This window comes from Cupressus sempervirens, chromosome 1 (assembly GCF_028749045.1).
Source record: "Cupressus sempervirens isolate cs-2001-9-10 chromosome 1, ASM2874904v1, whole genome shotgun sequence".
Taxonomy (NCBI): domain Eukaryota; kingdom Viridiplantae; phylum Streptophyta; class Pinopsida; order Cupressales; family Cupressaceae; genus Cupressus; species Cupressus sempervirens.
The window spans coordinates 460488638-460560726 of record NC_143118.1 but is presented as its reverse complement, the minus strand read 5'-3'; the positions used below and the strand labels follow the sequence as shown (position 1 = coordinate 460560726).

Genomic DNA, 72089 nt, shown 5'->3' with positions numbered 1-72089 from the left:
AAAAATTTCATCTAATGTGTAAAATGTGAAAGTGGCTACCTCTAGATTTTCACAATGCATAAGAACACTACCTTATACACCAAGTTGAGGAGATTGAATTGTGTGGACCTATGAACTATGTCAATTGGATAGTTGAGAGGCACTTGAAGTTTTTGAATGATTTTATTTTATATAGATAATATCCTAAGAGTTCTTTGGTGGAGATATATATGGTATTCTATACTATGGTGTGCATTATTGAATATCTTCCTAAGTTTGTAACAAAGATCTGTGTAGATCAAATTTAGGATCCCAACCCCATTAACAAATTTGAAGGGGAGTACTTGATGGGGAAAGGTAGATTGAGAAAAGTGAGAGGTAATTATAATAATTTAATTGAGGTTAATTAATTCTTAATCTTAAAATTAAATTGGTTGTAATTCATCTATTTAATTTGTGTACAATTGGTTGAGAGTGAGATGCACTACATTTGTATATTGCAAAAAATATTGATTGGAAGATAGTATGGATTGAATGATGTTAACATTTTGATGACACGTTAACATAGGAAGGTGAGGTTTAATTGGTTAAATAATCTCATCATAATGGAGATTTCAATGAGCTTACCATATGGTTTAAGAGATAAATAGGTATGTATAAATTTATTAATCACTCATATGTTTAGCAACTCATGGTGCAATAATTTTTACATGTTTGACATAATGTAGGTCAAACACTAGAATGTTATGTGCTACAATGGCCATAAAAAATTTATCAAAAATTTGGATAACAAAAAGAAAAATTGTGATTCTAGGATACCTAAAATATATTAAGTGACAAATAATTCATCTAGAAATAACATATATCCTCAAGATTCTCAAAATTGATACTATGGCATTTTGGATGTTATACTTGAGTTTGACTTTAATTTCTTCAAATTAGTTTTTTTCATCATCAAATGGTATAGGCTAGGAATGAATGAAAAGGATCTCGATAGAACTATCATTAAACATGATAATGGATTTACAATGGTTAATACAAGGTCACTTGAGCCAGTTGACAATAAAATATATGTTCTTTTAAGTTGATGTGAGAAAGTATTTTACTCAGAGGTTCCACATAAATCAAGTTGGTCATTTGTTATTAGACATGATCCAAGAGGAAGGTTGATAAAGTATAATGTGATAGAAAAAGAAGATACTAAAGAAGTAGAAGATGATGTAGATGGCGATCATGATCAAAATTTAGTCGATGATGTTCTTGATGGAGATGTTCATGAAGAAGAAGAAGAAGATGATGATGATGATCTTGATTTCCAATGATGCTGATGCTCATGCTCATGCTAATGTTGATGTTGATGCTAATGTTGATGTTTGTGTTGGTGTTGGTGCTGATGTTGATGTTGATGTTGATTTTGACATTTAGTTGATGATGTTCTTGATGGAAATTTTTATGAAGAAGATGATGATGATGATGATGATGATCTTAATTTTCATTAATGGTGATATTGGTGTTAATGTTGATGTTGATGTTGATGCTAATGCTCATGCTCATGCTCATGATCATGCTCATGCTGATGTTGATGCTAATGTTGATGTTGATGCTGATTTTGATGTTAATGCTCATGCTCATGCTCATGCTCATACTCATGCTCATGCTCGTGCTCATGCTCACGTTGATGCTGATGATTTTAATGTCTCACCTGGAGACGGCTAACCCGGTACCATGAAGAGGTTTAATAAGTGTTAACAAAATTTAAAATGGGATAATAAAACTTAATGATCAAATAAGAAAACACTTGTACATTATTTGAGCATCCCAAGGGGGTCATTGCAAGGGTGCAGTGTATGTATAGTCTTTAGTATTCCCTAGAATTTGGTGTGACAGAATAATGTGAGGCCTCTTTTTGGATTTGAGCCATAACAAGTATGAGACCTCCTAAGGGCGTTAAGCCATACCATATACATATTTGTCTTGTTGAATTCAAGTGATAACACTCTAATAGAGTCCCTATATAGTCATCCCATAGCATGTCTAGCTAGTGACATTTTGTATTGCATTGTCTTCATAATTATTAAGCTATGTTATGCACTAATAAGCGTGTATAATCCTTTTGTGCTTTATCTTATGTAAATGCCTTTAGGTTTTTATCTCCATGAGCATGGAAGGGTGGGCCTAAGGGTTCCACATGGTTGATAGCTATTACAACCTATACTACTATTGGGAATTAGAGAACAAGGATGGTCTTCTTTCAGTTATATAATATTTCCTTGAGCTTATCTTTCCTCTTGTCCTCTAGTTATTATTTAAGTATCATTGATGTATGTTATACTTGTGACTTATGTTTTACTTGATGTTACATGACCATTGCAATGGAGTAGAGGTGTATTTGGTAGAGTAATATGTTAGATGTATTTATTATATTGATTTGATGAATTAATGTTATCGGGTGCTTATTCGTTGAGATTCATGTATATGGTACTTCCTAGTGTGGAAGTTATATTCATGTGCTTTAGATTATCTTCTTATTTTCATTGTGAGTACTTGGTTATACCTCGTATAGTTAGTGAATCATGTAATGAAATGATAAACCTATATTTCATTGCACACATTTGGGTGTCATACAACATGACTCTTGGAGTTATATCGTGTGATATAGAAGGTCATCACTCCCAATTTAGAGTTCCATCATGTGGGTATTGTGCATTGTGATATAATGTTGATAAGTATTTATCATACCTCAAACAGTGGGCATTTATCAACTTGTTTGGAGGATGCAACCTTAAGTACCCTTTTGCAAGTTACTTCTTCTTAACTTAGTACAAATTTCCTATTGAATGTTTCAATGTCATTTTGATGTTATCTTATTCCTTCTATGTTTTAGTCCATAAAATGAACTTGTATGGCTTAATCACTTGAGAACTTGTGGTTGGGCTTTAAAATGAACATTTCTTATAATGTTAGTAGGATTAATGGAATAGACACTATATGGTATGACTTAGAAAGTACAAATTTATAAGTGATGAATGCTTAGGGATCTTTGGTTGGTTGGTTATGTCTTCTATTGTAATCTTATGCTTGAATTTCTACTCATTCTCAAGTTTTTGTCTATTTCTAGTCATTCTTTTTCTGTCCAAAAGATATTGATGTGCATCCAAGGTCAAAAATCCTATGGATCAAGACTAAGGTTGTCCCTCACCCCTTTTTCAAGGAAAATCTCATCCCCAATCCCATAGTAAGGGATGAGGTCATTCCTTTCTTGAGGCATTTTGCCTCGGATCACAAGCCTATTTTGGGGATTTTGATTTGTTTTCTTCTTTTATATGTTGTCCATTCTCTATTTTGTTGTTCTTCCAATAGGCCAGTGTACTGATAAGGGGGGTGAGTCAATATACACTAGGTGATTTCAATTTTATTCTCTTGTCTACTTCACACTATTCTACAATTTAGTTCTAGCTACAAATTAATCAGTCAGGATTAAGAAAAAACAATGAAGACAATCATAGCAATACATAATATAGAATTTATCTTATGGAAATCTAGCTAGGATAAAAACTATAGTGTGTGAGTAGAATCTCACAAAGCTTGCACTCTCCTGAAGTGTGTATATCATGAGCTTATCTCTATTAGAATATTACAAAAATAGTTCTAGCTTCCACCTAATTAAATGATTTAAATAAGACCTGTGAGATTGCTTCCCTATTAGGGGTAGTCTAGTACAAGGACTTCAGAACACAAGTTAATTTGTCATCCTAGTAGGGGATTTAGTACATAGAATTCATTAGGGTCCACTCTTGATGGGATTTACTATTATAGAGATTAGTAAAAAATAGAGGAATGATATAATAAAATGGAAACTACACTTAGATTGAATATAGATCATTTTACAACTCCTTGGACATGTTTTCGACTATTCTCTAGGCCCCCTTTGGCTCTAAAATTTTAGACAAAATCACTTAACTCCACCCTCTTACACTCATTATTACTTGTTTTGTTTGATCTCATTGGCTTCTTATCAACAAACTAGCTCCTTTACATTGTTTGTGACTTTTCAGTGTCACACTTTCTCCTTCAAGAGTAGACTTAGCTTGGTTCCCTTGGCTCTCTTTCTAATCAATCAAAAAAAAAATATTACCTCTTGAATCATCATTCTCTTTTATATATTATTCTCATTATTCTTTGAACCCCTAATCTATGAATTAAAAATCTAAATTCTCAAGCTTTTTTCTAGCTTGTCCTCCTATCATTGTTGTGTACTGCTCTTGTCAGATGTAGCATGTACAGATAGAAGTCATGGATTTTTTATGAACTTGATAGCTTGCATCGCTAGAAAGTATTCAACATTGAATTATTTTGATTGTATATTATGTGAAAATATTTATCACCATTAAATGCAATGATGAGTGCACTTATACCTATTTTCTGATGTGGAAGTCATAGGTTTCCTGCTACATGCTTCCTCTTTCTCATGTATATAATCCCTCTTTCATGACTACTGATGGCTCTATCTTCCTTGACGCTACATGCTTCATCTTTCTCATTTGGTCAATCCCTCTTTCATGGTTACTGATCTTTCTATCTTCCTTGCATACTTATCATCCTCCTTCACATTCTTACTTCAGTTATCATGACTTCATCTAAGTGTTTATCCTTTGTCATCACTTTTATTGGGCTTTTCTTTCACCTTCCTCTAGTCCCCTTATGAACTAGAGTCACACATACAAACTCGATATGCATCATCGATCATAGCTCCATTATTGTCATCATTTCATATTTGTCTTGACATCAATGACAACATAGTCATAACTAAGTGCACTGGTCACTCCATCAATCTATCCTTAGGCTTTTAGTCAATTATGTCAATAATCTCCGCCTTTGATATTGATGGCAACACCTCAAAACTTTAGCACTTTGGCCCTTACTAGTGACATACTTTACCTTTGTCTATTCATGAACTCTCAACATATCCCCATGAAATGATGCATCCACATCTTTTGACTACTTTAAGTCCTTTTTGTGGGTTCACTTGGTTCTGCATGAATTTATTCCTTTTATGTTCTCTCCATTGGAACTTATCCCCCTTTTTCTTAGTTTCTTCCTATCTCTTGTTTCTCTCTCTTGGTTTCTTTTCTTTTGCTTCTCAACTTCTCTCTTTTCTTTTTCTTCTTTATTTTCTTCTTCTTCTCAAATTCTCCTTTAACAACAATTCCAAGGGTGTACAAATTAACTTTGTAACTGTTCCCTCTGTGGAGTAGTCTAAATTACTCATCATTTTTTTCTTTTGATTTGACCATTTTGGAACATGGATTTATTTCTTCCTTCTTGTTTAACTTCCTACTTGATTGGGTTGATACCTATAAATTCTAACTCAAATACTCAAAGGTGTCCTTCTAAAGAAAGATTCATGAATATATCTGCTAGTTGCTCCTTGGTTGGTACATACTCCAACCTTACCTCTTTCTCTTGCACTTTCTCCCTTAGAAAATGACACTTTATTGATATGTGTTTTTTCTTTGAGTTCATGACTAGATTCTTTGATATGTTGATTGTACCTGTGTTATCATAATTGATAGCCATTGGTTCCTCCATATTCTATTGAATTCCTTCAAAAAGTTGTTTGATCCAAAAAACCTGAGTGCAATTCATTATTGTAGCTAAATATTTTTTTTATTTTGTTGGCTATGATATTCAATTATGTTTCTTGTTGGCCCATGCAACTAGTCTTCCTCCAAGAAATAATGCACCACCAGTTGTGCTCTTTTTGTCATCAATTTTCCCCATCCAATTAGAATCAGTATAGACATTGAGCTCATCTTGCAAGGATACCATAGGCCATACTCTTCAGTACCCTTTAGATATCTAAATATCCTTTTCACAGCTACCATGTGTGCTTCTTTTGGGTCAGTCAAGAATTTGACCACTATACCAATTTCCAGTTCTATATTTGGTCTATTGTGCACAAGATACATTAGTTTACCAATCATAAATTGGTGAAGCATTTCATTTAGTTTTGGGCTCTCATCTTCCTTTGATAATTTGGAATCGGTCAGCATTGGGGTGTCTACCATTTTGGCTTCGCCCATACAAAATGTCTTTAGAATGTCCTTTACATACTTTTCTAACTCATGAATATTCATCCTTTCTATTGAGACACTTGAAGTCTAATGAAGAATTTGATCTCACCAATCATGGGCATTTCAAACTCTCTCTTAATTGCTTCAGCAAATTATTTTCTCATCTCTCTCGCAAAGATTATGTCATCTACAAATATTCTAGCAATCAAAAAACTACCTTTAGTTTCCTTCTTTGGGATATATGTTATTTTTGTCACTTGTTCTCACAAAGAAAATATTTGTAAAATATGAGTGTGAAATCTCATATCCTGTTCTAGATGCCTATCTTACTCCATATAGAGCTTTCTTCAACTTGCACAATAGATTTTTTCCTTCTTCATTTTCAAATCCTTTTGGTTGTTCTATGTATACTTCCTCTTCCAGAACTCCATTTAGAAATATGGATCTCACATCCATCTAATATACTTTGAAGTTCTTGCATGTTATGAAGGATAGAATCATCCTAACTCCTTACAATCTAGTCATTGATGAAAAGGTCATTCCATAGTCTATGCCTTCTTCTTTTGCATATCCTTTATAGACAACTCTTTCCTTATTTTTTATCACTTCTACATTTTATCTCTAAACACCCATTTTATGCCAATAACATTGTTTTCATTTGGTTGTGTCACCAATGTCTATGTGTCACTCTTTATTATTTGATCAATCACTTCCTCCATGACCTTTCTCTAGTCTTCATCCTTGAGCTTTTCCCTTGTATTTTAAGGCTCCATGTGTGAAAGAATATATATTTTTCCTCTCGCCTTTCTCCTTGTCATTACTTCAATATCTTTGTCTCCAATGATCTGGTCATCTGAGTGGTGTTTCCTTACATATTTGACTAGTATTGGTTCTTCTTTAGGCCCTTTTTCTCTTGGTTCCTCAGGTTGAATTGTTTATGCTTATACTAGTACAACTTCTTGTACTGCATCTTCTTCCACTGGTACTACTTCCACTAATTTATTTATTAGAATATATTCAAATAGTTTGTAATCTTCCAATTCCTTCTTACGTAATTCTTTATTCTTCTTAGAGAACTCATCTACCTTTACACTGGCAATTATTCCACTATCTTGTTCGTCTGAAGGTTCAAGTACTAGTGCACTTTTCTTTTTGTAGAGTATCCTAGAAAGATACCCTCGTCACTCTTTAGCTCAAACTTTCTTTGATATTCATCTAACTTGATATAGCATTTTCTTCCAAATACCTTGAAGTAGCTCATTGAAGGTGAGTGACCGAGCCAAAGTTCATAAGGAGTCTTCTTTGTTCCCTTCTTCACTTGTACCTTATTCAAGGTGTACACAATTGTTCTCGCGACTTCTCTACAATAAATTTGTGCAAAATTATTCTGAATTGTTGATGTTATAACACAATCTATGATTGTTCCATTCCTTCTTTCATTAACGCCATTCTATTGTGATGTCATGGGAGATGACATATGTCTTTTGATTCCATGCTCCTATAAGTAACTTTCAAACTTTTGTGAGGTGAACTAACCTCCTTGGTTTGATCTCAAGCATTTCAATTCTCTATCAGTCTCACTTTCCACCTTTGTCTTGTAGGCCTTGAGCATATGGAAGGCTTCTGACTTTTCCTTTTAATAGACACTTCACATCATTCTGGAGAAATCATCAATAAACAACATGAAACATTTGCCACTAGATACACTCTTAGTCCTCATAGGACCCCACAAGTCAGTATGAACTAGCTATAAAACTTGTTCAGAGGGAAATGACTTGCTTAAAAACCCAGAGCTAGCCAACTTTCCTAGTTGACACCCTTTACAGATCACATTATCAGGTTTAGTAATAGGAGATAAACCTCTTACACATTTTGTCTTCACTGCAATGCTTTCAAAATGCATATGACATGATCTCCTATGCCACAACCGAGTACTATCATTCTTGGCTACTAGGAATTTATTCTCAAAAATATTAAGGTAGAAGAGATTGCCTCTATTTTTTTCTCCCATGGATAAAAGCTTACTTGTCTTGTCAAGTATTCTACAAGACACAATGTTAAATTCAATCCTATAATCTTTGTCCATTAGTTGAACTACGCTCAATAGGTTATATTTAAGACCTTCAACTAAATAAACATATTTATAGTTAGTGGATTCATTTAGGGCTATATTACCCTTACCTATCATCGTGCATGGTGAGTTATGTCCAAAGTTTACCATTCATCCATCATAGGCCTCCATCTCATGGAATTTTCCCCTATCACTAGACATGTGGTGATATCTCCCTCCACCCTTTCTTAGGGTTCTTGTTATTAGGGTTCTCTCCACCCTTTCTTCAATAATAGTGACAAATAATATTGCATCCTCATTCTCATCAGCGATATTGGTTGACTCTTCATTAGCCACACACCCCTCAGCAATGTACCATCACTTCTTCTCCTTCCCTTTTGAGTTTTTCCATCTTGTTTTGATTTCCTTCTTGACGAGCTCTAGACATCTAGCAGCATTGTTTAGTACCTTCTTGCAGTTAAAGTATTTAAATGGAAGCTTACCTTTGTACTTCCCTTTTCCTCTAACCATTCCCTTTGCTAAAAAATTCTCCATCTTTTTTTGTTTAGATTTGATAACATAGAGACTCCAATTCTCTTAAGTATCTGGATGTGCTTGCCTCCTCCTATACTCTCTGAGTTGCAGTCAGTGAGATTGGGGCTTTGAATGTAGGGAATCAAGAGATGCATCTATTTTATCTGTTGTTTTCATATCCTAATGGTTGATACCCTTATGGCATTATTGGGTAGAAAGGTTCTCAGTATCTTGTTTACACATTCATCTTCATGTAGTGTGCCTCCAAAAACTTTGATGACTAGCACCAAAAATTTCACCCATTTTCCATAGGTTTCAACATCCTCTCCTTCTAATGTCCTCATCTCATCATATTTTCTTCTCAAGATTTCATCTTTAACCTTTTGTACATGCTTATCATCACCATAGATTAGACAAAGTTTTTCCCACATTTCATACATTGTCTCAATTCTTTAACGTCTTTGTATTCAACATAGGATAGTGTGTTGGCTATCAAATCCATTGTGGCTATGTGAGTTTCCTTCTCCTTTATCTTCTTAGGGGTGAGTGGAGCAAAAAGTTGTACATACATGTTCTCCACATGACTCCAATACACATCTCTAAGAGTTATCATATGCAACCTCATCTTTTTGCACCATGAGTTGTAGTTTCCAGCTTAGAAAACTTGGCTGCTTCTCTTTCCAACATCTTGATCTTTTCATCAAATTGTTAAACTCCTTACTTTAGAGGACCTAGGCTCGGATACCAATTGTTGGTCTACTAATAGGTCAATACACTAAGAGGGGGGGTAAATCAGTATACACTAGGTGATTTCAACTTTCCTCTCTTATCTAAGTTCACATTAATCTATAGGTTAGAGCTAGCTACAACTTAGAAAATCATAGAAACACATAACACAATATTTATCTTGTGGAAACCTAGCTAGTATATTAACCACAGTGTAAAGCTTGCACTCTCCTAATGTACACCCCATCAAGAGCTTATCTCTATTAGAAGATTACAAAGACATTGTTAGGTGTCGCTCGGTTAAGGGATTTGAATAATACATGTGAGAGTCTTTCACTTTTAGGAGAAACCTAGTTGAAGGACTTCAAAACACAAGTTAATGTGTCACCCTATTAGGGTTCACCCTCAACAGGATTTGTTTTTGTAAAGATTAGTAAACAAAAAATAAATGATTTAATAAAATGGCTACTACACTTATCTTGAATATAGATCACTTTACAGCTCCTTGGACCTATATACAACTATGCTCTTCCCTCCTTTGTCTCTACAAATTTAGACACGATCACTTACGTGCTTGGTACTAGTCACTCTTGCATGCATTTTAACTTGTGTTGTTCAAGATCACTAGCTTCTCCTCAACACATTATCTCCTTCACATTATTCGTGACTTTTCACTATCACACTTTCTCACTTTGAGATTAAACTTAGCTTGGCTCTCTTGCTAATGATTCAACAATATCACCTTATCTCTTGAAAAATTATTCTCTTTTATAGTATTCTCCTATTCTACTTTGAAACTCTAATCTGTGAACTCAAATTTTGAATTCTCAAGCCTATTCCTAGCTTGTCCTCATGTCACTCTTATGTGTCGCTCTTTTCAGATAGAGTGTCTACGAATAGAAGTCGTGAATATTTTGTGACCTTGATGGTTTGCATCATTGGAAAGAATTCAAATTTGAATTCTTTTGATTTTCCCATGATGTGACAATACTTATCACCATTAAATGCAACAATGAGTGTACTTCATTAGTCACGAGTATCCTGCTACATGCTTTCTCTTGCTAACTTGACCAATCCCTTTTTTATGGCTATCAATCATTCTATCTTTCTTGCATACTTATCATCCTCCTTCACATTCTTACTTCACTTAGAATCACTCCATTTAAGTGGTTATCCTTTTTCATCATATATGTTGGGTTTTTCCTTCACCTTTCTCCAATCCCCTTGTGAACTAGAGTTGCACATACAAGTTCAATGTGCTTTACCATTCATAGTTCCATACCTTTCATTGTTCCTTCTTTATATTGACATCAATGACAACATAGTCATAATTGAGTGCACTAGCTACTCCACCGATTTTTCCTTAGGCTTTTAGTCAATTATGACAACATAATTTTGTTCCAAAATTAATGTAAAAGAAGGCCTTATCTCTTCATTTGGCCATTCATTATTCATGTAATTTATTTTCCATACTCGTTATGTATTCATTTGAGAAAAAGACTCATTCAAGGAATCATCCATTCAAGCAATTTTTCAAAGAGTTTTCAAGAGATTAATCTTTCAAGCATTCAATAGAAAATCTACATTCATAGATCCATGATTTTGCATTAGTGGATCTATTGGCATTTTTGGAGATATTGTACCTCGCCACTTATATACAAGAATTAATACATATTTGTGAATAGTGGATCTAAATCCATCCATGGAAATTTCAAAAGCAAGGGGAATATTTACATTTGTCTTGCTTTTACATGCTTTATCGTTTTAAGGTTGATTCCTCAAGTACAGATTGATTGGGGAAAGACACTTCCCCAAAAAAAGAAATCCATTGTGTGCAAGCACAAATTTACAATTTTTTTTAAGCAGTTAACTCGAATTGCAAAATTAGGTATTCATGTTACAGGGGAGATCCATATCTTCTTCTTTTTTGTGTAGATAGGGTTAAGGATGACATCATCCTTGACCTATGTCATCCTTGACTTCTAGGCCATCCATGACATCAAGGTTGTCCTTGTCTAGAGAGCTTCAGATTCGTAGAATCCACAAATACTAGTTTATAACTCCCAAATCCAAAATAGTTTTCGATTCTGATAGAGTTTTACAACATTTTTTTAGATCTAAGTTGACCTCCATCCTTAGCTTCTAAGGTGGTTTTTGTACTTCATTTTGTCATTTCATAGGATCTATACTTATGTTCCAAATCTGATCCTTTCATGTATTTAGTCATCAGATATGTTCTTCCATTGTTTACTTAATAAACACTTCATAAAATTAATAAATAACATTAAAACTAAGGGAAAGAAAATCCTATAGGAAGTAGTCCTTCAAGTATGCATCTTGAAAAGGGTCAATCTAGTTTGAGTTCTTTGAAGGGTTATGCTTAATGGTCCCACTTCCACTTTTCCCAATGTGGCATTTAAAATTAGGGCTAATAAATACATACATCTCACCTCATCTTTTTGTTATACTTTTACTATTGGAATATATATGGGAAACAAGATACTAAGAGGGGGAGTGAATTAGGATCTTAAACTTTTGACTTCAAAATCAATTTTATTAAATCATACCTAATTCATCATTAGAACTGTAATGTTGAAACATAAAATAAGTTCATCACATCCATAACAGTTCAACACATAACACATTGATTTGGTTACCCAAAAACATTGTAAGATGAAGGTAAAATAGGGGTGGGGATAAAACCCACAAATTTTCATTGTTGCAACAATAAAGTTAACCTATTAAGGTTACAATGTTTGACCATAAGATATGATCTACCTGGTGAAAGATTTGTCCTATTAAAGACTTGAAAGACTATTAGGTCTTACCTTGTTAGAGGGCTCGACACTTACAATAAAGTAAGGACTCTATTAGGAGATTTACATAAGCCTGTTAGGACCACTCTATTAAGAGATTTGCCCTATCTCAATTACAAAATAACTGATTTAGTACCTAACCCTCGATATGCTCTACAAGATGGTCTTGGGTCTCCTCTTTCCACTATCTCTGATTCGATTCTCCTAATCTGATAAATTTTCTTAGTCCTTCAATGCTATGATTGCTCTCTCTATTGGATATGTCTCTTTAACTCCTTCACATGCATGTTTCTTTTTCACATTTCATCCTTTCATTTTCCTCTCTCTACCTCGCTTACGATTATAGGGTTAGAATCCTCCTTAAATAGACTTCATGTGAAGCTTCTAGATCTTGATCAATGGTTTAAACATCATCATCTTTTGTCATTTATCCCTTTTTCTAATTGGTTGAATTGTTTGCCTAGGAATCATTACCTTCTGCTAATGATGTGTAATCAAAATCTGATCTAGCTCTATAGATATTAAATATCATAAAAATGTTGGCCAAAATGATTCACATATGTGTTTGTACCATTACAAACTCACATATCAAAATTGCATTGCTCAGAACTTGAGTGCTCTCCCACTCGATCATGTATGTTGTTGCTCGGCTTCTATAAGTCTGTGTGTTCGGCACTTGATAACTTCTCAATATGCTCGGTCATCATTATATTACTTGGCTCATACTATATTCCTCGGTCTGCATATCTATTTGGTCTCTACTGAATGCTCGACAATCGTCGTTCTGCTCAGTCTAAGTGTTGCTTGCTTGACCTTTACTAGATAACTTGGTCGCAACGATGACCTTGTAATCTTGCCTAGTAAATGACTTGCAAATGACTAAGTGTTTTGTCACTAATCAGCTACATAGGCTTAGAGATCAACATCTACCACATTGCAACCTTATTTTTATGCTACAATATAATCAATAAACTTTGTTGGGAGAGGGGTTATTAAATCCATTATTACCATTCAAACTTTGAGCAAAAATCAACTTGGAAATATTCATACCACATCTTGGACTATTAGAATGAACAAATAAGAAGAAATAGGATTGCCTTGTTTAAGACAATCCATTGCTAAAGAATCACCTTCAGATATTTTTATTAATAGAAAGTTTGAGCATATAAACACATTACTAGATAAGCTAAGAATTCTTATCTCTATACCCAAGTTTATAAAAAAGCAACAACAAAATAAAATGTTGGAAACTCTCTCATAGGTATTTGAAATATCAAGTTTGAGGACCATGTTTGCTTCTATTATTTCCCTTAGTAATATCTCCATCAACAATATTCAAAACTTATTGAAAAATGTTTGGAGGAAAACTATCATGTTCAAGAACTTTGAAGGCACCAAAGAAGAAAACCTTATTTATTCTCGATAATATTTTTAACCATGTCATTATCAAATGCTTCAACCATAATAATATAACTTATTACAAAATTTATGTTGTTCTTGGAGGATCTCTTTAACAAATTAGTTGTAAAATCACCAATTTGACCCTTTATTATATGGTACTATCATTTTCATCAACTAGTTTACAATAGTTTTTCTTTTCATCTAAATAATGATTAGTGGAAGAGTATTTTTTCTAGAAAATTTCATTCCTTAATAGAAGCTTACGTCATCCTCCCTCAAACTTTTCTCAACTATAGATTTCCAAATCATTCACCAATGGCTATTTTATCATGAATTTCTTTTAACTTCAACAAATTCTAGTCCTCTAATTTAATTTTTTTAAGAAAGGTATTCATGATCCATATCTTGAATGTACCTTTCTTATGTGTGATTTTTTCAACTAAAAATACATTGTTAAGGGGATACTCTATTAATTCTCCATAAGATATTAGCAGTCAAGATTTTGTATGCAAAAGGATATAATTCATCAGATCAACCATGCTATGCTATCAACAAAGAATCTAAACCTTCAACTTTTTATAAAGGAAATAGAGGAGTGCTATGAGATCTCCAACAAACATCCAATTATGATTAGAAAGACTACAATTTGAATTTCTTATTGCCTTCCAAAAATATTTTCTAGTTTCTTTTGAGTTGAGAGCAAATACATTTTCTTCATTAGTTAGCACATGAGAGAAATAAGTAGAAATAATCAACCTACCTATCAACAAATGGGAAGCATTCTACAAAATCACAAGCCCTCTTGAAGAACCTTTTATGGAGCTAATAATACTACACTAAATACCTTATTAGCAACATAGAGAAAGGTAGAATCAATCATATTCATCTCTTGAATCAAAAAAATATAAACTTTATTTTTAATAATACAACTCTTGAGAAGGAACTAATTATGTAGACTACTAATATTCTAAGAAATAATTATCATTATCAAATTGTGTCATCTGTAAGTTGTTCTCTTGTAAATTCCAACTAGGAAAAAATCACTAGAAGAACCTCCCTCTAGAATAAAGTAGATTGCTACAACAGGTCGAAATTCACCTTCAAGAAAAAATAGGTATTCATTGTAGTTGCATGAATCAGACACTACTTTTGGGGGTTATTAAGCCTCCCTATTATCCATTTGCAATCACGTCTGCCATCTATGGGTCATCTCCTTATGTTGAGATTCATTTTATTATGAGTTGTGGATGTTCCTGTATTGTGTTCTTAAGCATGCTCCATTTCTCAAACTCCAAGTTAGATATTATATCAAAACTCAGTTGGCTAGTTTTTGTTGTCAAACTCACCAACTCATATTTAATTTATAGTAGTCCATGTTGATGCTTATAGCTTCACTCAGATAAACGTATTATATATGTGTTCTTTATATTTGAGATATAAGATTTTGTGTGTGTGTGTGTGGGTGTGATTAAATTTTTTATTGTATTATTTATCTGATTAATGAATAGACATGTCCCTTCATGGACATGTCTATTCATGGTCTATTTTCAACATAAATCTAAGAGGATGTTGCATTTGAAACACGCATACCTAAAACATGGCAGTGCTTAGTGCATTTGTAGTGATCCGGCCTGAAAATAATATGATATTAGTCACACTGTAAATGTACAGGAGTCACAAGGTACAAGACAACAACTCCATCAAGCATTGAACGAAATTTGTATCTACCAACATTATTTATAAGTATAAAGAATATACAGAGATCATTATTGGTAGATAGGCATTGACTTGAGAGGGAGATTTAATAAAAATACATACCAATGTTTGACATTCAAAAAACTCCTGAAAGACATGGTAGAAAAGGCGATCTTCAATTGATTTGATCCATCAAAGCTAGGTAAGCACAGTCAAAGTTATTATGCAGACCCTGGGGAAAGATGTTGCATATTCATCAAGAAAATAAAAAGCACATAAAGACCTTGGAACAAAGCACAAGCACCCATAGAGATAAAAACATAAACTGGAAACTTTTTTTTGTCATAACCTCACATATAAGGCACGAATCAAAGGACTTAGTCAAGGATTGGAGGAAGTTTGAAATATTCTAAAACCAGTGTGATTTGTTACAAAGGTCAATCTTCAAGATCTATAGCAGGCGACATCTCAGGTGGTTGGTGTATGAAGGGTGGCTAACGAAAAATACTGTCAAAATCGTGTTGGTTGAGATTCACATACAAAGAATTAAAAGTCGGATAGGAGCATGATCTTCTATGCAAATATTGCTAAAAAGTGTGACCTTGGGAATAGTCTACTTCCATGTCAACATAAGGAGGGACCTGCCACCGTGTGATATGTAAAGATAGATAGTCACATTTAAGTATTCCATGGTCCAATATCGAACCTGAGCATCAAAAAAGGATCTAAGAGAAAGTCAACAAACCAATATGTATAGAAACCATGCAATCAATAAAGCGGATATAAATAAGGACAAATGCGAAACACCGCCATCGATAAACAAAAATGGTATATCTCAGGAAAAATAAATATATTTTGATGAGATGTATATATGAAAGACATAAATCAATCGAACAGAGATGAGGAAAACAAAATGTGGCATTCGAACACATCTTCTTATAGCCTATTATAACCTTGCCACCGTGGAAGACCCATTAAGGCATCGTCTGTGATTTTGAAAGTGGAACAATTTACACATACACATGTTCACACATGGATCCCATGAAAGGAAGTTTGTAATCTATCATACAAAAGCATTTGAGAAAACAAACATCAAGCGGACCATTTCTTGCGAGTCCGTTAGAAAGGTAAACATTAGTTTCCAATCCGCACTTGGCACACATAATAATGTTGATTCCATTTATATTGATTATTTAAAAACATAGTAACATTCTAGTAATTATATATTAGTAATGATAATTGAATGAATATTAGTTATGATTGGTAATTTATAAATTAGTAATAATAATTGAATAAAATTAACTATTATTGGTAATATATAAGTTAGTAATTGTAAAGGAATAAATATAATCAATCTTTGTATTTCTTATTGTTTTGAAAACAAGTTATCCTTGATTGTTTTATTTAATCAATGAAGTATCTATCTTAATTGTATTTTTGTATATACTATAAGAGCCATGTGCCTTGATGTTTTCCTTCAAGAATGTCCTTGCAAGAAAAAGAGGAAGATTGAGATTCAGAGGAAGAATGACATTTTATTAGAGGCAATTTTGAAAGATCAAGAGTAGATATAAGCTATAATTAAGGCAAACCTTCAATGATCTCGACTATATTGATTTAAATGGGTTAAACTATGTTGAGATGGATTCTCCAGTGATCAAACAAATTATAATAGTCAAGAGGACTATGATTCATGAATATACCTCATGACTATGTGATTTTAATGGACCTACCCCTTGTGTACATCATGAGCAAGTAATGACTTCCAAATGATGCCACTTGTATTTGCAGAAGTTATTGTAAGATAATGATCTTACAATACCATGTATTATGAGATCAAACAAATTGAGTATATAGTGAATGTCTTGCATCTCAACATTCTAGGAGTCCAATACTCTTGATAGCAGATGTGATATCAAACCTTGTTTTGATTATTTGGTGAATATCATTGATATTCTGGGAGGTCAATACTCTTGATATCCGATGTGATATCAAACTTTATTTTGAGTACTTGGTGAATATCATTGATATTTTGGAAGACTGGTACTCTTGATATTGAATGTGATATGAAATGGTGGAAATCTTTTGAGATATCAAATGAGATATCCTCAAAATTGTTATTTGTAATATTATGTTGAAGTAATATTTATTCTTATGTGGTTATCCTTCTAAGCTAAGAGGGAGTGTTGATGCTTAAACCTAATATATATGTGTTCTATATATTTGAGATATAAGGTTATTGTTGTGTTATATATATATATATATATATATATATATATATATATAATCTGATTAATGAATAGACATGTCCCATGAAGGGATATGTATATTCATGGCCTATTCTCAATATAAATCTAAGATGTTTCATTTGAAACACACATACCAAAAACATGGCAGTGCTTAGTACATTTGCAACAATCCCTAAAACTAACAATCTTCACAAAGCCATCTCTCTTGAGAAAAAATAATTTACTTAACACTCATTAATCTATGTAATGCTCACAAAGGTGCAACATCGAGACTTCCAAAGATATTACTTGTGCTAATACCATAACTCAAATGCATTAAACCTTTCTCCTAATATCAAGCTCAACTAATTTGCTATCCACATGCAAAATCTTCAACAATTGTTGTGCCTTATGAGCCATTATTTATAGAATCCATGTAGCTCATCAATCAGTAATAATGCAGCATTTTATTGAGTGATAAATTATAATATTTATATCAACTAAAATTTGAGTTGAACTCATTGACTTGTATTTCATGAATACTAGTTCACACATTTGTCTCATAAGAAAAAATTGTCCACTTAGCATCCATTGCATTCAAGTATTGTTCACATAGATGAAGAACTAGGACTTCTTGAGAGGTCACTCTTCCCAATATGCTCCAACTCAAATGGACTTAACCATGTTGTTCACTCTAGTATGAAGTCTACCTCCCTTGCTACAACATTTGTAAATTGTGCCTTACAAACTATTTACTTTAGAGCCCCTTTAGCTCATCTAGTGTGTTTAATCTTGGGGAAAACTCCATTATTAGTAGTATGGGTGACTTCAAAAATCTTGATATTGGCAATGGGCCCTTAGTCTACTGGTGAAGTTGAATGACTCACAAAGAGCTCACTAGGGATTAAGTCTTGCTAAGTGCAAGGCTCGAAGACATCATAAAGGATGAGGTGGGGATAGTGCCCCAAGCGAATTTGGCATCATGGATGCTCTTTAGTCCTTGGCTCTTAGCCGAAGAGGTTTCAGGCACTTGTGGGCCCCTATCGGGTACCTAAAACTTGTTTGTGGATGACCTCCATCAAAAAAAACAAAAAATAATCTTGATATTTTTACCCCCTATGAGCATCACATAGCTACAATGAGTGCCTAAGTGGAATATTCATTCTTATGAGAAATGGGTGTATTTGAACAACTACTATTAAAACTATACGCCATTAAGTTTGACTTGCCACTAAAACTCAATATAAAAATCATAATTCAACACACTACAAAAACAAAATGCAAAAATACTTATCAATGGATGAGCTAAAGAGTCTCTCAATAAAGCATGATGCTTGCTGAGGTAGCAAATGGGATAGCAACCTAATTGGACTTAACCTCAAGTTAAACTCTATATTTAAACACATCTGACTTATATTGGGATGGGTGACCTCTCGGAAGTCTTGATGTTTTACACATCCGAGTGTCACCTAGATGAAATGAATACTAAATGGACCATCCATTCGCATGTGATTATCACCTATAACAAAATACTGGTTATAATTGATAAGTAGGAGATAATTTCCACAGCAAGTCACCAATTTATGTACAATGCAAGTGAAGTGGACTAAAAAAACTAAACTGAATCTACATATAATGTCTCCTAATTATCATGATGTCTAGATTGGTGACTTCACTACATCAATACATAAATTTTTAAAATTAAAAAATAAACCAATTACAATAACAATTGTACACTAGTTACAATTGATATTTTGATGCTTCAAAATAAAATGAGGTGACTGGGTACAACTGCTTCATATTGTGTACAGTGTAAGGACCCGGTGGTTAAACTAAAAAACGTGAAGAAAGCATCACATTGTTATCCGTTAATTCCTTCCAAATCTAACAACCAGTTTGATCGAACTAGATGTAATAGTACGTTTGACAGCCACTCACACTCGCGCCATTGTGGGGTGCCAATTTGGCAGTTCTAGTTTCATTAGCTTTGTTTTTTACTCTCCATCTGTGATGAACATCGAAACTATCTATAGAAATGCTTTACCTCATGTTTTTAACAATCGGGTTTTCCTCAATGATTCATTTTATTACTCTTCAAATTGAACAGATATGTCACCGACAGATTTTATATGGAAACGTCCTTCAAATAGTCGCGCATTCTTTTTGTCTTTCCCTGCCACTCAGAACACGAGGCAAAATGCCCATTATTATATGCCTCCAATGATTTTAATAGTGAGCCAGCATCCCACTACGGCTGCCGCCCCAGAATTTTTTCTACAGTTGGTGAACAGCACAAAGAGCGATATATTCGAAGCACCTGCTTCCCAAAATGAAAACACCCATAAAGCTGGTGGCAATGCCCCAAGAGTGTTCAATTGCCATCAGTAACCCAAATACCTTGATGATGGCAACTAATATGTAAAACCCATGAAAACAGATCTCAGTGAAGCAATCAACTTGCATCCAGAAATTTGAACGCCATGAAGAATAAATACCCAATACTGAAAGGTGATGCAACAAGTATGAAAGAGGGGTACTGCATTATCCGTGAGGCCACCCTGGTCACCTTGTTTTGGTTGGCGACCTGTTTCACCTTTCGACTCGTATTTTTTGTTCGGACTTCATTGAAAAAATTTAGATTTGTAAAGGGTTTCAGGCACCCTTCAAAACCTGTTTTCCTTGATCAAAAACAACGATAAAAGAAATTTTTAACCACTTTGCTACTAAGAACGAGATTACTTGCATGTAACCAAAACTAAACAGATCGTACTCCAAAAATAAAATGTTCCCAAACTACAAGCAAATCAACTACAGGCTGCAGCTAATTAATCCTTATCAGCCAACGGTTAAGGAAACTGTAACAGCAAAGAAAAAAAGGCAGGCAGCAATCAGCTTGATGAGACAAACATAGTGTTCCGTGGACCATGTATTCAACTAATAGATGCACCAGATTATCGAAAAATATTAAGATAGAAACATGCTACTGTAATGGAATCCTCAATGGCCGAAATCATGTACTGCTTTTCTTATGGCAGGCTGGATAAACAAGATTCGATAAATTACAGACGGTAAAACTGTTGTTCAGAGCTTGGAAGGTGTGAATATTTATGTGGGCAATATTTACAGACCTTGACAATAGATTGCCTAGAAGACCAAGCTGCCATAGAAATATGATTTACTATATGTAAATGAATAATGAATGATAATTGCAGAACTGGAGTTCTAGAATATGAGGCCACAAACTTTAAAATTTGAGACGTGAGTCAAACAGGAAAAGTAAAACAGTCGTATACAATGACAAATTCATATTAGTTGACAAGAAATACAACGAGCCAAAATCAGACGATATTTGGGGCTAGAAATCAATGACACTAGTAATAACAATAATAGAGCTCACCATGTTAATTGAAAGCTGATGACTTAGTTTTCATAAAATTACAAATTCAGTTTATCGACAGCTTTAATTGGAACTGTCAGCCATCTTCACCAAATTCCTTAGTAAATCTCTCATGCACTTCCAGGTTCTCCTTGCTAACAGTTGGCTTTTGCCTTGCAAGAACTTTATCAAAATCTATTTTTGAGATTGGCGGTGGTAGGATCTGTAACGGGAGAATTGGATATATGTTCAGCTTTTGCCAACTGTAAAGATATATGAGGTGAATAACAATTCAGTTACAGAAAGTACCTTTGCAGCTAGTCCAGCTGCTGCAAGGTCCTGCATAGTTGTCTGTACAGCACCAGCTTGCCTGGGACCACAAGGCATCCACATTTCTCCATCCTCTGTTGAAATCTTCTTGAAGAACATGGCATCTTGAGTTTTCCGTACAGGTTCAAATAGAACATCTTTTACCTGTCATCAGTAGCAACACATTAGACATAGCATAATATGTCCATCTTTAATGAGGCCAAAAAGTTTAATACTTTTCCTTGAATTCCACAATCTAATTAGTGGCAAATAGAAGGAAGAGATAAAAAGTTACTTACACAGACTGATATATCAGAACCAGAGAAACCCTCTGTTCTACGAGCAAGATCCTCAAAATCCTTTTCGCTGAGATTGTTAGGTGTATCACCTAAATGGACCTAAATATCACACATGCACATATTAATTGTACAATATATTTTGTCATCATTTTAACAGTACATAAGGAGAATTTGCTTTGTTATAAAATTATCTTCTGTTGCTACATTTATGCTTCCACTTATTACATTCTAACTCCTCCTGATGAAGGCAGAGACGGCATACCTTGAACATATGCTGCCTTGCCTTGAGATCTGGTAAAGGGATGTAGATCCGTTTGTCAAATCGCCTTCTGATTGCCTGTAACAAAGTCACCAATGATCAAAGTTGTCATTTCATATGTCTATTCAACATGTTCACTTTTAATTCCATACTATAGCATGCTAATACTAATAGAAGAGCTCTGTAAGAAATTGTCTATTTTTTGTTAAATTCTATTAGTAAATCCAACCTGGTCCAATGCATAGGGAGTGTTAGTAGCAGCCAGAACAAGCACTTTGTGGTCATTACTACCCACACCCTGTACAAGGAAAAAAGGAGTTACATAAAATATTACGTTAAATGTAGTAAAAAAATATAATGTAAGCAGACGATCCAGGTAATTGGATACTTGACCCTCATTTTAACAAAATAATCACAGCTAAAAAGGAATCATTGCTAGGTTCAAGCATGCCATTAAAACAATGAAATAACGGTATCTAAGCTGATTAGTATAATCCAATGATAAATTATGAGAATAAAAAATAAAATAAAAAGTATTATGCAGGACCAGTACTCATGATCATGTTCTGAAGGATCTGAAACAATTTGACAATCATATGGATAGAATAGAGAAAATCATGCCAAAAAATATTAAACCATCACTGTTTCTTTTCTGCAATTAATAGCCTACCAGATTAAGTATTATCCAACAATTAACTCTTTCAATATAAAGAGAAGTGCAACCTTTCAAAGAATTATCAACCAAAGTTCAGTCCAGAATTGAGTCCCTTTAAGAATGTTGCTTAACAATACTGGAAAAGCTACCATTCAAGTTCTTCTAGGTTTGAGGAAAGGTAAATATGATATCCCTCCCTGGGCAATATTCTGACATAGGACCTGTGTACATGCAATTATTAACTGAAGAGCAGCAGAAAAACTAATCTAGCCTCTAACAGCGCTCCAGAATATCAAAATGGATCAATGAAAAAAGCTATTAACAAATCCATATGCTTCTTGAAAGGCCTGCCATATCTAGGTTTCACCATACTCAAATGTCTTGGCAATGCTTGGTTGTGCTTATAGTAATTTCAGGATTTAAAATTAAAACAAGCTAATAGAACAGTGCAAAATAAAAATTAGACCTGCCAAATAAAATAAAAAATTAGATACAATGTCTTCGAGTGTCTGTCTCTCTGCAAGATCTTCTGTGCTGAAATCTCTCTTAGCTAAAAGCTCTATCAGCAATTTTCTTTTTAATGCGTGCCCCCTTTCATGGGATAATTTTGCATCGTAAGGTTTTATATATAGAGACTTGTCTAATGATTACTAGTTTGATTACCTCTGATTTGGATGTGTTCGCTCCTAGATTTCATCTTCTCTGAATTTAATTTTGTCCTTCAATTGCCTTCTAGTACTCCTGATTAGCTACTATAACTTGATGTACCTCTGTGTCCTACTAGATGACTTCAGTAATTCATAGGTATAATCTGATTTGTTCTTTTCTTTCTTCTCTACAGAAAAGTCTCAACATTTCTCTACTCAATGAATTATATAAAGACATCTATGAGACTCTCTAAATAAATGATGCCATCTAGCTCTAATCTCATCTATTAAAAAGCTAAAAATGTTTTTCTCACCCCCATTTCATTTCCACATCATATGTGTATCTTGGTCTCTAAATTGATTATATAACCTATTACGTACAGCTTGAAAACTTTAAAACAGCACGCCTCCAAGACACGGGGCGACACTGAAGTCTTATTACATTATGGCATTATGCAACAAAAATAATTAAAGAAATCATTCTATGAAGAGGTGAGGCACCTGGAAAATATCTCAGTATTTCCCCTGTACAATATGGACATTCAAAACTGTTATTCAGCTCCAATCTGAGTACTTGCATCTCTTTCCCACCTCCTAATGTCAGGAAGCAGCATTTGTGATTTAACATTTTAATTCTACTTCAAACCCACTTTTAAAAAAATTGGCTTTTCATTAATGTCCAAAGAACACTCAAGCAAGAGCAATCATTGAGTTATGCATAAAGGTCTAACCATGAGGCATCCATCACATTAATGTGCAATATAAAAGTTTTCCTTTAAACAAATAAAAAAGAATTAAATTATCATTGATACGAAAACAAATCAACCTTTCAATGAGCAGTTACAGAAAACAGTCAATACAATTGAAGAATGTTGAATAGAAGCAAGTGGAGCTTGAAAAAGCAATATTTGTATGTAGGCTAGTACACAGACAATCATAAACAAATTACTTGATAGAAAGAATATACAACATTACCCAGAATTCTCTAAATTTGATAATGGACAACAAAAACTATATGCATAATGTGAAGGCTAAGAATTATGGACCTGCTCAACCAACACAGTACCACCAACCTAAATGAAAAAAGACTAAGTTTCTCTAAATTTCATAACGACAAAAATATCTAGACATACACAATGTAGTTGTCTTCAATTTTGAAAATGCTTAACTAGCAAAAACTGCTGTCTAAACTTACATTTCTGAGCCTAGTATACCAATATGTCATTGGTGTACTGTGTCAACCTCGAGTGCTTCAAACTGATGACAAATCAATGTGATCCCACCTCATTTAATAGCAAGATATCCACAAAGCTTGGTGAGAAAAAAAATATTTGACTACAATACATTAAGCATTGAAGCACATATTATCTTTGAGCTTGGTTTACTTGAAAACGAGTCTAAGAAACTCAAGAACAATGTCCCATACAAAGGAGATTCGTATGCAATCTTCAACAGCTTGAGATTGAGCATATTGTCAAACCAGGCTATAAAAGTTAAAATCATTATCCTTACCATCCTCAACAAATGTGTATAGGCCATATATAGGAAGCTTGACATTGGACTTAAATCTCCATCTTTCAAGTACAAACCAACCTCATCAGAGAGCTTAAAATCATGTTGTCCTATTCTCCAACCAATTCCAGTAGCTAGACTGATTTCTTCTTGATAATTCAAAAGATTGGTGGTAACAGATGCAGAAGCTACAAAAGTTTCAAGTTTATCTGCAGTCTTTTATCAGAGATGCAGTGGAACAAGATAAAATGCAACTCATAATAGAAAACAGCCAAAATACCACATTTGAATATACCAGAAAACAATAAGTGAATGAGCAAAACAATAGGTTATGGACATCATCAATCCAAGTTGGTCATGTCACACCATGTCAATCAATTCTTGATTGCACATTCCAAAGGCTTTTGACAAGAAAGATGAATTGTTTTTACCTGATTGCCTAGGAGTTTCAACAATGCTTATTAGAGCCTAAATTTTCTCCCAAGAGTCCATGCCCAATGAAAGAGTTGAGCTAACTTGAGTACATAAATATGTTACAAGCTAGGATTGCTGTTGCACCAAAAGATCGACCTGTTAATGCCCGATACAACCACTAGAATTATAGAATACAGGAGGTGGTTAAGCCATGTCACAAATCCCGAGGGGAACGTTACAAGCTAGGATTGTCATTGCACCAAAAAGATCGATCTGTCAATGCCCGATACAACCACTAAACTTTAGAACACAAGAGGCAGTTAAGCCATGTCACAAATTCCAAATGGGAACATTGATGGTTAGTCCAACAAAAAATTCCTATCCTAATAAGAAACAAACCTAGGAATTGGTTTCATACCAACCAACCACTACAAAGTGATGCAGAGATAAAACTCAATGGAAGAAAAAAACAAAAAGAACCAGCACCAGCAAGAGATAGATAATAAAATTCTTCTAATTGATTTATCAAATGAACAATACATACACTTGCTTTCCTATTGATTTCCTCTCCCCGTAACCTTCTATCCAAAAACTTGACCTAAACCTAAACCTAAAACTCTACTTATACTTGCTAGGACAGCATACGGAACATTCTAGATTATTACAATATAGAAAATTCTAGATCAATATAGAATAGGGAAGAATGACCCCACAATGGTCTGAACAAATCCAAAGAAAAGATCTTATCCTAATGACGAAATCGGGTTAAATTTCTCAAGTTGGCTCGTGCATAAAACTTGACCTAAATACTTTATGAGGGTGCTCCTACACCATACTCCCTAGGAAATTTTACCTCAAGCCCACTTGAGATGAGCTCTTGTAGAGTGGTACCCTACTTGATATTGTGTTCGGTCATCCACACAACATCTACATCCGAATAACATCTGACTCCTTTCCTCTTTTTTGCTTTATGACTTTGGTTTCTTGCTGTGATGTCTTCTTAAATGGTAGACGTTGAATGCCTTCTGTATCAGCAATCTATCCTGTATCAATTTCTGCAATGGTTGTTTTGAAATGTGTGAGGTCTGCTATGTTGAAGATGGGAGAAATGCCAATCTCAGGTGGCAATTGAATCTCATAAGCATTGGTTCCAAACTTCTTCAATATTTGACAAGGACCTAGTTTTCTCAACATAAGCTTGGTAGATTTACCTTTTGGTAGCCTCTCTTTCTTGAGATTTGCATCATTCTAAATCTCCCACTTCAAATTCTAAGTGTCTCTGTTTCTAATCGGCATGCTTCTTATACTTGTCAGACGTTTGTTGGAGTTGTGTTTTGACTTCATCATGGATTTCTTTTATGATTGTAGCAAATTCTTCTCCTTAGGCACTAACTTGTTGCTGTGAACTCATGTCTCTTAACTCAAAAATCCCTCTAGGATGAATTCCATAAACCACTTGAAATGGTGACTTTCCTATACTTCTATTGATGGAGTCATTATATACAAATTCAGCTTGGGGTAGGATTGCATCCCATTTTGTTGCATGTTGTCTTGTAAGTGTTCTTAACAAATTGCCCAATGTTTTATTAACTACCTCTGTTTGGCCATCAGTTTGAGGGTGGTAGGCTAATGAAAATGATAAATTGGTTCCAAGTTTCCTCCATAAAGTTCTCCAAAAGTGTCCTACAAACTTCACATCCCTGTCTGAAACTATGTTGAGAGGTAGCCTGTGAATCCTTATGACTTCCTTGAAAAATAGATATGCTATATGAGAAGCATCATAGGTCGACTTACATGGTAAGAAGTGAGCCATTTTGTTGAACCTATCTATTACAACAAATACACTATCATGCCCCTTTTGTGTCCATGGCAGCCCCATTACAAAATCCATCGTTATGCTTTTCCAGGGTCTAGATGGTATTGGCAAAGGTTGATAAAGCCCAACATTTGTAGTCCTTCCTTTGGCTCTTTGACAAATCATACATGTTTCCACATAGTCTCTAACATCAGTATGAAGTTTAGGCCAATAATAGTACCTCCTAGCCAATTCTAAGGTTTTATCCAAACCAAAATGTCCACCCATTGTTCCACTGTGCTTCTCTTTGATAATGTTTGTCCTCATAGAGCATCTGGGTACACATTGTTGTCCTCCTTTGAAAAGAAGTATGTCTTGTATCAAAAAATCAGGGAAATCAGCATGGTATCTCTCACCAAACTCCATACATACCTTGTAGATGTCACCAAAATCTGGATCTGCTACATACATGCCCTTGAGTGCTTCAATTCCCACACTTTCTAGTTGTATCTGGGAGACAGTCAGATTCCTTCTACTAAGAGCATCAGCAACCTTGTTTGATATGCCCTTCTTATGCTTGATGGTGAAGGTATAGGCCTGTAAATACTCCATCCATTTCATGTGCCTATGATTTAATTTGTCTTGGCTATTCAGAAAACTGAGTGCTTGGTTATCAGTATACACAACAAACTCTTTTGGCAACAACTAATGTCTCCACCTTTTGAGAGCTTGAACCAACGCATACATTTCTAGGTCATATGAAGAGTATTTCTACTTGGCTTCATTGAGCTTTTCACTTGAGAAAGCCACTGCTTTTCCTTCTTGACTAAGAACTACCCCCATAGCAACCTTGCTAGCATCACATTCTACTTGGAAAACTTTGTTAAAATCAAGTAAAGAAAGAATTGGCTGCTCACTAACCTTTTTCTTAAGCAATTCAAAAGCTTCGTTTGCTGATTGACTCCATGCAAACTTACACTTCCTTCCTCCTTTAATAGTTTCTAACATAGGAGCACATATATGACTGAAGTTTCTTATGAATTTTCCTATAAAATGTAGCAAGGCCATGAAAGCTTCTAAGATCTCCAACTGTTTTTGGAGGTGGCCAGGATAGTGTAGCACTTACCTTATCTTTATCCATCTTCAAACTACCTTGGGAGATCACAAAACCAAGATATGTCAGCTCCTCTTGCATGAACAAACACTTTTCCAAATTTATTACCAATTTCTCCTCGTTAAGTCTTCTCAAAACCACGTCAATGTGCTCTAGGTGTTCTTCCTTTGTCTTGCTGAAAATTATTATGTCATCTAAATATACTATGACAAACTTGCCATTGAAGTCTTTGAGTATTTCATTCATAAGTCTCATGAAAGTACTAGGAGCATTAGAGAGTCCAAATGGCATTACCTTCCATTCATATAATCCATCATTGGTTTTGAATGTTGTCTTCCACTCATCTCCAGCTCTTATCCTTATTTGATGGTACCCACTTTTTAAGTCAATCTTGGAGAAATACTTTGCACCTCCCAAACAATCAAACAAATCTTCAATTCTTGGCATTGTTATATCTAATTGTAATCTTATTAATGGCTCTAGAATCAACGCACAACCTCCAAGTTCCTTCCTTCTTGGGTGCCAAAACAGTAGGTACAGCACATGGGCTTAAGCTTTTTACAATCAAGCCAAAATCGAGTAACTCCTTTACTTGTCTAACAATCTCTTCATTTTGCTGAGGTGTCATCTTGTATGCAGCCTTATTGGGTAAAGCAGCTCCAAGAATGAAATCAATACAATGGCTAATGTCTTGTATGGGTGGCAAAGACTTTGGCATACCTTCTGAAATCAAACCTTCAAACTTATCCAAAAGTTCTTTCACTTCATTAGGAATTGTCTTCTTTGTTTCAGCCTCCTTTCTGTCATTTCCAACGGGTTCTTGTGGTTGTGGTTTAGGCAACCAAAAAAAACAAGGTTTAGGTTCATCCTTCATGTCCCATAAGAATTCATTTTTATCAACCATCATAATTTTGGCTTCCCTCTCTTTATTTTCTTCCACTTCTTCATGATCAACAAATGGAATCAATCTAATCACCTTTCCATCCTTCTTGATGGTGTACATATTGAGTTTTTTATCATGTTGTGCCTGCAAATCATACTGCCAAGGCCTACCAAATAATAGGTGGCATACATCCATGTGAACTATATCACACAAAATTCTGTCCTTATACTTTCCAATCTGAAAATCAACCCATGATTGCTCATTTACAAGAGTTTGTTAACCCTTTGTTAGCCATGAAACCTTATAAGGAAAAGGATGAGGTATTCTCCTAAGTATTAACTTCTCACCATCTCAAAAGAAACTAAATTTTTAGTAGATCTTGAGTCAATAATGACTTTACATACTTTAACTCCAGATTTGCAAGCAGTCCTAAAGATAGTTTTCCTTTGTGGTGGTTCCATGGTAGTAGGCACTTTCAAAAGTGTTTTTCTCATCATTAAACTTTCTCCTCTTTCAAGTACACTATCTGAATCAGCCATCTCCTTCTCTTGGTATTCATCATCTTGTACCAAATGTGTTCTTTCACCTTGTGAACTTGAACTTGCTCTATCCGGACACCTAGACGCATAATGTCCCTCCTTGTTGCAATTGAAACAAACAATCGGACTTGTCCTTCTACCACCAAATCCACCTCTTGAATTGCCTCTTCTACCTCTAAAAAGTTACCTCTGAAATTTGCTTCACTTTGACTGGTGTCTTTCTTTATCTCCTTATGATCTTCATGGTTTTGTCCTCTTCCTTGGAAATTTCCTTTTCCCCTTTGATTTCTTCCTCTTCCTCTGCTATTTTGTTCTTGCCTTCTTTTCAATTTGGCTTCCACCTTCAATGCTAGTTGATAACATTTTTGTATTGTATCAGGACACAATAAATTAAGTTCTTCTTGAATGTTCAACCTCAATCCATTGATATATCTACCAACTTTTACACTTTCACATTCACTCTACTTTGCCCTCAGGGTTAATTTTTGGAATTCTTCAGTATAGGTAGTGACATCTAGCTCCTTTTGTCTTAAACTTTGTCTCCTTCGATGAAGTTGGATTTCATAATCTTCAGGTAAGTATGTTTCTCTCACCTTGGCACACATCCTTTCCCATGAAGTTATCATGTTCTTACCTTCTTTGACCCTTTCTCCTTGAGTGAAATTCCACCAAGTGAGGGCTGGTCCCTTCAACTTTGACTTGGCAATTTTTACCTTGTCCTTTTCTACTATATTTTAACATTCAAAATGGTTGTTCAAGGCTTCTATCCAATCCACGACAGCATCAGCATCCATCTTTCCCGAAAAGATGGGTAGGTCACCTTTGGCATCCTTCTTGCCAACTCTTTCAAGGGCTTCTATGAAATATCTCTAGTCTGCAGGTAAGTACACCACCTCCTGCTCAGGGGTATCCTCTTCTTCCCCCTCTTCCTCTTGCTCTAAAGGAACCTTTGCTCCCTTTTCCATCCGGCCCTTCATCTTCTCAAATTCATCTAATACCCACTTATTGATTTTCTCCTATTTTTGCATCTTCTTTGCCAGTTCAGCATTGGTGACCATGTTTGATGTTTCAACTTCTGACTCTGATCCAGACATAAAATCTAATTGCCTCAGGAGCTTTCCCCAAGCTCTGATACCAAAAATGATGCAGAGATAAAACTCAACGGAAGAAAAAACAAAAGGAACCAGCGCCAGCAAGAAATAGATAATAAAATTCTTCTAATTGATTTATCAAATGAACAATACATACCCTTGCTTTCCTACAGATTTCTTCTCCCCATAACTTTCTATCGAAAAACTTGACCTAAACCTAAACCTAAAACTTTATTTATGCTTGCTAGGACAGTATACAGAACATTCTAGATTATTACAATATAGAAAATTCTAGATCAATATAGAATAGGGAAGAATGACCCCACAATGGTCTGAACAAATCCCAAGAAAAGATCTTATCCTAATGACAAAATCAGGATAAATTTCTCAAGTCGGCTCATGCATAAAACTTGACCTAAATACTTTATGTGGGTGCTCCTGCACCACAAAGACTAGTTATAATTTCAACAATTGAAAAAACACTAATCAACCTCATATATATCTACTAATGGTTCTGGTAGCAGTAGCATTATGGTAATGAATGCAGAAATAAACCAAAAAACTAGGTCATGTTGTCAAGGCATAACTCCTTTCCACATCACAATATGAAACCACGTAATGAATTGGAAAAACATGGATGATACTATAGACTTTGACCCTTCAAAAAGAGCTTTGAACAGCCCTGAAACTGAAATACATAAAAGAAGAAAATTCCAAGAAAATTGAAACACAAAAGTTCAATATTTTGTGAGTTTGTTGTCCTCACAACCCCACTCGGAGCATTTGGGCCAAACTCCTGTCATGTGATTTATCATTTTCCATTTAAATTGCTACATTTTATATTTTTCAATTGTCAGGATCCTACTGAAAATAGTATAAAGGAATTGACATCCAAATGTTAAAATGTCATTTTGTTGTAGCTTTACACCTCTTCTCAGAGATCCCACCTTTCTGTAGATAACACTTTGTTTCCAACAAAGATTTAGTCTACATTGTAGTGAATATTGATTTGCTATTTGTGAATTGTGATCTCCTGATTCGGTTTCCTTGTCATTTACATTGCTTTTATAACTCATTATGTTTTTGAAATATAGTGTGCTGTTCATTGGGGTGCCAATCAAGATCTGAGTGAAATTGACTCATCTATAGAAAAGGCAAGAAAGACGCTCAATTTTGCAAAATGTGGTCACCTGCATAGCTTTTAAAAAATTGGGGAAACCAACTTATTTTCAAATATCAAATGTATAAATATAGAAACTTACAGAAATATAAACAATTTTCTCCTTTGACAAAGAGAACATATCATATGTATATGCCATGGAAAAATCTCAATTTCTAAACAGTGAAACTTACCGTGCATAGGCAAAAAAGAACACACACTATGATAGGAACATAAAACCTTATAACTTTGTCATTTCAATTTGTATTCAAAAGCTAAGTTACAAACAATTATCTTCTAAATCCAGATTGTAACCACATTGAAGTATTTGCTAATTATATTGTTTACATATTCCAAAATAACTTCCAAAAGAAACTTCATCCAGCTTTCTGAATTTTAATGGCTGAGGAAGTTTATTTGATCAATACCTGCATCTGAACCAAAAGTTCAGTTTTTATTCGTCGAGAAGCCTCACTTTCATTTCCTTCTCCCCGCTGCCCACACAAGGAATCTATTTCGTCAATGAATATGATAGAAGGCGCAGAATCCCGGGCCATTTGGAATAGGTTTGAAACAAGTTTCTCACTTTCACCCATCCATTTTGAAACAAGATCAGACGAAGAAATGCTGCCAAATGAATATCGCACATGGTAGCAAAGTGAGCAACCAATATCACAAAACTCATTTACATAAATCTCATCATTCACACTATGAACATTTAAAATGCTTTCAGATATATATTCAATTAAATTCTTTGAGAAAAAATATGGCCAACTGCCATATACAAAATTTATATGCAGGACCAAGGCATCAAAATGAATTTAGCATTCAACTTCGACAATGTCTTTTCCAATGAATACAACCTAAACTCCATTTAAATAGAAAACACACAGCAGACAATGACATTACATTGATTAAAGGTTCTCTTCTACAGCATGAAAACCTCTAATTGACACTTAGAATACTTAATGCTGTGTACTAGAACCCAACACATGCAAAAGGACTGACAAGTCTAATAAGATCCATCAACAGTTTGCTGTTTCTATACATAATGTGGTATAAATGCAAAAGCATATTGTAAATTGAAAATCAAATGCAATTACCAATACAATATTACGATCCGTCTATAACGACAGTTGCTTAACAAGAAATCCATATAAGGTGTCAGGATCTTTTGGCTCCACAGCACAGCTGTGGCAAACCACACAAAAGTAATAGCTTCAAATCAGCTGTTCACCTTCCCAACTAGCCAAATATTGTCATCAAAAGTCTACAGATACAAGGAAAGGACCTTTTAATTAAAAAAGAGGTCCATATTTGTATTGTGAATATTGATGTGGTATTCAATAGATACTAAACATCCCTTCTCTAGAATATTAACCTAAACAGAAAGAGAACAATTTGAAGACACCAAACTAGACAAGATACTCATCTGATATCTCCAATTGATAAACCAAGGACAAAAATAAAAAGTTGCATTAAAATTAAGTACCTGCAGAAGTGTTGTCTTAGCAAGAATAGTCCCATGCATGAATATAAACGAATTTACAACAATGAAAATTTTGATGAGAATATCATGTTTTGGATTAAGGTAAAAACAGGTTTTAGAGGGGGACCCGTAACCTCCTACAAAACACTACATCAGATGTTCAAATAAGCTTATCAAAACAAAACACTGCTGGCACAGCCACAACCAACAAACCCAAACCCCACCCAGAACTGACACCCAGAAACCCACAAAGACAAAACAGGACATAGACACAGAGACAACCAGAATCCTAGGCTAGCTTCCTTAAGAGCTTTAGCCTCTTGGTTCTCAATGACAGTGACTTTATCAATAAACTCCTTCAGAGTCTAAACAGCCTTTGAAGAAACAAGGGCAGTGATCTTGCCCATGCTGGCCCAATGTGTTTGCCAGGACCCTCCATAGCAGCAACATCAGCCTTCTTCTCCAACCCACTCTGACCGGCTTCCTGATTCTCATCCTTCTTCTCCAAGCTGCCAAACACCTTCTTAAGCTTACAAATGATCACATTCATCTTCTCCTCACTGTCACAAAGAATGTCCTTCAGATTGTCTCCGTACGATTTGATCTTCTCTGGAATCTAACCAACCCTAATTCCCAAACTCTTTCTAGTCTTAATATCATTTTCCGGTTGGGTCTAAAGACTTCCCACCTTAGCATTAAGGTTATGAATTTCTTTGTAGATACAGTAATCCAGCGCAAAGAGAGTTGTCGGTCTTACCTTTAGCCTTGTGAAAGAACTCCAGATGGCCTTGCTGAATGTCCCCACAAATCTCCACGCTCTGTTAGAGGGAATCCTTCCCACCACCTACAATCTCTTTATGGGCAGGAAGAATGTTAGGGTCCAAAGGTCCTGCAGTAGAACCAGAGGTAGGGTACCCAACAATGTTGGTGATAGGAGTCTCACCAAATCCAAATTGTTGAACTTTGTCATCAATATTTTGGTTATGATTATCAGATGCAATCTTGTCATTATTCTCCTGGTTTCCCTCGATTTCCTGCACTTCCATTGGCAAAGGGTTGTACTCAGTCTACATAATGGTGCCTTTATTCTCAACCTTCTCATAGTTAGAAGCAGGGAATTAATTCTCCATTCTAAAATCCACTGAGGAAACCTCCTCATCATCAGTTTCGATTCCCTTAGCTTCATCAAACCAGGGCTTAGCAACAGCAATCATTGTCATGTTAACACTAAGCCTCTCCATATAATGTTAATCACTACCTTTGGTCCATACAAGATTTCCTACATTGAACAGCAATCACAGTATCAGCAATAGGTTGCATATGCTTAAAATTTAAGTGCATAAAGTAGTTTTCAGTTAAATTCCCCAACTATCCTCTTAAAAATTATATTGTCAAAGTTTGTGGTTTAATTCAAAAGTCATTTGTATAAAGGTCTTCTTTCAAGTCTAACTTGACACAGGCCACATAGCTCAAAATGTTTCACAAGAACCATTAAGTAGCATGATAGTTACATGGTCTCCCATATCAACCTTTCAATCCTTCCCATTGAATGCTTTTAGTAAATATTGCTACTAAATTTGTTTTTGGTATGTGTCACAAAACTACAGGGTTATTTTTTCCTGGTGAAAATTTCCTGCATTCCAAAGAAAAACCCCCATCCACACAAGCCTGGACGCTAGGAAGTCTCATGAAGTTAACTTTCTTCCCGAGAGAGAAGGTAATGAAAATGCTCACTATAAATCCAAGCATGGTCTTGTCATGATATACTGAAAAAAAAAAAAATCCACAGCCAGAACACACAATTATTGTTGTTAAATCTAAGTTACAAGATACTACTTTTGTTTGCAGCTTAGTCTATAAATTTTTAATATATTTTAATGATTTCTATAAATACAAAAAACTATTATATATATGAATATTTAATAACAAGTATACAGAAGAAATATAATATTCTTAGAGATTTGATATTGTCGATGGTTTGAAGCTTCCACGGTCAATAGAAATTGGAAAACATTTTCAGGAAAAAATAAACAGCATTTCATGACCCATGATAATATTACAAAAGTAACTGGTAAAATATTGAATGAATTAATGAATGATCAAAGCAGTCATTTATAGATTACAAAGAGACAATGTTTCTAATAAGAATAAGAAACAATCATAGAATTAAAATGTTTCTAATATATATACATAATCTACAATATTGATTATTGACCATTAAATAAGTAATAATAAAAACATTATAAGATGTTATTCTAATACTCTCCCTTAATGGTCAATCTACCAACTAGACCATGTTGCCCCCTGAATTTTACAAACTTGTTCAGGCTTAGAGACTTGGTGAGAATATATGTTGTTCAATCCATAGTTGGAACATATAGCAACTGAATTGATCCATCTTCAACCAGCTGTCGGATGAAATGACAATGAAGGTCAACATGCTTGGCTCTCTTATGAAAGACCAGATTGTTGGCCAATTTGAGAACCCCTTGATTGTCATAGTAAAAGAAAGTGGGACTTGCTTGAGACATCTACATGTCTGAAAGCATCCTTTGAAGCCAAACTGCCTCACAAGCTACCTTAATTGTTACTCAATACTCAGCTTTGATTGAGGAAAGAGCCGCCACTTGCTGCTTCTTGCTAGTCCATGTAATTGCACCAAATCACAAACTGAAACATACCCAAATGTTGATTTCCTATCAACAATGGAACCTCCCCAATCTGAGTCTATAAAACCAATAATTTTAGAATCATGACTTTTTCTGTACAAAGACAAAAATCAGAAGTGCCCTTCACATAACATAGCACACACTTTGCTACTACCAATGATTAGTTTTGGGGGCTGTAACTAACTGCAAAACTGAGATCAGTCCTAGTAGCAGTAAGATAAATGGAACTGCCCACCGATTGCCTGAAAGTTGATTGGTTCACCACTAGTGAATCTGATTTATCTGTCAACTTCAGCCCTTTCTCCATAGGTGTGGATGCAGGTTCACAACCTTGCATCCAAAACTTGTCTAGCAAACTACAGGCATACATAGACTAAGACAAGAAGATGCTACCTTTGATCTACTAAACTTCAACACCTAAAACATAGTGCATAAGGCCCAAGTCCATCATGTCAAACGATTGATACAAACTGTGTTTGATCTCATCAATCAAAAGTATTGAACTACCAGTGATAATGCAGTCATCAATATAGACAACAAGAAGAATATCACCACCAATTTTTCCTACATACAAATTAGAATCACACAGACTCCTCTGAAAGCCATTATCTGAAAGGTGCTTGTCAACTATTACGTACCAAGCCCCAGAAGCCTGTTTCAAGACATAGAGTGCTTTCACCAGTCTGCACAACTGATGTTCTTTTCCAAAATCCTTGAAACTAGGAGGTTGTCTTACATAGACTTATTGCAACTCACCGTTGAGGAAGGCACTCTTAAAATTCAACTGATGGACTTTCCAAACAAACAGAGTTGCTAGGCAAGGACAAGCCATATGGTACTCAATTTAATTGTAGGAGCAAAAGTTTTCTCATAGTCAATGCCTTCTTTCTATGAGAACCCCCTAGAAGTTAGACGAGGATTATACCTATCAAGGGTTCCATCAAGCTTCGTACTCAACTTTATAGATCCATTTGCAGCTTATGAGCTTCTTCCCCAGAGAAAGATCCAAAAGGACCTAGTGTTATTCTTCAGAAGGCTCTAGCGTTCAGCTTCCATGGTCATTTCCAACTCAGGAATCCTTTTAGCCTTAAAATATGTTGGAGGCTCAAAAATACTATGAATGTTGGCCATGAGAGAAAAGTTGATTGCATCATGATGCTTACTCTTGCTTCTAAAAGATCTACTCTCAATGAGCTCATAAGGATGGAAATGACTAATAGTCTTAGCCTACCATTTAAGCTAAAGAGTAAAAGAACCAACATCAGATGCAGGAGGAATAACTAAAATAGGATTTGCAACAGGTACAACAGGAGAAGCATCATTCAAAGGAAATTCAAGTAATACATTATTGAATTCAGAATTTGCATCATCCCTCCCATCAAGTGGACCAAATGAAAGGACACCTAAATCAATAGCCTTCAAAGGCTGATCCTCAAATTATGGAGAGCTAAATAGGGTCCTCATTCCTCATCAAAGACAACATCATGACTAACAATAAGGCAATCAATGTTTATATCAATTAGTCGATATGCTTTATGGTTGTTATTGTACCTCATGAACATAAGTTTGACTCTTGAAACCCAGCTTGGAGCCTCCGGCATCTAGAATCCATATATATGCAAGCCCAAAGACTTTCAAATGATTGATCCTAAGCTTGCAACCAGCCCATGCTTCTACAAGAGTCTTCCCAATAATATCCTATGTGGGAGACCGATTAAGAAGATTGATTGTAGTGAACACTATTTCTACCCAAAATTTCTTAGGAACAATCATGTGTTTCATCATTAACCTAGCCATTTCAGTGATAGTGTGGTTTCGACGTTCAATAGTGCCATTATGTTGTGGAGTGTAAGGTATGGTTCCCTAGCGTTTGATGCCATGTGTATCACAGAAGGTGGAGAAAGTAGTAGAACAAACCCCCACCCCCAATTATTTGACCTAAGAGTGACAATAGGACAGCCAAGCTCTTTTTCTGCTAAGGACTTAAATTTCTAAAATACAATAAACACATTTGATTTTTGTCTAAGCTTGACCCAATTGCAATACATTCAAGGCTTGCCCATGAGTCAACATCCTTGAATGGCAACCTATGTTGCTTCCTCGCCTGACAAGCTCCACAAATACGGTGATTTTGAGTCTAGATCTCACATAAACCAAGAACAAGGTCCTTCTGAACAAGCTAAGCAAGGTAATGAATGTTCAAGTGACCATACCGCTAATGTCAGAGATTGCTGATAGAAGATGCTTTGGCTGCAAAAGCATGTCCAAGAGAACCACCTGGATCCACAAGTCTGTACAAACCATGATCCTTGATGCTTGTTAACACAAGTTTTGCACCCTTGCATGATGTGTTATCCCTAGGCACCCTTTTGTAACATGGAAACAAGCGCCAAGTGTGGGACTTGTGCTTTAAGGCTGAATCTCTGGAGTTCAGCTTCCTTACTACCAAGGTGCACCTAAACTATTACATTTGAGGAAAGGGAGAAAGATTGCATAAAAGTAAATGCTGAAAGGGAAAGGTTGTGATGCACCAGATTGAGATTTTGGTTTCTCCCTACCTGTAACTACATAATACATTAAGAAAACACCCACAAAACATACACAGGTCTCTCTTCTAACCAATCTCCAATGGCAAAATATCAAATGCAGATCAGAGTTCATGCAATGATGGAACTAAATTAAATTTCACAATGCGACGTCTACAAACAAGATCAATACAACATATAAGCTAAAAATTGAAAAGAATACATTCAGAAATAAAGGAAAGAACATTATGCACAATATAACTGACTGTGAGAAGAGGTAAATAGTAGACATTCCATTAATGCAAAGCATAGGAAAATTATAGTTGCAAAGCAAAAGCTGCTGCCAAAGAACAAGAGAGAGCCCCAAAAATATCTACAAACAATGCCTTTACAGATCAGGCATAACTCCAATTACAACTTGAAGCTCAAACACCAACAACAATGGAGTTGAAGGTAAAGAGGGAAGCAATAAATAAACATCAGAACAAATCTGATCTTATTTGCAACTTGATCCATGGAAGTGACAGAAGAAGCCAAGTGAATGCATCCGGCAAGTAAAAGATATTTCTGACAGAAGAAAATCCCTAAAGATCATAAAGAGGCATGGGGATGCACCGAGGTCATGATTACAAAGCCAAAGAAGTCACTTCACATTAAATAATCAACTCTGGTAAGATGTGGCTGCAAACAGTTAAATCAGACCAATGTCAAAAAAATTGCCAAGGCGGTTAACATGATGTGTTGACCCACCCTGACATCGGTAAGAAATACCACCACGCATAAAAAATAGGAACAGGCCACCAATATAAAAGAAATCTGTTTGATGAAGATTTTATTTGTAATGGACTGCCCAGATGCAGCACCAAAATCCCTCAATGCAAGACTAAAACACAACCATTGATCAAAAAACCTCTTGATCGGACAGCTGGCATGACTTCGTAACAAACAGCATTGAGAAGGATGAAAAAACTGTGAAATGGTGAAGGGTTTCTGCATTCCCCAAGCTGCAAAACACGTGGGTGGAAAACCCATTGAGCTCAGTCATGCAAAGAAATGGGTCATTGCAAAGAAATACAGCAGAAAAAATGCACAAAAATCTCAAAAACAATCTTGTCATTGGCAGAAGTGGTGCCACAAATATTGACACAAGCAGCAAAAATAGGTGCCAAAACATAGGCGCAGGTCATGGAGAAGATTTGTTGCAAAGAAAGAGTTTCAAAAAAATGGCTTCATAGGACAAGAAATTGGCATCACATGAGCTTAAATACTGAAAGCCAGCCACGGATTTGATTGAAAAACACGGTCTTGTAAACTCCAGGTTTAGAAATCACCAAAAAAAAGAATGACAGCCACGAATCAGAAGCAAAACACAATTTGTATTATGCTAGATCATGTTTGATAGAAAAATCACTATTAAAAACAAATTCTGCAAAAGAATTTCAAAAAAACCTAGACGCCAGAGAGTTTCAACCATGCAAAACCCAGCAACAAAGGATTTCAAAAAAAACCCACGTAAGAAAAAATATTTTTTGAAAAAATTGAAAGGAATAATTTTTAAAAAGGAATTTTATTTTTTTTGGAAAAAAAAAAATTAGATTTGATCTTATACCATATTTGGAATGCAATTGGTAAATTAAATGAATTAATGAATGGTCAAAGCAATCATTTATAGCTTACAATGAGACTGTTTCTAATAAGACACAATAGTAGAATTAGAAAGTTTATATGTATACATAGAATCTACACTATTGACCATTAAATAAGGAATAATAAAGGTACTGTAAGATTCGTTACAAAGAAAAAAATTCAAAAAAATGGCTTCATAGGTGATGCAGTGCAAAACCGGATGAACCCCAATGAAGGTGATCTAGTTCCCAGCAATAACAACACAATGGAAACACAACACAAGATACAAGATCTGATACCAAACTCAAGTCTTTATTTATAAAACAATTGATTACATGCAATGTGTCAAGCTGTAAGGCTTTCCCAGTTATGGCCAAATACAAAGCAACAGTTCTACAAGATCCCTCAAGATTCAACCCAAGCCCTAGCTAGTCCATATCTGCAACACAACAACAATCTAGTAGAAACACCAAGCAAGATCTAATCTTGTGTTCGCAAGCCACCAAGCAATCTCCTTGATCACAAGCCGCAATTGCTAGCTCTGCTCACAAATTCACAACTCCAGATTCTAAACTAAACCTCTTCTCCTCAACTCTCTTTGACTAAATTCCCCCTCTACAACTCTACCCAAGCCCTCCTTAAATACTTGCACGGCCACAAGTCAACCTATTACAAATAGAATCATCTAGAACCCCAATAAACCCAATATGCCATAAGTCGGCTTACAATAATCATTAAATACACATAGGATAAATCATCAAGACCCAAATAGGTCCGCACACATCTCTACGATCGCTCCACATCACAATCGCACTCCACACGCATTAAATGTTCGGCAAACCTCGTGACTAAGCGTCGGCAAAACCACCAAGCGAGCCAAGCATTGTCGAGCAAGCACAATGACCGAGCTCCCACAAGCATTGTTGAGCTCCTTCAGTTGCCAAGTTCCTCAATCAACACTACACCCCAAGAACTACTGAGCATCACAAGCTTCACCGAGCTCCTTTAGTGACCAAGTACTTTGGTCAACATTGCAACTATGAACTATCCCAATTATGACCGAGCAACATCCCTTCTTCGATCGAGTTCTCCGACTCCAACATCAAAACCACTGCAACATGCAAGATTGCAAACTACCCCAAGATGCTCCTGCATCAAACACCCAAGGTGCGAAAAGATGTGTTAGCATGAATGTTAATGGTATTCCTTTGGGTAGTATATTAAGCATTGGTAAGCATGTGGAATAACAAACATGTTGCATTCATAATTGTGTTTGTCATTGATGACAACATAGTATGGTTTCTGTGAAGACTAGCAAAGTAGCAGACAAAGATTGTGATCGTATGGACAGCATTTTGATGTTCAGGGGATGCACAATTAAGGACATGTTCCAAATTGTATCCTAATGATGAGGTCAAGTGCGCATAACATAAGTCAAAGTCGTGCAAAAGATATGCGAGATTTACTAAGAGCAGAGCAAAGACAGTATACCTGATAAGTAGTTTCTAATGATTGGAGTGTATCTCCTAATAGAGATATAATCAGGGCACGAAAAGTTAAATAGTGATAAAGGACAGTCTGATGATGACATCAGTGAGTGCGCAAGTCCTGAAGTCGCACATGTGAAAAGTTGTATAAACTATGAGCCGATAGTGTTCTGTGATTGCAAAATAATTAATTATCTTATTGTGATCCTTTATAATTAATTGGGAAAGCCTCAAGGCTGACTCAAGGAATTGTTTTGAGGACATGACCTAAAGGAAAGTATTTTCCTTGAGTGTAAAGTGTGTGTGGGATGGGAAGTGATCAAGTAAGTGCAAACAAGAGCAAAGTGTTTGGTAAATGCGAGTAAGCAATCCAAGGGATTATTGCATGCAAAGTCTGTGATCTAGTATCGAGATCAAAAGAAGCAGAAGTCCGATTTACACGACAGAGAAAGAGGAAGAAGTACAATTCAATTCTATTATTCTACAAGGAATAATATAGAGATCCTTGGACAGTGGATATATTGATCTTGCCCTCGAAGTTGTTTGGACAGTGGGTCCATCTACCTTTCACAACTACTAACAAGGTTGGTATCTCCTAATAGGGCTTCAAAGTCTCCAAACATGGACTAATATGTACTTAATGTTTTAATAGACTCCTAACGGGGTCCATCCTCTCACAAGGAATATTTATATTGGTACATCATCTTGTGGGTACCATCCCCACCAAGGTTTTCCCTCTGATCAAGGGTTTCCTTAGTTAACATATCTGGTGTTATTGTGCATGAGTATCTTGTTGTGGTTTATAATTATATTGCTCATATGGTTAGGAATTAATGAGGTTAATAATTGTGATAATATCAGTATAACTAATTCACCCACCCACCCTCTCAGTTATATTGGTGGATTATATATTCTAACAATTGGTATCAGAGCTTCAGGTCCTTGAAGGGAAAGCTTAATAGCTTTGGGAGATCAATGGTGAGTCACTTAAGAAAAGATAGTCATAAATTTGATGGGGTTAACTAAGACGGCTGAAAAGAAAAAATGAAGACTCATTTGCTATGTATGGGTCCAAGTTACTGGCTTCTGACAAAGAGTGGCAAGGAAATTGTAAAAGAAGAAAAGCTTGAGGAATGAGTGAAGCGGAAAAAGATCTATTCATGTGCAATATGCGAGCCAGAGCCAAAGAAACCTTACTATCAGCTCTTCCAGAGAATGAATACAGTTAGGTAAAGTCACTTGTACCATTTCATTAGATTTGGAAAGCTTTAGAATCTATTTTTGAAGGGGATACACATACAAAAAGGATAAGATTATAGAATTGGATATGCTTGTTTCAAGATGCTAAAATGATGGAAGATAAATCTATAAGAAGCTATGTTGGTAAGATATCTAAGATTGTTGCAAGAATCAAGTCATATGGTAGAACCAAGGAAGAAGATGAGGTTGTATGCAAGATCTTGAAAACTTTGACACCACCATTCAAACAAGTAGCTCAGATGATTAAATTATTAATACCCTATACTTAGAAGTCCGCCAGGGAAACTTTGCTTGGAAGATTGGAAGCAACGGAAGCTGGTTTGAGACAATCTAGGATTCTAGAGAACTGACAAGAGTGGAGACAGCTTTTAGTGCCTTAAGTGTCCGTCCATGCTTATCTAAAAGTGCAAACACTCATTGAGATTTTGCTAGCAGCAATAGAACCAAATCTAAAGAAGACATTAAGATTGAAGAAGGTATAGCCCTACTTGTAAGAAGAGAATCAGATGGTAAGAGAATCTTTAAATGTTGGACTTGTAATGAATTTTGTCATTATGCATCTAAGTGTCCTAAGAGAGAGAAAAAGTATAAAGGAAATTTTAAGCCTAGAAGACCTAGAAATTGTCTGTATGCAAATGAAGATAAGGACTCTAAGGAAAGAGTTCAAAGTGAAAGTGATGATGAGATGGGATTTGTAGCCATAAAATAAGATGCTCTTGACATAGAAATTAGAGAGAAAGGCTCTAGTTTCATAGGTAGAAAAGAAATTTGATTGGATAATAGACAGTGGATGTTCACATCACATGATTCGTGATATGAACAAGTTTGTTAAATTCAGGAATCATGATGGAGGTATTGTTAGAGTTGGTAACAATGCCGCCTGTCATGTCACAGGAATAAGATCTATTACTCTTGATGGAAAAACTAAAACTGATGATGTTTACTTTGTTGATGGTTTAAAGCATAACTTGTTGAGTGTTGGACAGTTGGTGGATAAAGGTTATCAATTGCAATTCACAGGAAGACTTGCACTATCAAAGACAAAGATGGCAAGATGATAGGTATAGGTACAAGATCCAGAGGTAATGTATTTTAGTTGAATCCTACTAAGATGACATGTTTAGTTGCAAAAGTGGATAACAGTTGGTTATGGCATAGGAGGTTTTGTCATATAAACTTTGATAACATTGTGATGTTTAGTAGCACATTTGCAGTTAGACATTTGCCTAAGATAATGAAGCCTACTAATAATGTTTGCAAAGAATGCATCATGGCCAAGCAGAAGAAGATATCATTTGCCAACAAGTTCTTCACTTCTACAAAACAGCTGGAGATTGTTCATACATATTTGAGTGGCCCTACCAGGACAAGAGGATTCTATGGAGAAAGGTATTTTAAGATTTTTGTTGATGATTTTACTAGAATGGTGTGGGTAGCATTTCTTAAAGAGAAATTTGAAGCATTTGAGAAGTTCAAAATATTCAAGAATAGAGTTGAGAATAAATCTGGTGTTAAGATTAAATGTTTGAGATTAGATAAAAGAGGAGAGTTTATCTCTAGAGAATTTAAGATGTTCTATGAAGAAAATGGAATTAAGAGACAATTATCTTCACCTAAGATCCCTGAGTAGAATGGAATAGCAGAAAGGAGAAACAAGTCAGTATCAGAGGCAGCAAGAGAAATGATGTTTGAGAACGATGTATCCAAGACATTTTGGAGAGAAGCAGTCAATACAGCAATGTACACCATGAACAGAGTACATATCAGAAAATGTATGAATAAGAATTATGGTTTTGTTATACACCTTCAGTAAAGTATTTTAGAATCTTTGGAAGCAAATGTTATATAAAGAGAGATAATGGTGTTAGTAAGTTTGATCCAAGAAGTGATGAAGATATGTTTCTTGGTTATTCATTAAAAAGAAAAGCTTATAGATGTTTTAACACTAGAACAAAGACAATAGTTGAGTGTGCAAATATAAAAGTTGATGAGAAGTTTGGAATTAAGGAAAAGATGATGGATTACAATTCTAGTGAAGATGAAGAAAATACTGTAATTGTTGGAGAGAATGTGGAAGTTTTCTTTGAAACTAACAATGATTTGCAAAATGATGTGCAAATTGTTAAGCAGAGAGGAGAACTAAGATCTGAACCAAAAGATGAGGTAAAAGTTGAGTTAGCAACTCTTACTTCTAATAGGAACCTGACAAAGAATCACCCTCCATAGCAGATAATTTGAAGCAAAAACAAAAGAGTAGTGACAAAAAACAAAGTAAAAGAAGAATTATGTTTGATTTCTCAAGTTGAACCTAAGAGTGCAGATGAGGCATGCAAAGATGATCGTTGGATTCAAGCAATGAAGGAAGAACTAAATTAGATTGTGAAAAATGACACGCAAGAATTGGTTCCTAGGCCTAAAGACAAGAATGTTATAGGAACTAAATAGGTATTCAAAAACAAAATAAATGAACAAGGCGAAGTTGTAAGAAACTAAGCTAGGCTATTATGGAAAGGATATTCATAGCAAGAAAGGATAGATTATGAGGAAACATATGCCCCTGTAGCCAAAATGGAAGCAATGAGAATGTTCTTGGCTTATGCAGCAACTAAGAAGTTCAAAGCATATTAGATGGATGTCAAATTAGTCTTCCTGAATGGAGAACTTGAAGAAGAGGTATACATTGAGCAGCTTAAAGGTTTTCCTCTGACGGAAAAAAAAGATGTGGTATGCAGATTGAAGAAAGCTCTATATGGTCTAAAGCAAGCACCTCGAACCTAGTATGCAAGGTTGGACAAGAATTTGGCAAAGCTTGGATTTGCTAAAGGTATGGTAGATAGTAAATTGTATTTGAAAGAAATTGAGAATGGTTTGCTGATAATAGTAATATTTGTTGATGACAAAAATTTTGGAGGTAATGATGAAGCAAGTGATAAGTTTGCTGGAGAAATGAAGAATGAGTTTGAAATGAGTATGATAGGAGAGATGAGGTTCTTTCTAGGTTTGCAGATTGTGCAAAACAGTGATGGCATTTTCATTTCACAAGCTAAGTATTTGAAAGACTTGTTGAAAAGATTTGGCTTAGAAAATTGTATGCATGTTGCTATACCAATAATAATTGGTCATAAGCTATCTAGCAAGGATGAGACACCTATAGTTGAACAAAAGAAGTACAAATCCATGATTGAAGGTTTGCAATATCTAACTCACACCAGACCAGATATAGCAAATGCAATTGGGATTGCAACTAGATTTGGCGCTGATCCCAAGGAGTATCATTATGCAGCAGTAAAGAAGATATTCAGATATTTGAAGGGAACATCTAATTATGGGATATGGTATGACAAATCAAGCGATTTCAGTTTATGTGCTTGTACTGATGCGGATTGGGCAGGCAGTATAGATGACATAAAAAACACCAGTGGTGGAGCATTCTTTCTTGGAGGAGGATTGGTTGCTTGGCTAAGCAAGAAACAAGATTGTATTTCACAGAGCCCAATTGAGGCAAAGTATGTAGCAGCAACAAATAATTGTAATCAGGTCATGTGGATGAAGTAGATGCTGAAAGATATTGGGATAGAATTTTCAGATCATGTTATCATATATTGTGATAACACAAGTATAGTAAGTATGTCTAAGAATTTTGTATTGCATTCTAAGACTAAGCATATATCTATTAAGTATCATGTTTTGAGAGAAAACGTTGCAGAGAAAGAGATTAGATTGGAGTATGTCAGTACAAAAAATCAAATTGTAGATATCTTTACAAAGCCCTTACGTAAAAATACATTTAAGTACTTGAGAGGTATGCGTGGGGTTATACCCATGCCTACTTCAGAATAGATGATGCAGAGATTGCATCAGTCCAGTGGTCCAAAGCACTATTATTTGACTAGACTGAATGTTGATGCTTACTGTATGGGGAGTATCTGTGATGAGCAGAGTCACAAAGGACTCTTGGCAATTGGTCTTAAACAATCTCTTTGGACACTTGAGTTGTTTGAAGACTTGAAGCAAATGATTGACATAATGAGGGCTTTGTCATTGATGTCAATAGAGGAGATATGTACATGAAAAGCGTCCTCTAGCTGAATGAGGGAGAGATAGTTGAACATATCTGTATTAGGGAGGTTTAGAAAGATTCATGGGAGTAAGGAAATGGAATATCTCTATAGAGGAGATACAGCATGAAAGATTCATGTGATACAGGATTTCAAATTTGATTGATAAAGAGGATTTGAAAAGATGAGAACAGCAACAGCAATAGCAAAGTGTTGTTTGGTATTCCTGGAATCTAGATGTTTTTTGTCTATTTTGTCATCAATGCCAAAGGGCGAGATTGTTAGCATGAATGTTGATGGTATTCCTTTGGGGAGTATCCTAAGCATTGGTAAGCATGTGGAGTAACTAACATGTTGCATTCATAATTGTGTTTGTCATTGATGACAACATAGTGTGGTTTTTGTGAAGACTGTCAGAGTAGCAGACAGAGATAGTGATTATACGGACAGCATTTTGATGTTAAGGTGACGCACGGTTAAGGACATGTTCCAAATTGTGTCCTGATGATGAGGTCAAGTGCACATAACACAAGTCGAAGTCGTGCAGAAGATATGCACAATTTATAGAGAGCGGTGTAGAGACAGTGTACCTAATAAGCAGTTCCTGTTGATTGGATTGTATCTCCTAACAAAGAAATAATCAGGGTACGCAAAGCTACACAGTGATAGAGGAAAGTCTGATGATGATGTCAAAGAGTGCACAAGTCCTGAAGTCCCATGTGTGAGAAGTATAAATTATGAATCGACAACGTTATGTGATTGCGAAATAATTAATTATCTTATGGTGGTCCTATTATAATTAATTGGGAAAGCCTCAAGGCCGACTCAAGGAATTGTTTTGAGGACTCCAGCTCACCAATCCAATCAATCAAGTCTTCAAGATTCAAAGTACCTAAGAAATTAGAAACATCCATCTTATGCTTCAACTTTAATCGAGCATCAAATCTATTCAACCAACTAGCTTTGTCATCAACAGATCTTTCCACACGGTCAGTTCTATCTTCACCACTAGATCCAACAACCTCAAAAATCTTCAACAGCTTCCTCATATCCATCTTTAGTACCCACATTCCTCGGTACACTAGCAATAGCTCTCATTATCTCATTCTTCATCAACTCCATCTCAAATCTAAAATCTGCTTTAATCTTCTCTGAAATCTTAGTCTCCACAACATCATAGCGATCATCAATCGCCCTAGGGTCCAATCTTCTCTGAGGCATCTTCCAAGATTTTCGTAAACCGTCTGCAACAAATTCTACTGAGCACTTTGTGACAAGACCAAGTTGCTTGCAAGTCTGACCGCAACCTTCTACCTCGCATGATCAACCAAGAACAAATCACAAGTCCAAGAATATGAATTTGCAATATAAATTGCACGAACTTCTCTATAATCACGCTCCAACCACTCGAGATCCTGGTGCAAATTGCCTCTCACACGATAATCTATCTACACACTCAGAAACACCTGCTTTGATAATCTCCAATCAAATCAAAACTTCGCTCTCATACCACCCGATGCAGTGCAAAACTCGATGAACCCCTAATCGAGGTGATCTAGTTCCCAACAATAACAACACAGCGGAAACACAACACAAGATACAAGATCTGATACCAAACTCAAGTCTCTATTCATAAAACAACTAATTACATGTAATGTGTCAGGCTGTAAGGCCTTTCCAGTTATGGCCAAATACAAAGCAAGTAGCAATTCTACAAGATCACTCAAGATCCACCCTAAACCCTAGCTAGTCCAGATCTGCAACACAACAGTCTGGTAGAAACACCAAGCAAGATCTAAACTAGTGCTCGCAAGCCACCAAGCAACTCCTTCTTTTACAAGCCGCAGCTACTAGCTCTGCTCACAAGTTCGCAACTCCAGATTCTAAACTCAAATCTCTACTCCTCAACTCTCTTTGATTGAGTTCCCCCTCAACAACTCTATCCAAGCCCTCCTTAAAAACTTGCACGGCCACAAGTCGACCTATTGCAAATAGAATCATCTAGAACCCCAATAAACCCCATATGCCATAAGCCAGCTTACAATAATCACTAAACACACATAGGATAAATCACTAAGACCCAAATAGGTCTGCACAATCTCTACAATAGCTCCACATCACAATCACACTCCACATGCATTAAATGCACCAAGTGGGTCGATCAAATCCGCAAGAACACTATTCAGCAAACGTCACGACTAAGCGTCAGCAAAACCACCAAGCGAGCCAAGCATCGTCTAGCAAGCACAATGACCCACAAAAATTGCCAAGCTCCTTCAGTTGCCAAGTTCCTCAATCAACACTACACCCCAAGAATGACCGAGCGCCAAAAGCTTTGTCGTGCTCCTTTACTGACTAATTGCTTCGGTCAACACTCCAACTAGGAACTATCCCAATAGCGACCGAGCAACATCCCTTCTTCGATCGAGTTCTCCAACTCCAAAGTCAAAACCACTGCATCATGTAGGATTGCAAACTACCCTGGGATACGCCTACATCAACAGGCCAAGAAATTGGCGTTGCACAAGCTTAAATACTGAAAGCCAACCACGGATTTGATTAAAAAACATGGTTTTGTAAACCGCAAGTTTAAGAATCACCAAAAAAACAATGCCGACCATGAATCAGAAGCAAAACACAAAAATTGTACTATACCAGATCATGTTCGATAGAAAAATCATTGTCAAAAACAAACTCTGCAAAAGAATTTCAAAAAAACCTACACACTAGAGAGTTTCGACCATGCAAAACCATGCAACAAAGGATTTTGAAAAAAGCCCATGAAGAAAAAATAATTTTTGCAAAATTTGAAAGAAATAATAAATTAAATGAATTAATGAATGATCAAAGCAATCATTTATAGGTTACAAAGAGACAATTTCTAATAAGACACAATAGTAGAACTATAAGTTTCTATATATACAGAATCTACACTATTGACCATCAAATAAGGAATGATAAAGGTACTATAAGATATTATTCTAATCGATCAAGAAGCATGATCTAGAATGTCAATTGAAAAAAACCTTTGTATACAACTGTTTTCAGACCTGTACAATGATATTGATCAAACAAGCATGCAGTAAATTTCAAACACCAAATTGCTATTGTATTTTTCTTCCACAGTACACAAATTCACTCGGAAAAGCAATGTCTTATATGGCCAGAAAAACCACATGAGACTCATGTTAAGCAATGACTCAGACACCTACACAACATAGTTGCACAAAATTAACAACTTACAGTATTTAACTCAAACTTGCCAAAAATCCCATTTCCTAGGGGTATGGTCATCTTTTTGGTTGTATAAATGCATCACAAGCATCCAACGTACGTAAAAGCTTAGCTGCTAAGAAAGCACTGGAATCTCCAACAATCTTGCTATTTTGTAAAGTATATGTTTACAATATTTGTTTTCATTCATTCACTAACAAGTTTGAAAAAAAAAAAACTCTAATGTATCTTTAGTCACTCTTTCAAAAAGTAGACTGTGTATCTGCTCATACCATAAATGCACTAATTGCTTTATGCAAAGTTGCAAACCATGACATGCATCCCTTATTCGTTCACCACTAGCATACACAACCTTCTTTCTTAAAATGATTTCATGGCTTCAATAAACAGTACCTGAAAAAAGTTGACTCTGCTTCAGTTGCAACAGCCTTTGCCAGGTAAGATTTTCCAGTTCCAGGAGGTCCATATAAAAGAAAAGCTTTCCAAGGTTTCCGTTTCCCTATAACCATAACAATAAAATAGAACTCTTCCCTGTCAAATTAGTCATATATGCACCCTATACATTATCAACACCTGATCTGATTTTAAATCCAATGAAATGTTAAAAGAGATAATTAGTTAGGGGAGATTGGTAGATGCAAAAAAATCATAAAAACTTCACTCTTCTGAAAGAGTTAATAAGAATGAAAGAGTTGAATAATATGAAGGAACATAGTAACTTTTGTAGTCCAGTAAGAATAAATCCTTAAATTGTTAATAATCATGCCACTCAATGATTCAAGAAAATATTTGCCAATAAAGAGTTCCAAATACTTGATCTATTCATTTGTTTATTGAAAATAAATAAGCTGGGAAATTCTGAATTAAACATGGTACTCATGCTATTTCTCATGCAATTAGTTATTTGCAACAAAATATAGTCACGAGTTGGAACAGTTATGAGAATAGCATCATATTTATATATTTCAACTGGTGAACAATCATGGAAAGTTGATTAGCCTATTTTTTTATCCTGCCATTCTTGAAATCTTCTTCTGCAACAAAGATATCTCCAACAATGGATTTCTATGTCTAGTAGTCAGATCTGCATGTGCTGTCTTCTCTTTCTCCAATCTACTCGAAGTATCAAAGGATTTTCAAGTTCTAACGTCATTTGTCATGCTTTCTCAAACATTGGAAAACCTATTTGAATTGAACAGCAACCTTATAAGAAGGGAGTGAAATCAAAATCTTAGTCCTTGCTTTTCTGGTTTGGGAGGTTTCTCTGGTTGTTAGGCTTTCCAGGTTCCAGGTTTCTCTCTGGTTTCTCTTTCTAAACCTATCTGTTGGTTTCAGGTCCCTGTTTGACCTGGTTCTGTTGTATTGTTGGTTTCAGGTCCGTTTAAAACCTGGTAGAGCTTCATGGTATATCTTTCTTTTTTATGTAAAGGGTTTCGGGGCCCCTTCAAAACCTGCTTTTACCTTAATCTAAAACCACGGTTGCCTTTAGGACACCAATCATGGAAAGCTGTACATTTCCATGGCATTGTGATCAAACTAGTCACTTTCCTTATCTAGTAGTGTCTGTCAAACTTAAAAGTGAGATTTAATTGGCAGCACTCTTTTGGCAATTAGTTCTAACTTCTCATACAACTAATGGGCAATTGAGGACCCAGTTGCCTGTTTGAAATTCATCTTTTGGTCAGTCTAAGTCAGGTTATTACTTTCTTCATGCGTACAGTGGGCCTTTGATGGATATGCTGGGTGGAAAGCACAAACATGTCAAATTAATTAAAAAGTTATCCTTAAGTTTCAGTAATTTATATTAATTCAAAAAGAATCATTTTTTGCATGGGTAGGATGTGTTGTGCCATGCCTCTATCCTGCCAAATGATAAGTGTTCTCGGTTGTAAAACTTCAAAGTGCCCAATCGTTTGTAAACTATCATTCATAATTCTTTCCAAATATTACTAGTGAATTTGTGGTCGCAATTGCTAACAAAAAATTCCAGATGCTCATGTAACTCATAAATAATTTGCATAAATGTTTCTGTCATTTGATGGCCAGAATATTTTACTCTTGTTGCTAGGATGCATATAGCCAACTTGTGGCTAGCATAACCCTTATATAAGTTAAATGATCATTTATATAGCCTCATATAGGTAGTGAGGTCAGGTGGCATCAATAACATAGGTACAATATATATAGGAGGTTAATATTAGGTTATTATCATCATATCAAATATTATGTTCTCATTGAAGGCCAGTTGTGGTAACCCCCTCAAACTGGCTAACTTTTATGTTGCAATCATGTCCAATTTCCAATTAATCTAAGTCCACACATATTAGCTTTGTTTTCATGTCTGTTTTGGTTCCATTTACTAGTATTTTCCTTTTCTAAGTATGTCTTTCCTTCCAATACCATTGTCCCCTCTTTCTATTGGAGTTTCAGACTTCTCCATCCTATCAAGCCTTGCATCACTCCTGACTCTGACATTGCATTTGCCAAACTCTGGGACCTGTCTTTGCTAGAATACTTGTGGTTCAATGCCCAATGTCTTTAATATTCCTGCCTTACTTTCTATTTTCTTAACTTCCTAGCACATGCAATAATTTCATTAATGGTCCATTATCAGCGCAATAACTTTCAAAGGTGAAATTTGTAACGCCCCGCCAAGGGATCCAAATGAATTAACCTAGAGTTTCACTAAGTTTGCTAAACATTTTTTTTTTTTTAAGTAAGAATGTATATCATACACATCAAACACATAGTAGCGGAAGCAATAACATGTAATCATCAACAAACATACATCACAAGTTACATTCCTTAAGGATCCCAAGACATTGAGTCACATTTAAATTTAATTAATTCTAAGTCTAACAACTACCACATCCACATGAAAGAATAATAAAAAAGTCCAATGTCCATAATATACATTTGTTCCGAATGCCTCTTGGCAATTTAATTCGGAATGCTCAATCATCCACTGTACATATCACAGGGTATGAAAGGCTTAAAAGAATATACATATGTAAAGATAAAGATACATCATCTTCAAATCCATGATACAAAGTACCGTAAAATAAATGAAACTAATAACATACCTGATACATCCATACATCCATAATGATAAAACATCTATCAAAAAATCTAACCATCCATCATAATAATCCAAGAACATAGTGAAGGTAAATGCCAACCAAGAAAGCTCCAGCCACGGTGACCACGGACGGATCTCAATGGTAAGAGTAAAAAGCACTACCACCCGACCGCGTGGAACCTAAATGGTCCACTCCCACCGCGCTAAGGAGATAGTCTCAAGTCCCAAACAAGGTATCAAAACACAAAACACAAGTACTCTCTAAGTCTAGGAAATCCTAAAAGTACACTAACGCAAAGGTTCCAACATAGATAGACATCTAGACCCAGAGGCACCACAAAGACACGTAGGAAACCTGCTATGCAAGCGGGAAAGTGTCATCGCAAAAGTCACGTAGAAGTTACCCGAGCAATCCCTTAGGAATCCCGGGTCCCTAGTGATCCCTTCGGCCACTAGTATCCTCTCGTACTGACGAGGCATACTGCGGAATGCAAGGTCGTAACCAAGCGTTCTCTCTACCCCATCCTAGCCTGTACTAGCACTCAAGGCATGGGAGAGAACATACAATTATTTTATTAGGTTCATTTAAGTCAGTATTTAGGTGAGATGTTTTCACTTGTTAAAACAACTTACAATGGGTTACTCCAGGCAGCCTCTTAGGGCCCCGATCCCCATTGCAAGCCACTTCTCGACACTACACATAGATAACCTACCCTAGGCTCATGAAATCACAAATCAAAGAATCATAATAAAATCACCTCAGTCCTATACAAGCAACTGAAAAACATCATAAAAGATAAGCCACAAAAATTACATCAGTTCCTCATGAGCAACAGGTAAGCATCAAATAATAATCATATGATCACAACAGTTCTCTATCAGCAACTGCAGGCATCAATGATAAATCACAATACTGATCAAAGACTCCAAAATGGTCAAGTCAACACATGACATCATCAAGAACATAACAAACACTTCAGTCCTCTCAAGCGACCGAAAAGCAATCCAAGTATAACTGATTGAGACTCAAAAATGGTTATCAAATATAACTGATCGAGACTCAAAAATGGTTATCAAATATAACTGATCGAGACTCAAAAATGGTTATCAAATATAACTGATCGAGACTCAAAAATGGTTAAGTCAAGTATCTTATATACATACACTTCAGCTTCATGCCAGGAAACTTAGAAAGCAATAACAAACAGTAATTGCAAACATGTCATAGAGCACTCCATCACATTACCATGGTCGGGTTAACAAAGATCGAGACCAAATCATCATAACATCACATTCACAACCCCGAGCCTCTGGTAACAACCTAAACTAGTCAATACTAGAACAAAACCTAAACACCCCATAATACAGATAACACATAGAAATATAGAATAGTCTCACAATTTGATTTAATCTTAATAATATAATGTTAATTCAAATGTACGGGTTTCTATTCTCGTTTCCAGTGTATAATCTAGGTACTTATGATGTACAATATATCCCTTAACCTATTCTTATATTTAATTAGGATCAAGCTAAAACCCTAATTTGGTTTTAAAACAATTTTCTAAAATGATCTAAAGACAAGATACTTATCAAAATAAATAAGTAATTTATCAAATTACAATTTTCATTTAACTATATTCATCAATGGTTAATTTTAATTAAACTAATGTTTAATTAAATTAACTAATGATAAACAACTAAGTTCTTATATAACCAACTCTAGAATTATCAATTATTAATAATTAATATAATTTACTAATAATTTTATTAAATAGAAAAAACTTATTTTAAATACATTATTATTTAAATAAACAATAATAAAACTTTGTTAACACTTTCATTTAAATAATAATTAAGAATTATTAATAATCTTATTAATAATTTTATTTAATAATTATTAATAATCTTATTAATAATTTTATTTAATAATAATTAATAATATCATTAAAACCTTTTTTTTTTAATAAATATTATTAATTAAAATAATCACTAAATACAATTAATATTATTAAAAATAATAATTAAAAACAATTTTAAAAAAATAAAAAATAAAACGTTATATAATGATTATAGGCCATCGGCCTTGCAAACCGGCCAGTGCAGCAGCCTGGCTAACGCAGTCCCTGCGCCTGCAGACTGTCGGCGGCAGTAAAAAGGTGGGTGGGGTGCGTGGAATAGCCCCCACCCAAAAATAAATTTTTTTTAATATTATTTTCTTTTTTAAAAAATAAATATTTTTCTTGTAATGAATATTTTTACAAAACATTTTATTAAATGAGTTTTTTATAAATTCAAGAAAAATATTAATAAAACAAATTCTTGTCTTATATAAAAAAAAAAATTTTTTTTTTTTTAATTTTTTTTTTTTATATAAACATATTTTCTTTTGTGAAAACCTAGCAAATCTCTGATAGGAAGAAAACAATCAACCAATCGAATTTACTATCTAAATTCGATTTACCATCCGAATTTCATCTTAAAATTTTCATTTCCAAAGATTCAAACTCCTTCCAAATTTAAATTTCTCAATTCTATTTAATTCAACCCAAAACCCGATTTAATCCAATTTCCCTTTTTACCTACGAATGAGGTTTTCTGAATAGTTTTTTTTCCAATCTAGGTTTACAGATGAAATCGAATAGCAACAGATCTAGAACGAATAATTCACACATTCGAGAAGACAAGATCTTACAATCACGAAGTAGACAAATCATATTAAATTTCTTAAATCATTTAGGGGTCAAAATACCAGACCCTACCTGAACCTGATGCTAACATGCAATCCCCAAAACTGTAAGAGGACTCGCTTCTCTTCAATAACTTTCTTCTGAAAATCCTTCCTAGAATTCTCCTTCTCAAATTTGCTTCCAAAAACTCTCTCCAAAATTCCTGTCTCCAAAATTCATGGTCCAAATTCGTGTCCCCCAAAAATGAACCCCAAAGTTGTGATAAGGAGTTTTCTCCTCAAATCGGGGCACTAATTGTGCGTTCACCCGAGAGGACTCTTTGCTCAACTGAGTTAACTCAAAATTATCTTTTATTAATCTTTGCTTTATCTTTTTAATGCATATTAAATGAATCATTAAATAACTTTATTTAATTTTTCCACTTGACTTCTATTTTTAATCTTTATTACTTTTAATCCCATGCGCACTTTATGAAATTAAAATAACATTATAATTTCCTCTTATTTTATCTTTTTAATAAATTTCTTTATTTTCAACACATGCTCGCATCATGCAATCTTACAACTTTTTAATAATTAATATATTTTCACTTTTTAATTTATTTTAGAAACTTAATTGATTAATTAACTTAAATAACAATAATATTTAGCATTTATTTAAAAATGAACTCTAAATATATTATTATTAAATTAAATAAATATTATAATGTTCTAAATTATCCTTAAACTTTTATCTCCAAATTTAATTCTTTTTATTTAATTAATTTCTCAATTAATTAAATATAATCAAATATTAAAATATCATAATAATCTTCTATTAAATTAAATCATTAATTAATCGTTTTAATTAATTTTTTTTATATTTAAACTCATGCTTAGATCATACGATCTAGAAACTTTAATAATTTAATATCTTTTCCACTTTTAATTTATTTAAGAAACTTTAATTGATAAAATATTTATTAATTCAATTAATAATAATATTTAGCATTTATTTAAAAATGAACTCTAAATATATATTATTATTAAATTAAATAAATATTATCACATTCTAAAATTATACTTAAAATTTTTTATTTCCAAATTTAATTCTTTTTATTTAATTAATTTCTCAATTAATTAAATATAATTAAATATTAAAATATCACAATAATTTTCTATTAAATTAAATCATTAATTAATCATTTTAATTAAACTTAATTAATAGAAAATACATCAAGGACTCATAAAGCAACATACGAAAACCCATCATAGAAAAATACATACTAAATCAAACAAAAGGGTTATAATCACGAAATACCATCATTTGATGCATTCGGAGGGTACTTAACTCAGATACTTGCCCTAATTATCAATTAGGACAATTGGCTAAAGGGTTTAGGAATTGGACTTAAGAGTTTATCTCCCCTCTCTTACCATTGAGATAATGCGATAGGGTACGCTCATCCTGGCAGTTCAGGGAAGTCGATACCCGGTACCTGCAACCTGCATAAAATCCACGCATGTACAGACACGATATTCTAAGCTAAACAGACAATGGCAGGAAGTGGTGCATCGTGTAGATCCTGACTAGCAGGTGACTACGACTCCCTTCCTTAACCACATCAGAAACACCATACATAAAGAAAACAAACACGCACACCATACACATGCAGTATGGGGTAAGTATCCATAAGAAAGCACATGTGATAATAAACCATATAACTAATCATCATTGATAATTGAAAACATTGAATAATCATCATACATGCATGAAATATTGAGTACCAAGTCATCTCATCATATAATAAATTGAGTGTAAAACAACATCTGATAATCTGAAAGTAATGCTACTAAACATCAAGTATAAAACTGGCCTAAAAGAGTTTGGCAATTAAAACAAAATGTGAACTAGGGGTAGGCACTACAAAATCCTTCCAGCATATAATATTTGTTCAAATTTTAAGTTGTGAGTTTGATGTGTAGCCAGCCTATTCTTGTTTTGATGGATATTAAAGGTGAACATGTCCTTTTAGGTATCATCTACACTTTATAGAAATCCTTTACCGGAAATCATTCTGAGCACCTGCATTCAATCAAGATCATATAATGAAAACCTTATTGATTTCAAAGGATGGTCTCATACAGAATTCAGGAATTTTCCATCAGACAGATTTCAGCTGCATTGTATTGATCCAGTTTGCTATTGTTGGCATGAATGTGAGACCTTATTGTGTATTTGTTAATATTGCAGAATCATGAATCCAATATAGTCATTGTTGTAATGAGAAAGAGATCAGGAATTGAATATGTTAATTTCTATTCATTATAATAATTCTGAGAGTTATATATATATATCAGTCAGTTTTTTGGAAATGTGATGATCTTGCCGAAAGTGTAAAAAGTGAACTACATCTAATTTATTTAGGATCTGATTTGAATATTAGAATCGCAATATTATTGTCATAAATACTAAATGTTTGTAGAAGAACGAAAATTGGATTCCCCGATAAAATATTTTGACTGGGACATTACAACAGTGACTCAAAGTGCCTTATTATTATTGAATGCTTGCAGCATATTTCCTATTATATTCTTCTCTGTTCAACTCATTTTCTTAAAATAGGAGAAGATGGAGGAGTAGATGAGGAAAAAATTAAGGGTACAAGAACATTCATTTCAGCTGACATTGCTCTCAACTTATTTGATCATTTATATAGTCTTATTGAGGTAATTAGGATAGCCTGGGTGGCATGTATAATTAAGACATAAGCAGGATATATGTGTTGATTTATCATCAACATATTGTGCATTATATCTTAATTAAAGACTATTAGAGGTAGGCTGCTTGAAAGAGACCTGCTTTCTGAGGATGGTCCATCAAATTGTCTTTATTATCAATTTGCAGCAAAGTTTCATATATTCTTCTCTTGTGCAACTTATTTCATTACCAATGGTATCAACACATTATATGTTCATTCAAAAGGCTAAAGCAAGGCAAATGAATTCCTAGAAAGTTACGTTGGAGATGCATATTTTTCTCAATTTGGCAAGAAGATATCTAGATTTCAGAGTGTTGATCAAGCACATATTGAAGCAGCTACAATCCAAATTTGAGATCATTTGAAGTCATTTTGAAGGAGTTATTGCAAAATTAGGGGTTTCACTAAATTTGCTCCCAAAGCTGCAAAATAGCAAATATTTGGGATATTTTTTCACATTAAGGAGCAAACACTCGAGTTATATTAAGAATTTTAGCCTATTTTAATTTGTTTAGAAATAATTGTAGTGGAAATTATTTTGGCAGGATCACGGTTTCAACAAGAAGCAAGGGAAAGAATCCAGCCACACTTAAAAATCTAAGATCAAGGTTTGCTACTAGTTTAATGAAATAATCTGCACAAGCGAAGAATATAATAGGAAATATGCTACATAGTAAAAAATAATTGCTAGTAAAAATCCACTGCAAAGGGGATGCCTACAATAGTCTTCAATAAAAACAAAATACGAAATATGATGATAATGAACTAATCTCTTCCTCCTATAGATACCATACCCATGCGATGGATGCCACCCGATACAACTACAATATAAGAGTATATAAATGATCATATAACTTAATTCAGGGCTGTGCTAGCCATAAGTCAGCTATAAAAATCCATGTACACTATAGGTTAACACCCTACATGCATGTAGACAAAAAATGCATATTTTGTTCATCAACTAAAATCTAGAGGTAATATAAATGCTATATTTACCATCTGAAGTTCCTGAAAATGTCTTTCCATATTTGATGCAATATGAAACAGTTTTACAAGTCCTGCACGTGCAAAATATTTGTTCGTTATGGCTTTGATAGGCCTGGATTTCAAACAATGTATTGGTGAGACAGAATATCCTTCTCCATATTTTCTAAAGATTCACAAAAGTTTGATGTCTTTAAAAGTTCAACATGTCTAATTTTAAATGCATCTAGTCATATGGTTATTTAATTATATCAAAAGAACACCTGGTAACCAAAAGCACTTGAATGTTGATTGAAAGATAAAAGGTTGGAGAGTTCAGTTGGCATAAAATGAGAGCATTAAACAGTATTATAGATGTATTCTGATTTTCCTAACAAAATATCATCTTGTGGTGATCTGAATTCTGGTTTTATCTGTATTTATCCTGCATCATTGTAATGAAGCATGGAGGCACCCTTGAGTTAAGCATCAGAATTTCTATATAGCTTTGTATGAATTGATTGGTTATGAAGAAATATTTGTTATGTCTAGAAACAGCCATCAATCAAACATTACTTATTACATGGGTTATTATGAAACCATTTGTATATGTCAATTACAATAAACTGAGCCTATAGTTAGCAAAAGGAATTTCGAGTTAGAGACAAAGGCCTTTTTGCTGAAGAAGATAGAGCAAGAATTTTCAGAAGACCTGAATAAGGCCAAATGAGGCACCTAAACTCCTCTTGGATTGGACCTGAGTTGACATCTATACCTTCTCAGGAGCTATTTTAGTTTCGTAAACTTCAACAATAACTTTACTAAAAGTAGTGCCTCTTTCCGGAGTTTTTGTGCATAATTTAGTTTAATTTGCATCGTGCCAGTTTCCTGAATACTTCAATTTTCAAAACCAGAGAATTCAAAAGTTTTGTATAAGGTTTATTTATTCACACTTTTTTATCAATTTTAAGATTTTGGTTCATAATAGTGGTACCAGAGGTAATTACTTGCATTTGTAAGTGGTGTAATTTTTTTAAAATTAAACTTCAACAATAACTTTACTAAAAGTAGTGCCCCTTTCCGGAGTTTTTTGTGAATAATTTAGTTTAATTCACATCATACCAGTTTCTTGAATACTTCAATTTTCAAAACCAGAGAATTTAAAGTTATGTATAGGGTCCATTTTTTCACTACATATTATCAGTTTTAAGATTTTGGTTCATAATAGTGGTAGCAGAGTATTTAATTGGCATTCTAAGTGGTATAATTATAAAAATTTCATACCTTGTAACTTCCACATTACATTTTTGGCTTCATTTTGATGACCACTTCCTAATGTGTTTTAAACTTTTAGGTCCATCTACACCTGTTTCTCACTTCTCCATGATCACCTATTGACATAGCAAGCTACCTAGAACACAACAAACCATCACAAAACACTTCCAGTAAGCCAAAAAATGAATTTTATATCATTAAGGGGGGGTCCAAACCCCCCTGATACTGCAGACATGTCCCCTAGGACCTCTATCACTGTGAAATCCCTTCACCAAACTTTCTGCATCAGCAATTGAGGTCACCCTAACTACATTTTTGCTGGTCCTCCACATTTTCCCACTTTTCAGTCATTAGGCATATGTCATTGTCAACAAAATAAGGCAACAAAGCTAGCATTGCTGATCTAGAGTTATAGCCTCACTTGAGTCCTTGAATTTCATTGTCCTTGTAGTTTTCCTTGCCTATTTTTATTGCCACATTTTATTCCTATCATTTCCATCACAGTAAGCCCATAGAAACCCTTCTTGCAACTTAAGATTTGAAAACCCCCGTCCTTTTCCAAACATTTTTTCTGCCTTTCTTGTCCCGTTGTGTTTGCCAGGTGCCCTTTTCATCTCCTCCTTTGTCCTCCATCAAAAATAATAAGTCACCTTATCCTAGATCTTGTCCCCTACAATTTACTGTCTACACCTCTTTACCCACATCACATTCACCATCGCCAGGCCTCCAGCCATTTTCACCTCCCCATAGTGCTTTTGTGGATTAAAGTTGAAATATACTCCATTTGGAACTGACTCTATAATATATAGCATAGCCCATTTTCCTATCCCTCTAACTGAGATCTGGTATATTTTGCTTTCTTGAATGAACTAAAATTTAATTGCAAGGTTTGATTGAAGAGGAAATGCTTCCTACAAAATTTCAAGATTGTTAAACACCAAGACATTTGTGCCCTCTAGGACATCCTCATCTCTCTAATGGTGAAGATACACCCATCTACAACCTAGATTTCAATGATTCTGATTCAGATTTCAGTGGCAAACATCATATTGATATTCCCAGTTCATTTTTGCACTTAGATCCAACGACTTGCAAATACAAATGCTTCATTGTACATTTCCTTTCCTTTTCCATTAGCATTTCTAGCTGTATAATACATTCTCCATTTCCCAGCTCTTATACTTGATTGGTATATATCTATTTGGGCTTGTATATTTCATAAATTAAGTTATTTATAATTTATATTGTTGATTGAATGCTTGAAAAAGAAAGTATATTCTTTTATTCCTTGCAACTATAATAATAAACAAATTTTTTTATGTTTTTCAGTTGGTAAACCTGGCATTCCTACATTCCCACTTCCTGAATTTAGGAGCATATACCAGCCCTGTAGCATTTCCATTCTTCTCCTCACCATCATTTCCATCTACTTGTTTTATGATTTTGCTTTACTTTCCTTCAATCCCTCAGAATTATTTTTTTTTCATTTTTATTTATATCCTTAATTATTTGAGTTGCTTAAAAGTTTCTTATTCATCATCCTATTTTTTCTTCTATTTACCATCCTCCCTTTCCCACTCCATCACCCTATATTAGCCATATTGATATAAGAATTCCTCCTGCTCTAGCTATTTTCCTTTATCCACATTGCCTGCTTCCAGTGTTTCCATTCCTAGACACATCCTTACCTTACCTAGCTTTAGTCTCCATTTCCTTCTCGATTTCTCAACACACCAGCCCTTGTCATTTCCTTCCTTCTTGAAAAACCATCATTCTATCCTAGTTATCCTAGTTTGTTCCCCCCACCCATCATAGACCTTGAGATCTCAACCCTCCTAGATCTCTTCCTTGTCTTAGTACCCACATAAACCACATCATGGCTAACGTCCCTTCCCCTTCTACCTCTTGTAAGGAGACCATTCCAATCTTTCCTAACACTGAAATATTTGACCAAGAAGCCCAAATTGATTTTCAAAAACGCATATAAAAGTATAGCTCAACTCCAAGAAGTAAAGAATGTGGTTAATCCCTATTTGTGCTAGCTTACAGAACTTGCAGACCGGGAATCTCCAACAGCATACAAGACTATCCAGTTAACATGCTCAAATTACAAATATTGATCAATAAAATCCCCAAAGGTGTAGATCAATTGTAAACTCCCAATGACTAGACTATCCAGCTAGGATCCATTAGCTGCCAAATAACTTATCAATAAAAGAATTTCAAGATTTAAAAGGTGATCATTGTCTTCAAGACAAGTTCCTTATCCATTAGCAGGAGAGTTAAGATTAGAAAGGGGCAGTAACAGGGTTAATTCCACACCCTAAGAATCCACTCAAGATTGCTTCATCTTAGACAACATTCAATGAAATGAAAACGTCAAATAAAGAAAATCAAAAAATGCTCGCTGATCTACATATGATCCAGAAGACCCTTGTGCATACTAACAAAAGAACAGTTACATCTAGCAATAAGGCATTTATTCACCTAGGATCCCACACCTAAAACCAAAGACTAGTCAAGAATGAACGAGAGATCAGCAAATCTGACCCTTTAAGTAAAGAAAAGAATACTCCCAAAAACAATGCTTTTAAGGAGAAATTGTCCCTAACAAGCAGCTCCCATAAATAAGCCTTCACATGAATTTATGAACATAAACTCTCCCAAATTCCTATATTAACCTACTGCTATTTACAACAGAATGTATACCCAAATTCCATGCAACTAGAACATAAATTTTCATTTTGTAGTAGCACACTAGTAGCTATTGTCATATGTGGTTGACTCACCAGTCACCTTCAACTAGCTCAAATATCTTGCATTAATCTCTTTACTGATCTTTAAGTGCTTTCATATCCATGTTTCACCCTTCTAACCTGTTTGAGATTTCTTTATCTTTTAACTTGGCCACATCTTACTGCATGATTAAACTGGCTAAGCCATGTTCCCAACAGAATATTTAATTTCCAAAATCAGCAGAATAAGTAATGCAAGTAGTTTTATTAATATAGTGCTATTATGCTAGAAATGGATGGGATGGTAAAAAAGAAACACAATACAGCACTAGAGCATATTTGTCCATGCTATTACTTCATTGGAAATAGTAATGTGGAATGTAGTTCATATTTTGCAAGTGGTGAAAATGTCATTAATCCCATTTCAACTATAGAAGGAATTTATACACAAGTCATCCATAATTATGGGGGTATAGATGCAAGAGAACTTCTAACTGTAAGTGCCATTTAGCATTTGCAATTTGCTAGTCAACATACTCATTCACTTCAAATCAATTTATTTTCATAATTTTACCTTCAGACGTAACTCAACTGCCCTGTGATAGATGATAAAAGGCAAGGCCAATTTTTTATATCCATAGACTATTATTAAAGGCCAAGAATAACATTTTAATAAACTGTGTATAATGATGATCGATGATTTTTTTAATAATGACCCACTTTTTCAAAAACATTCAGCTAGAATCCATAAATAAGCACAAAACAGCAGACTACCAGCCAAATTCAAACATTGAAAACAGCTGGTACTGTGCCATATCCAGAAGTTGCGAAGATATAAATTTTAAGAATACACTGCAGGGATAAGCCAATGTTTTTGTATGTACCTGATAGTCAGTTTAGATAGATTTAAATACCTATTTTCATATGAAAAATTGAGTGGACTCTGTCAGTTTGCTCTGTGTGGAATCAAATTGTCTTTCTTTTAGTGAAAGTATGCCTTGGAATCGTTTTTTCCTAAAATCTAATAGGGGTAAACAATCACAATCTCAACTATCTGCACAACAACATACACTAGAAACGGAACAGTGTCAAAGCATTTTGCATAATTGGAGTAAATCTTCAGCATTTATATGGTGCACCTTATATCCCCGTAACTTATTCAGTGCATCGAAAAACCCAATTTTTGGTATGAAAACTTTGCAATTTATTATATAATAATTTGCAATTGATGCTTTACATGGACAAAGAAACAAAGTAGACAAAGAACAAAAATTTCAACCAGATTATATATTTTGCAAATCTTTTTCTTAATCTAAATAACCAATTTTAATGAAGCACAGATGTTAGCTTTTCTTGTTTTCATAGGAACACTTTCCTTGCAAATTTGATGCTCAACTGATGTATATCTCAAGGTGGACTTTTTCATAACAAACATTCAGTGCAGCTGAATTTTACTAAACAAATAACAACAGCAGTATGGGATAAGTTGTTCACCTGTGAAAAACTGTGGAAACTTTACAGGAAGAATAACTGCCTCTTGCAATGCCTGTTTGGCACTTTCAAGACCTGCCACATCATTCCATTTCACATTCGGCCTCTCTCTGATAATTGCAGAATTGAGCCCCGCACGCAACTTTGCTTGCTCAGGGTCCTCTCCATCTCCATCTCCATCCTTGTTTCCCGGCTTGCTCTTAGCTTTAGTAGCAACAGCTGCATCACCATTTGCAGCAGGCCTTGAAGTTCCCCCATCATCTAAGACAGCCCTGATCTCCTCTGCTCTTCGCAAATATTCTGTAAATTTCTGTGTAATAGCCTCCTTGATTTTTGGATTCTTCTCATATTTCAGATGGGTCTTAAAGTATTCAAGTGCATTCATGTAAAGAGGAAAAGCCTTGGCATAATTCCCAGCATTGTCTTCCTGAACTGCCTGCCTAACATACTCTATTGCTTGCTCCTTGAAATTGCTATACATTGTTGCTAAAAAATCCTACTGATGACCACAACAATGGCCAGAGAATTGAAGTACATGAAGAACAGTGAAATACTAGTTGGACAAAGGATCTCAAATGGGCATCTACCGTCTTGAGTTATAAAATATTTATAAACGCAAGGACTTGCTTGTCCAGGACCAAATTCCACTTCCCCCCGCATTCACTGTATGATATGAATTTCTCTATAAACCAACAGAAAAGATTATCAATATTCATATTTTATGATCTGTTAATAAGCAAATATCCTCAGCAACCAAAGCATCCACAAGGTTTTCTCAGTGAAAATAAATATCCTAGGACCCCACCTTTGCTATAAGGATCAAATGCCTCATAAACCAAATTCCCAGTTTCCACTTCAAGCCATCTTCTGTGATGAATTCTAAGGTAGTATCAAGGGTCAATGGCCTAAAAATAAAAATCTAAATTTAGCAAAAGAAGTTGGGAAATTCAATAAAACTTAGTCAGTTGTAAAGAAGAAAAAAAATAGAAAAATTCCTCTTGGAAAAATTCTAATGATGCTCCAATCAATTTGTTTCTTGATTCAGATACTTATTTTTATAAAGAATCGTCCACATATTCATCTCGAGAAAAATCCATACTCATAAATAACATCAATTGTTGACAAGTTTTACTAACCAAACAGAAAGAAAGATATAACTTAATTTTTAAAGAAAGACACAGTACTCTCCCTACTCTAGAAAAGTATAAAATCAGCCCTTATGTAATCTGTAAACAGTAAATATTCATTATTAGTGCAGCTACAAGATGTATTGCACAAAATGCAACCAGATGAGGTTACTTCCAGGTTGATGTTGATGACAAAAAAAGAAACTGACCCCGCACTCTACTGCTCCCTTCTCATACCATCTGAACACCCTCCCTCCCTTCTTTAGGGATTGTAAACTTTACTGTGGCAAGACTAGAAAATCAAATCTAGGAGAAACAGGCTGTGAAAATGTTGTAAGAGACACAGAAGGAGTCCTATTTAAGGAAACATGCTACAATTAGGAGAGCAAAGAACGTTTCAATTTTGGTAAGAAGCGAAGTAATTTCAGGAAGACTCGTCATCATCCCCAAATTGGTTTTGAATAGCATAAGAAAGTATCGAATGAGGCATAATATTTGATCATTCGTAATAAATCTGATCAAAAATGCCAAAAGGCTGAGAATTGGTTCTTCCAAACAAGACTAGATACAGTATAATTTCATTTGTAAAACAATTAATTAGTAGACAGTACTAAATATGGTAATACATCTGATCAAAAGTGGTAAGTCTAATCAAAAGTTCAAAAGTTGAAAACTAGTCCTTAACTTCTTACAAATAAGATAAGATACAGTATAATTTTAGTTGTAGAAAAATTAGGCAACTGTTCTTTTCAATGCACTCTCCAAGCAAGGAATAAAAGCAGCACATTTGCTTGCTTATTTAACAATACAAATAAACAATGCAGATCCTCTAGCATTGAACCCATGACACCAAGACAAAGAAGTAGCTGAACAGGCAACAATGAATATCAAATTGGCCACTTTCCATTCTTTATAATTGTCTACAACCTTTTCAGTTAATCAGCAGGAATTATTTCATTTAAAATATTATACATGATATTAGTTTTTCTCCTTTGTGATGGAAAAATTGGGGAAAACGGGACCTCAGCCTTGTAATTCTGGTACATCAATTAGATGAATGGTGCTTTTTTGCCTAATCAACCAGGTAGTTTTAAATTATTCTTCTGTTATGCATTTTTTTAGACAAATGTATTTCACTGTGTTGGTATAATAATTGCCTGCATACGGCTACATGTTTTGGTTATTCTTCTGTTATGAATGTTTTCAGACAAATTTATTCATAGAGTTGGTATAATAATTGCTTACAATTGTACAGCTTGGACACAGCCAATTAATAGGATGTTGCTGTTGAAAAGAAGGTTTTTTCTGTTTCTATAGATAGTCCCAAAAATGGAGTACTTGGGAGGGCGATGAGGTAGCATTGAGCAGATGTAAGCTTCAAAAATACCTCTATTACTGAGATTGTTCCTACTTTCCGATGGTGTGCTTCAAGTATTGCAAGATTCTAAAATTCCTCATATTTTGGATCATGCTCCTGAACAGATCTTCCGGGGAGAGGAATCAGAATAACAGTAACGCAATAATCCCAGAACAACAAATTCAACATCCAGTGGTCTACAACAATTACTTGTGCACCCAAATATTCCATAGAACATCGATCAATTAAAAGAAACACACAAATGATAGCTAATACGCCTTTATTTGTTTATGCAAGGATATATGTTCTTGAGAAATCAGGGAACCGAGGGTTTCTTGCAGGAAAAACACATTACCAAGACGCCTTCTCAGATAAAATCATGACTTGATTCATAAATCCCTCCCAGAAAAACAACCCAACAGCCTCGCCGATTAAATTTTTTCGTACAGACCATAAATTGACCCATTGGGAATAATCCCAGGAAAAATAGGGATCGGACATCAACACATACCTTTGGTTATAGTAGGCGAGGTGCCCTCCACGGCGATTTGATTCCCTGAAGGGATATTTGCAGGTTGATTGTAATCAATTCAATCTAGAACTTACTGAAATTTTGTGGGTCGAACCTGAAGGGATGGTTGACGAAGATTAGGAATGCAACCAATGAGTTTCAAGGAAAAGAAGAAGAATAACGTTCAGTCCTAAAATGACAAAATTGCATCTTTTTAACAGAGTAAATTGCAATTTAGGTTTTTAATTAATTGTAAGAGATTATGTACAGAATTTGATGAAGACGGCTTTGAAAGTTGTCGTGCGTAAGCTTTGTTTCAACTTCGTTGAAACTTCGAATTTGATTTGTTTTGATTTTTTACAATCACCAAACTTCGTCGGTTTAGTGAAAAGTATTTTTAGTTCCTGCCAAGGCAGAATACTTATGCTTTCATGTCAATCCAAATATGACATTAACACTAACCAATCAAATCCAATAATTTAAAAGATTATATGAGATTTCAAATGTTTATATTTTTTTCTAATTTTTCATTATTTTATAAATCATATTTTTCATTCATTCTATTGATCCATATTATTTTTGGTGTGGGAGAAAATTAATTTTTTCAACAAAAAATACAAATATTTTCTAACAACTTCATCTTACATTAATGAATGTATTAATTATAACTTTATCTTTTCCACATTTGTGACAAGTTGATAAGATTTTATTTTTTCGATCATTTTATCTTCCACCTCACACAACATGTCTAATCAATATTAATTATCACAATCTATTAAATATTTTTAATTTCTTATTTTAAATATATTTATTATTAGTTTTACATTGATGTTTATTTTTGACTATTTGATATAACTTGTTCCTAAAACTTCATCTAATGCATAAATTCAAATTATACTCTTATATATATATATATATATATATATATATATATATATATATATATATATATATATATATATATATATATATATATATATATATATAACACTAATAAATGTCTTTTTAATATAATTTCAATATGATATATCTTTGTATTTGAATTTCTAATTTTTTTTAAACTTTGTTTTTTTTTAATATTAGAAATAAGAGTTTCAGAAGCAAAAAAAAAAACACCAGAGTATCAATACGAATACACTCAAGGAGGCCAAGCCTCACTCAGAAGAGAAAGTATTTGTTGTACATACAAAGCAACAAAAGGAGGAAAAGCAAAACTATCTAGCTGAGAAGATCATAGTGATTGTCAACCCAGGCAATCCAGCCTAAGGGACCTTCCATCCAAACTATACTTTTATGCCCTTGAATCTACACCAACATAAATAACTCTTCTTTTCTGGCATTCCCTTTTTCTCTAATATCTTTGTTCAATCTATTGCAAGCTTGCTCAAAAACATGCAGATCATCCAAAATACTACGCCACCGGTACCCACGCTTAAGCTCAAGGTAGTAAAGAGTAGCATGCCCATCACGAAGGAACCTCCTCATTTTGTCCCGTTCAATCATCATAGTAGTCTGCACCTGCAAGAAGATTTTAAAGTAAGTGAGTTTTCGAAAAAACTCAGTAAGATCCCTATGCTTACCTTGATACCTTTCCTCGTTCCTGCACTTCCAGATCTGCCAGAGAATGTTAGACGACAATATATTCCAAAATAAATTGGTATCTTTAGGAAGACCATTAATATGACCCGAAATAATATCAAATATATTAACATTAATAGGATAAACAATGCCAAACATTTTCCATGTTTCTTTAGCAAAAATACAATCAAGAAGGATATGTCTACCAGTTTCAAGAACTCTACACAAATTACAAATATTAGAATTAACAAAATCTCTCTTTATAGGTAGCTTGTCCAAAAAAATAACCATTTGAAACATCTAATCTTGGGTTCCACAAGATTCTTCCATAAGATATCAAAATACTTTTTCAAAGCATCAGCATCATAAGAAGAGTACCAAACAGCATTAATATGATCGATAATATCAATATTACAATCAATGATTTTATAAATATTCTTAGCTTTGAGCATAGTAGTAATGATACCACCAGGCCATTTGCACTTCAGGAACTTGAGAGAATCAGTGTGACAAACAGTGGGAAGACCAACAGAAGCTTGCACAATCATGTTATAAGTTCTTCTATGGGAATCTGGGATAGCATATTTATCCTTAAGAACATCGCAAGGCATAATTTGATTATACTCAAAGAGATGCATAAATTGTTTAATACCTTTATTAGCCCACTGTTTGGCAGAACACCCTTGGGTAAGGGCCAAAGGTTTACCATTTAGGTGGAGATTCCACCAAATGGATCTTTCACCATGGAGTTGAATATTGGAATGAAACTCCTTGTTAGTGATGAATTTCCTAACATGATCCCAAGCCTTCCAAATAGACCTGAAAACCATGGAGCCTTGAACCATGACAGTAAAATTACCAAGAATAAGGTCACAAAAGGGGAGGCTAGTCCAAGACTTAGCTTTTCTAGGAACACCCCTCTCAATATTGCTCCTAACAAGCACTTTCCAAAGAGAATCACCCTCCATGGACTGAAAAATCCATTTGACAGACAAGGCTATACCCTGAGTTATTAAATCCTTCAGCCCAAGTCCCCCAAGGGTCTTGTCAATGTGGCACCAAGCCCACTTAATAGTTAAATTATTACTATTATTTTACTTTTATAAAAATAAATTAAACAATATTATTTTTTAATTATATTTTATAATAGTATTTGTAATATGTATAATTGATAAGTATTACAATTTTTAATTATATTATTATTTATTATTAATATTTTTTATTTAAACAATTTATCATTTAGTTTAAATACATTTAAAACTTAAATATATATGTTAATATTAAATTAATAATTATATTTTATATCAAAAAAATACTAAAGAAATAACCACAAAATAAAAATAATTCAATTCTAAAAGATATATAAAATATTATTAGGTTTTTATAAACTATGTATTAAAATTAAATAGTTATATTTTATTTCTTATTTATTACATCATATTTATTCATCAACATCAAATTTATATGTATTACATCTATTTATTATTTACAAATGTACATATTAAATTATATAGATATTATTTCATAATTAAAAATTACTTAATTTTATGAAAATTTTGAAATTACAAAACATTAAATAGTAAACCTTCTCTAATTGTGTAAAATTAAACAATTAGTTTTACTTATAAAATATTTTTATATTTCAATATATTTCATTTTTTCTTATAGAAATGTGAGTTTTAATATAAAAAATAAATTCTTAATTTCATTAATTAAATTATAATATTTTTTATTTTTTTATTATAACCATGATTTTATTTTGACTATTTGTTTTATTAAGAAAAATAATTATATTTAATTATTTCTCTCTCACACACACAACTTAGGTTCGTATCATTCTATCTTACTATTTTATCTCTCTTCCTCTTCCTCCTCTATATTATCTATCATTTTTTCTTCTGCATATATGTTTATGTTGTTATTGTTGTATACTGTTATTTATCTCTATCTATATCTCTATCCTAGTTTTTGTCCAGTGCTAATGATTAAAAATAGTGTGAGTTCCATTTGATAATCAAGATAAGAATAATACATAGTTGGGGGAGTTATTCCAACTACTTATGGTTGTCTAGTAGCATGCATGGTATGCTTAAACATATAATGTGATACTCCAAATGCTTCATCACTTCTTCAAGTTCTATAATTCAAATATTGGTATAGATATCTTTCCTCATTGCACATAATTTAAGTTGTCAATGTAGAAGGTGTAAATTTGTCTAAAGCATATGTATTGATCGTAGTATGACATTAAGTACTTAGTGCCATATTGGGGAATTTGGCCTCTTATTCTTGGGCTTAAATGCCTAAAGATATAATAATATAGCACTAGAACTTAACAACAAAATATGAGCCATCCTATCAAATCATAAGCACATTTCTAGGACGAGAATTTAACAACAAAATATAAGCAATCCTATCAGATCACAAGTGCATTTCTAGGCAAAAATTAATGCATTCATAATGTTAATTTAGATTCTCACTCATCTACACCTCTAAAACCATTATGCGTTAGGCAGGAACTATGACGCATTGTGTCTCTTGTTAACTTCGTCACTTCCATTTTTTTTTTCTTTTTTTTCTTTTTTCCTTCCTTTTCTTTTCTATGTTTTTTTTTTGATGAATAGTCCTTTTCTATTAAAA

The 72089-nt window shown here is 34.4% G+C and overlaps 1 protein-coding gene across 4 annotated transcripts; it reads right to left on the bottom strand.

Annotated features, from left to right (window-relative positions):
* Nucleotides 1–20791: 20791 nt before the first annotated feature.
* LOC149578294 (protein SUPPRESSOR OF K(+) TRANSPORT GROWTH DEFECT 1-like) lies at nt 20792–68057 on the bottom strand. 4 transcript variants are annotated; one of them, XM_089828099.1, is made up of 10 exons: nt 67872–68057; nt 65682–65781; nt 64880–65558; nt 50297–50402; nt 31984–32182; nt 21976–22044; nt 21750–21824; nt 21488–21586; nt 21189–21353; nt 20792–21102 (listed from the first exon to the last, which is right to left on the bottom strand). In XM_089828099.1, the coding sequence occupies exons 3-10, from the start codon at nt 65355–65357 to the stop codon at nt 20977–20979; spliced, it is 1317 nt and encodes a 438-aa protein (XP_089684225.1). In that variant the 5' UTR covers nt 65358–65558; nt 65682–65781; nt 67872–68057; the 3' UTR covers nt 20792–20976. The 4 variants fall into 4 exon arrangements, with proteins under 4 accessions (XP_089684225.1, XP_089684242.1, XP_089684238.1 ...); XM_089828116.1 differs by having other exon boundaries at nt 65682–65755; XM_089828112.1 differs by having other exon boundaries at nt 65682–65743.
* Nucleotides 68058–72089: the final 4032 nt, after the last annotated feature.

What these genes read in the sequence shown, in the direction of transcription:
- LOC149578294 (XM_089828099.1), bottom strand. Translation starts at nt 65,357, where the DNA reads ATGTATAGCAATTTCAAGGAGCAAGCAATAGAGTATGTTAGGCAGGCA. An exon ending in GCAGAGTCAACTTTTTTCAG is followed by an intron (nt 32,183 to 50,296) that starts GTACTGTTTATT and finishes TTCATTTGGCAG; the next exon opens with CATTTCTTCGTCTGATCTTG. An exon ending in CAAGGCAGCATATGTTCAAG is followed by an intron (nt 21,587 to 21,749) that starts GTATGCCGTCTC and finishes TGTGATATTTAG; the next exon opens with GTCCATTTAGGTGATACACC.